At 36.2% G+C, this 59,205-nt stretch overlaps 5 protein-coding genes across 7 annotated transcripts; 3 read left to right on the top strand and 2 right to left on the bottom strand.

Moving 5' to 3' along the window:
• Positions 1 to 757: 757 nt before the first annotated feature.
• On the bottom strand, positions 758 to 5,150 carry LOC124634328 (heterogeneous nuclear ribonucleoprotein A1-like). The gene is made up of 6 exons (XM_047169865.1): positions 4,952 to 5,150; positions 4,496 to 4,719; positions 3,974 to 4,218; positions 3,596 to 3,724; positions 2,828 to 3,167; positions 758 to 2,545 (listed from the first exon to the last, which is right to left on the bottom strand). Exons 1-5 carry the CDS (start codon positions 4,985 to 4,987, stop codon positions 2,833 to 2,835), a joined length of 969 nt encoding a protein of 322 aa, XP_047025821.1. The 5' UTR covers positions 4,988 to 5,150; the 3' UTR covers positions 758 to 2,545; positions 2,828 to 2,832.
• Positions 5,151 to 8,894: 3,744 nt separating this feature from the next.
• On the top strand, positions 8,895 to 12,543 carry LOC124634358 (heterogeneous nuclear ribonucleoprotein A1, A2/B1 homolog). 2 transcript variants are annotated; one of them, XM_047169915.1, is made up of 7 exons: positions 8,895 to 9,125; positions 9,496 to 9,719; positions 9,814 to 10,058; positions 10,134 to 10,313; positions 10,533 to 10,757; positions 10,882 to 11,008; positions 11,545 to 12,543. In XM_047169915.1, exons 1-6 carry the CDS (start codon positions 9,096 to 9,098, stop codon positions 10,989 to 10,991), a joined length of 1,014 nt encoding a protein of 337 aa, XP_047025871.1. In that variant the 5' UTR covers positions 8,895 to 9,095; the 3' UTR covers positions 10,992 to 11,008; positions 11,545 to 12,543. The 2 variants fall into 2 exon arrangements, with proteins under 2 accessions (XP_047025871.1, XP_047025870.1); XM_047169914.1 differs by having other exon boundaries at positions 8,896 to 9,125; positions 10,867 to 11,008.
• A 113-nt stretch (positions 12,544 to 12,656) lies between these two features.
• LOC124634359 (homeobox protein rough-like) lies at positions 12,657 to 26,919 on the bottom strand. The gene is made up of 4 exons (XM_047169916.1): positions 26,592 to 26,919; positions 14,373 to 14,493; positions 14,044 to 14,157; positions 12,657 to 13,364 (listed from the first exon to the last, which is right to left on the bottom strand). Exons 1-4 carry the CDS (start codon positions 26,917 to 26,919, stop codon positions 13,253 to 13,255), a joined length of 675 nt encoding a protein of 224 aa, XP_047025872.1. The 3' UTR covers positions 12,657 to 13,252.
• On the top strand, positions 20,931 to 39,156 carry LOC124634357 (mannose-6-phosphate isomerase). 2 transcript variants are annotated; one of them, XM_047169913.1, is made up of 7 exons: positions 20,931 to 20,935; positions 33,837 to 34,135; positions 34,448 to 34,589; positions 34,853 to 35,029; positions 35,529 to 35,696; positions 37,606 to 37,808; positions 38,284 to 39,156. In XM_047169913.1, exons 2-7 carry the CDS (start codon positions 33,950 to 33,952, stop codon positions 38,488 to 38,490), a joined length of 1,083 nt encoding a protein of 360 aa, XP_047025869.1. In that variant the 5' UTR covers positions 20,931 to 20,935; positions 33,837 to 33,949; the 3' UTR covers positions 38,491 to 39,156. The 2 variants fall into 2 exon arrangements, with proteins under 2 accessions (XP_047025869.1, XP_047025868.1); XM_047169912.1 differs by lacking the exon at positions 20,931 to 20,935 and adding an exon at positions 33,346 to 33,635 and having other exon boundaries at positions 33,814 to 34,135.
• On the top strand, positions 28,628 to 32,017 carry LOC124634361. Its single transcript, XM_047169917.1, has 2 exons — positions 28,628 to 28,775; positions 31,419 to 32,017. The coding sequence occupies exons 1-2, from the start codon at positions 28,628 to 28,630 to the stop codon at positions 31,991 to 31,993; spliced, it is 723 nt and encodes a 240-aa protein (XP_047025873.1). The 3' UTR covers positions 31,994 to 32,017.
• Positions 39,157 to 59,205: the final 20,049 nt, after the last annotated feature.

The following is a 59,205-nucleotide window of genomic DNA, read 5'->3' as shown; positions in this document are numbered from 1 at the left end:
AACTAAGACCTAATAAGTGTATTTTACATTTTTATTTTTATCTTTTAACCCTACGACTTTTTCTAATCTGTTTTTTAAACAAATATAAACAAATTCAAAACAACGTATGTAAAAATCTACAGCTCTCTATGTAAGCGCTTAATATGAAAACTAGCTAATGACCAAACGTTCGCGTAGCGGAAACTTGAATTTCTCCGAAGTTTATGCATGCACTAATTTCATTCATACATAAATAATTATTCACAAATACACACTATATAATTTTTGGACACATCTCTTTCTTTCTAGTCTATGGATTAAAAAAAGTTCCGCCAGGACAACGTTCGCCCAGCGGAATCAGCTTTTGGTGAATTTTTCCACAATGGCTGCATACACAAATTTTTATTTACCATACACAATTATAGAAAATCTTACACTAATTATCTGCATAAAATCTTTAAATTCAACAACATTCCGCTGCGCGAACGCACACGTTGGCTGGCGCATCCGTAGCCCGTACCACCGACTATTATGTGGACTGCACTAAAGTTTGGCAAACAGGGCAGGAAACGTTCCCCAGCATCTCCAAGGCCTCTTCATCTCGCCAACTTATTTCGGACGTACCTAGGTAGTGTAGGTTACGGGAATAAATGGACGACACAAAAGCCACGCACTCTTTTGTATGCCATGACTAGGCAATAAATGCTTGCATTGGAAGGGCATTCGTTCGTGACATAGAATTTGCTGTAGAGGAATATTTTGAGTAAATAAAAGAACATTTATGTAGTGAAATATTTATTTTATTAGTATTAAATAAATAAATGCACAAACCAATTAATATGTATGTTCTAATTCATTAAACAACTTACCTGGGATTAAAGGAACTTCGCAGATCGTTTACGACCCCGATGCCCCCGAAGTTCATCATGGAAATAAAATTAACAGATTAGAAATGAAAAGTAAATATGGAATGCCTATCTAACGAAAGGTGAAACAAAACAAACAAAGGTATTTTAACATTGCAGGCAAGAAAAAATAAATTCACAAGATAGTTCACTGTAGATCTACTAAGTAATTCTTGTTTGATGAAAATATACTTTGCAATTCTTCTTGGCTAATAGTATGTTGTGGGATAAGAATAGAGACAGCCTACGTTTCTACAATATACTTATTCCCAAATTATCTGAAACGAACTTGGTAGGTAGTCGGATAAAAAAGTCCAATGTTGGACTGTATCTAGTAAATAGCAACATCAACACGTTTAAAACCTATTTATTCGGAATTCTATGAAGTAGGTAGCAGTGAATTTGTAGAAATGTTCGAATTATATAAATTCAAATAATCATAATCGATAAATTATTTTTCGATTAATAAATCCATAATTGAATCTACGCTCATTCATACCTACTAATCTTATTGTGAACTAGAAGTTTTCAAGTACTGCAATGTATATAATCACTTCACTATTGGTAAATTATAACCTACATAAGTATAAACGCCTACCTATTCATAAATAATAATATCGAAAATGGATACCTGTTACTACATACCTGTCTAAATACATACATTACCTACTTCTGGTTTGAGTTTGTTCTTGCGTGTGTAAATATTCCGTATCTTGTATTGAAATGAGAACATATTTGGCCACATTTAGGCGCACAATGACTCAACAACTGTACACCGGTGTAAGAGGTCTACGACTTCTACATACCGTTAGCTAACGGTAATACCGTTAAGTTGGTATATCACACCATTCAAAATGTGTGAACCGTTTTTAATCGAAGTTTCCAATGATAACATCCTCTCCACAAGCTGCTACAAAACTAGTCAAATCTAGGGTCGACAAGTAGGTTTAATATGTACAACAATAACTAACACAAATATTGTTTATTCATCTACATTTTAAACTATAAATAAGTCAGCGAAACTATTTTAGTAAGGTTACTTACTGCATAGTATCTGCACAACTTGTGTAGTGCTGACAAAAAAAATAAAAATAAAAGAGGAATATGTACAGATCTAAAGAAACAACCCTACTATTTTTGTATTAAAGTTTATTTTTACATTATATTATCCTAGAAGTCCATAATTCTAAGCCTAATAATCATATAACAGCTATTTGAGAACTTAATACTGAGTAAGGTCAGGAAATTAAATTAATCATGATTCACTTCAAAAATCTATGTCAACTAAACTCTGATCTCGTTCACCTAGCGTCTATATGAGGGATTCTTACAGAATTATCCTAAATTGTACTTAATTCGTAAAAAAACGTAAATAATTCTCATTTTTACATTGCTATATCCTTAAAAGTATGTCACGATAAGTACCTAGGTACTACAATAAATAGAAGACCATCTTACAATTCAGTACACATATAAAAGTATTCTAATCATATTCTTCTAAAAGACAAGAGTCAAGAGCTCCAGCTACAACTATTGGTTTTCCTGACGCCTTCTCCTAGGTTGGTCTCGCGGGCGGACCATGAGGTGTGTATCTAGTGCTCCGGAGCGTACTGCCTACACTAGCGGTTAACACTGCTTTACTAGTGTACTTAGCACGAAACCTAGAGATTGAAAAAACCTTAAATGAGACATGTAATAGTTAAATATACTAACAATAAAGGCTACCTTCATAGCATTAATCAATGGAACTAACAGTACTATCCACATTACTAGATAACTGAAACTATCATTTCCTATGCGTAATTAATGCTATGTAGTGCTCAGACAAACCTAAGATCAGAATTCAACTAATCCACACAACTTCCTAAAGGTGGTATTGGAAATGTTCATGAATTCTTGTGGTGTGAGAAAAGTGAATGTCACCATGAGAAATCCATACTTACATAGTTTAGAAGCGCCCCCCTCTGCCCTGGCCTCCGCCATAGCTACCGCCGCTGCCGTAGCCGCCGCCGCCACCGCCACCGCCGCCACCACCCTGGTTCATGTTGTAGGGTGCGGCGCGGTTGTTACCACCATACTGTTGGTTTCTGGTGGGGCCGCCGCTGTACGGCTGTTGGTTGTAATTGCCAAAATCTTGGTTGCCCCAACCCCCACGGCCATTACCGCCGCCCCCATAGCCGCCACCGCCACCGCCACCCTGATTACCCCCCCAACCTCCTCCTTGGTTGTTATCCCAAGGATTGGAGTTGTTCCATCCTCCCTGGTTTCCACCCCCATAGCCACCTGTAAATTTAATTTGATATGTATGATTTTACTTATTTTTATTTTATTTTATTTATTTGGGAAAAAAAACAGTGACACATTACATTTTGACATGATATAGGTAAATACAAGCAATTATGAACAAATGTGTTACCAACGACATTTTCCACAAAATACATTAAACAGGCTTATTTGCTAACAGTTATTAAAAAATATGAACCTAAAAGCTATACTATACTATACTTATAGATAAAAAATACTGGTTTTTATTGACTAACTGTCTTCTTTATAATATTTTTGAATTGACTGGCCGGAAGTACTTGTTGTAATTGCCAGTAAGTCGACGCAAAGGTGCGCGCAAACCTGCGTTACTTCGACAAGAGGTAAATTACATGGACACAAACAAAGGTATATTAATGAAGATACATGAAACAAGATTCAACACTTACCACCATTACCCCAGTTGTCATTTCTGCCTCCAGGTCCTTGTCTTCCTCCTCCTCTTTGTTCTGCGCCATCTTTAGGAAGAGCTTTCTTGACGTCTAATTGTTTGCCATTGATTTTGTGAGGGCCATTCACTGTTAACAAATTTTATCATTAGACCAGGTCAACTAAACTGATACCTATGCATACTGTTAAATTAAATAAAATGTTTATTGATTTGCGTGCCATAATCTTCCACTGAAATTGAAGTCAGGCATAGCTTGAATCAAGAGTTTACTATCCACAATCAGAGAAGCCAGATTCTGACACTCGAGTTCAGGCCTGGGGCAAAATTGTGGGTGCTTTACTAATCTCAGTGATTAATGCATTCAAATTATACTCACAGCAAACTTTGTCAACAGGGTCATAGTCATCAAACTCCACGAATCCAAAACCACGCTTCTTTCCGGTGCTCTTATCAGTCACAATGCTGACATTCTGGACATTTCCATAGCTAGAGAAGTATTCTCGAAGTTGTTCATCATCATGGTCATCCTTGATGCCACCAATGAACAATTTCTTCACAGTTGCGCCTGCTTCAGGGTTCTTAATGTCTTGTCGCGCTACCGCACGTTTTGTTTCAACAACTCTAAAAAACAGGAAACGATTCAGGTTAGCAACTTGCAGAATAAGTAAAATGAAGTAATACCTAAAATATAAAGCTTAACCTAAATAAGGATAATAAAATAATAGGAACTTTAAGAAAAAAACAATGTCGACTCCACAGAAAATGCCATGTGTACAAAATTGCACGCGACATTCACCAAGCAGTGTCTTATGATTTGTGCAGCATAAAACGATATGAAAGAGAAGTTTCAAGCTTTCATATAGCTGGGCTGCAGTATTTAGAGACAGTAAAAACTCACCGGCCATCAATTCGATGCGGTCTGTTGTTCTGCGCATCATCAACCATGTGCGCTTTAGAGTACGTGATGAAACCAAAACCACGCGATCTTTTGGTTTTGGGATCTTTCATGACTACGACATCCACAATTTCACCCCATTTTTCAAAATGTGATTTCAGTGATTCATCGGTAGTCCTATAGTTGAGACCACCGATGAAAATTTTCCGGTGCACCTCTGGCTCATCCTGAAAGTAGGACGCGGGGCATCAACAAAATGGCGGACTACGAACGCCTTGGTAATTTTCAATTACAAATTTGGATACATTTCTCACAGCGAAAGCATTAATAACCAATATTTTAACAGAAAAACGTTAGTTAATTTAAATACTATATATAGTAACATTACCAAGTAATGAGTCAACCTAAATGCCTATTATTATAGCAGGGGGAAAAGTAAGAATCAATAATATAACTTACAAAGCCATCGTCTCCACCGTTTTGTTGCGGCCTCATGGTGTTTTTCTCACTATTATAATCTTCTTAACACAAAGTAATAGAATTAATGACTTTTCAACGCGAAATCAGACCGGCGGCACTGCTCTAACGATACAATACAAGCAAAGCACGTCCGCTCGCTACCGACGCCACGCCAAAAAGAAGGATGAGGAAACGACGACAAGCCGGCCAACTTGGCATCAGCATTCGGAAGCGCGGCAACGTCACGCCGGTTATATTGTAACTTGGAATCTGGGCTTTTGGGATCAAGTTGTCTGTAGACAACTGGGGCGCAATAATTGTACTAATTTTACTTTAGCGACATACAATTCATACCCGACTGAGATCCAATCACGACTCAATTACGATTGAAGCGTATGTGGCATTTTTTCTTTTAAAAAACTTGGTAATGAATCATTATTATCTGCAAATTATTTAAGATTGCAATATAATTGTAGAACAAACTAACGTATAGACCAAAATCACCAAAATGGCAGTCCAATCGCAAACTAATCGAATGTCGTTGGAATACGATTGGTCTTATATTAGTAGCAGAATGCCCGATAGGGTTAAAACTGCTATTGCGATTCAATTTCTATTCAATTTTGACATTATTAACTTAGGAGAATCGGGCCCCGGCCCCTGTAAGGCGACCCTATGTCTATGGGCGACCCCAAAATAGTTGGGAAAAGGGCTCGGAGGATGATGAAGTACGCACTACATCCACTATATAGTGCAAAAGAGATCCTAGCAAGATTGTTTTACCAAAATGCAGAACCACTCTGTTCCACAGAAATTGTATGTTTATGTGTGTAAAAATATATAACAGAATACCCCAAACTATCAGACAACTTCCACTACGATTGTTTAAAATAAAACTAAAGCAATGGTTGGCACAAAAATGTTATTAGAGCTTTTTTTTTTTGTAAAGTGCGTTTTTTGCTTGTCCCCCGGATTTGACCTAATTTTATTCTTAAACCCATTAACTATTTGAGTTTTTAAAGATACTGGACCAAAGAAAATACATTTAATTTTAATTTATTATATTAGTTTATGTTTTAATTATTTATTATTTTGTTTTAACAGCATTTAAATAAACAGGAGTAGGCTTTTTTTACTTGTCCCCAGCTGAATTTGTATAATTGGATCAAGAATATTTAGAGATTTTTCTACGGACGATATACTTTTTTTAACGGATTTAGTTTCCAAATGTCATCATTTAATAATATTCATCAATTCATTTGTAATATTCTGGCTTATTTACATAAAAAAACGTATAAAATTACGATGATGAAATTTTGATCCACCCTGAACATTCAGTATTGTGACCGCATTTTATAGTACTTTAAGCCACAATTTTTGGGTCCTAATACTTTGAAACAGGCACTACTTAAACATACTACTGCGTTTTACTTTACTATTAAAGTCAAAAGGACTTTGAGGAACGTAGACGTTTTGTTGCTGGCCCCGTACAAGAACAGAATTTATGTTCAGATATGTGTTTGAATTTTACTACAGCGTAACCAAATATTAGGATTGCTGTTTATTTCTAGAAACCGCCATTTCTTTAAGTTACTGTTTAAAATGACATCAAATGAAAAAGAACCACAAATATTTTTTTATAATTTTTTTTTAATCGGCAAGTATGAAAATGTGACTTCCGTTTTGTGACCAAATCTATGGTCACATACGGGCTGAGCTCAGTCACAACATGACTGACCCTATAAAGTTAAGTTTACATGGAAAACAGTGATGTTGTTTCAGAAATTCAGAATAATAGTTTTCTGTGGGGATCAATTTTATTTTATTCATGTTTACAATCTTTATGTAAACGAGGTACAATATTTTTTTGTTATTATTTGTTCCATTATTAAAAAGATATAGTATTATATAGTATTTCTTAATTATTATTAAATGTTGATCTGGAATATTACATAATTATAATAATAGCGTCCATGTAGATGAAGCTTTATCCTTTTCAGGCGTTCAGTTGCGTGACTGTCCCTGTTTTTTATTTTAAACAAAAAAATATTTAAATTCTTTATAAAATACTGTTTTGTTCTGTTTTCGCTCGATGGACAGGAATTTAATTTTGATTCATAACTAGGGATCACTGCAGAAATATATTTTTATTATAGCTTAATATTTTAAAAATTAATATTCGATGTGCATCAAAAGTCACATAATTGAAATTGAAGTTTGATTTTTGTTATAAAACGTTCAAAGAATTGTCGTGTTTTATGTTTTTTCCTTTTGACAAGATTGCTTTCTTTAATTAGTAATAAAAATATTAATAATATTTTGAGTAGTTTTTTGTTAATATCATACTCAATAGAGTCACATTCTGGAAGTGATCACATAGCTTTTTCCATTATGTATTCAGATATTTATTATTCTAGCTATATTTTTGGCGTTCCAACTTAATTTTCGTTACTTTCAATCTATTTTCGTTAATTACACTATTTAAAAATAAAAAAACCGGCCAAGTGCGAGTCGGACTCGTGCACGAAGGGTTCCGTAAATTACAGTTAAATCAACCTATCTCAAAAACTATAAGAGATACTTTGATCAAACCAAAAATCGTTGAAAGAGTTAATTAGCATGCATCACCTCTATTTTTTTAGAATTTTATACCCCGTAGTTATAAAAATAGAGGGGGGGGGACATACTTTTTACGACTTTGAGAGCTGATATCTCAAAAACCGTTCACTTTAAGAAAAATGTTTTTTAGAAAACTTTATATCATTTTAAAAGACCTTTCCATTGATACCCCACACGGGTATGTACATCGAAAAAAAAAGTTTCATCCCTCAGTTACATGTATGGGGGGCCCCACCCCCAATTCTTTTTTTTACTATTTAGTGTCATATTTTTGTAGCGGTTCATACAACACATATTCCCATCAAATTTCATCACTGTAGTACTTATAGTTTCCGAGTAAATCGGCTGTGACAGACGGACAGACGGACAGACGGACAGACGGACATGACGAAACTATAAGGGTTCCGTTTTTGCCATTTTGGCTACGGAACCCTAAAAAAAGATTCCATAAATTAAAGTTTTTTTAAAAAACGAAGTTACATACATGTTAACACAAATAAAAAAAAAGCTCATTATACAATTAAGGATTTCTTAGAAAATATGTAGTTAGAATGTATGTCATAAATTATAATAATAACAAAAGGGCTTCAGCGTGTTGGCTTCAGCCCCACGTTCGCCTCCCAAAAATCCGGGACTCTATAGTCCCGAGGTCTGGGGCCCGATTCTCCTAATTTTACTTAAGCGCCATTCGATTCACGTTCGACTCGATTCGACTGAGATCCAATCCCGACTCGATTACGATTGAAGCGTATGTGGCATTCCGCTATTTTTTCTTAGAAATAAACGTTTTTATCCTTTTCTGTCATTCAATAATGAATCATTTTGTCTGCAAATGATTTACGATTGCAAAATGATTGTACAGCAAACTACCGTATAGACCAAAATCACCAAAATAGCAGACCAATCGCACACCAATCAAATGTCAATCGAATACGATTGGTCTTTTATTAGTAGCAGAATGCCCGATATGGTTAAAACTGCTATTGCGATCATATTGCGATTCGATTTCTTTTCGATTTTGACATTATTAACTTAGGAGAATCGGGCCCCTGGTAGAGACATACAAAACTTCTAGATTTAATGATAAATTGTAATTTATTTAATTTGTTAAATGTAACAATAATGTACATGCCCGAATGGACTTTAATTATTGTATGCCCAAACGGGCTGATTGTTGTACTGTAACTATGTACCAACACAGTCAGTACAATAAAGAATACTTTACTTTTAGGGATAGGCTAGCATTAAAAATAATGCGCATTTTAGTTGTAGTCTATGACTAATGACGTGCCGGTTTTGATTTGACATTTTGACAGTTATTTTTTCCTTCATTCTATTTGGCTTTGGCATTTCCCTTTGACATTTCAATTCAATTTTGTTTAGTGAATTTCATTTTCATTTTGCGGTATCATAAAATTCTGCAATTACATGATATTCGGATGTCAATACTGATTAGAAAGCCCTATTAAATATATATCTTTATTTTTGTTGAAAGTCCTAGAAATCTGCAGCCGTGGCTGAAGACATGAAACCAAGCGGAGGTGGTGATGACTACGTAAGTATTCAAAATTTTTAAGACACGATTTATTTTAATACATGTCCGTGAAAATAACATTGAAAGTACTATGTCAATGATTTTATCAAATTGTTTTTCACTTCTATAATGTAATTAGTTCGAAAATTAATTTTTGTTATTTAAGTTTTCGTTCAGTTGTACATTTTCTATTTGACGTACGTTTGTTATCCGTGGCCGGTGGAAATACACCATTGTAGTTTGTTATCTTTACATGAATCCAATTTTGTTCATAGAGCCAATGTGTTGATTGTATTTGTGGATTAACAGGATTCCAGAGTTTTTATTCAATTTATTTTATAATTCTTTACATTTAATAATACCTGAGCACTTAAATGTTGTTTTATTTTAGGAGGAACCGGAGCATTTACGAAAGTTATTTATTGGTGGCCTTGACTTCAGAACAAATGATGCCTCATTGAAGGAATTCTATGAACAATGGGGCGAAATTGTAGATGTAGTAGTTATGAAAGACCCTCAGACGAAAAGGTCAAGGGGCTTTGGTTTCATTACTTATTCTCGGGCTCATATGGTGGATGATGCACAGAAAAATAGACCACATAAAATAGATGGAAGGTAACTACGATACATCTTCATAAGCTTTGAAATAAAAGTTCAAAGTTAGTTTTAGTTGAAAAATAATTTAATTAATTCAACCAAATTCTTACAGAGTGGTGGAACCAAAAAGGGCTGTGCCAAGAGAAGAAATAAAGAGGCCAGATGCTGCAGCCACGGTTAAGAAACTCTTTGTTGGTGGCCTTAAACAAGAAATAGAGGAGGAAGATTTAAAAGAGTATTTTAGCTCATATGGAAATATAGTTTCTGTAAGCTTAGTGACTGAAAAGGATACAGGGAAGAAGAGGGGCTTTGGTTTTGTTGAATTTGATGACTATGATCCTGTTGATAGAATATGCTGTGAGTTTATGCTTGATTTTGATATTTTTTTCTGTTTTAAACATACAGACATATTCTAAAAGTTTTTGTTTGCAGTGCATCCGAATCACAAAGTGAAAGGGCACCGCTTGGATGTAAAGAAAGCCCTGTCGAAGTCAGAAATGGCGGCTGGCGGGCCCGGGGGGGGCGGCAGCAGCGGAGGCGGCGGGGGCTGGCGGGGTGGCGGCCGCGGCGGGGGCTGGGGCAACCGACAAAACCAGGACTGGGGCAACTCAGGTAACATTGTATTCTCAATGAATTACAAGCCAAGTAAATACACCTTGATACATAAGAAAACAGGAATGTGTTTTTTAAATATTGGGATATTAATCAATCAATCTATTTCTAGTCTGAGCAATCAACATTTTGATGTCATACTTTAATTGCCTAGTGCAGTCAATTAAATTTCATCACTTAAATTTTTTCAATCTTGCTGTGACTTAAATTTTCAATCAGATGGCGGTGGCTACAACTCAGGCTATGGTCAAGGTGGATGGGGAAACCAAAATCCATGGGACTCCAACAATGCTGGAGGAAATTGGGGAAATCAGGGATATGGGGACCAAGGAGGCTGGAATCAGCCTAACAGCAATTTCGGGACTGGATACCAGCAGGGTTATGGCGGTGGTCCAATGAGGCCTAACTACAATACGTCCAGACCACAGCCTTATAATAACTCAGGTTAGTTCATCTTTTGCATAACTGGCAACTTTTTAGCTACAAAAAAACTCAAGAAAATGGCTTTGTTTGTGTTCTATAAAAATATGAAGGTTATTAAAGTATTGAGAAGCGGATGGTTTCGAAGGTGGCGGCAGTGGGTACGGCAGCGGTGGCGGCGGCGGCGGCGGCAGCGGCGGCCCTGGGTACAACAACATGGGCAACCAGGCCCAGGCTGGCAACCAGCGCCGGTTCTAAACCACGACTGTCCTCTTGTGAGTACCTACACTTGATCACTTACATTCGTATTATTACATTTTATACCATATTATGACATCTTTTTAATTTTCAAACATTTGGCTGTAATGATAGGGTCTGCTATGAGTCACGTGAGCTTTGCATATCCGCGCTACCGTTGCCATCGTCATTTCATTGCATGCAAATAACTTTCGATCCATCCTGTGTGCAAAACATGCGTGACTTGTTAAGACCGTCAGGTGTCCCCAAACTAATCATCGTCTCGTATCCCCGCAATAAATAATCTGACTAGTATAAGTTAGAAAGTCCCAACGATTTATTGATCGTATCTGTCCTTGGAGCGATATGGCGATTAGTGCGAGATACACCTTTATTCAAAATTGAATATTCGAAGTCCCATATTTACAATAACGTATTAAACTCAACATTTTATTAACGTTACATGACAGCATCACACATTTTATTTTGTAATATTATGTCAGTGGCAAATTCATGGATTTGACATTTTAAATGTGAATGGTGTGTACTTACGAAAGTATTTTTTAACACGTAGGTCTCAAGTTGCGCTTAGTTGAAGCTAGGCAGGCAGACGGTAGAGTAGTACGGGAGGTAGGCCAGGAGGTCAGCTAGCTAGTGAGGGACAAGCGGACTTAGTGAAGCGACTGCATTACATAGTCATTTTACTTTTTTTCTCTCCTTCAATTAAGGTTTGTTCACAATAAGGTACTGTGTAGGCACTAGATTCATTTTTCTATTAATTGTTAGTCCTTTAGCACGCAATCACAGTTTTTACATTTTAATGACCACTTTTTAATTACTTTCCGCACGACTATGTGAGGTAATGCAATTTTAAATTAAACCCTGTCCAAGTCCAATTGGATGATATGTACTGTAAAAGCTGTGGCATAAGATTATATTTGCGTTTTTAGTCATTAAGTGAGGAGATTTATATTATTTCTGTTAATATTTTAATGTTAAAATTATAGATTATATTTTATTCTTTTTCAATATATCGTCCATGATTAGATAGATAGCTATAACATTCCAAAATAATGAAAATATATTATTGAATGAAAGCGATGTGTTAAAGTATCTATAATTTATGACAACGCACTTGTGAGCACCAGTCAAGTGTCCGTGTAAAAGAAAATAATACAATTTTAAAATATAATATCTTGGTGTTAGAAATAGGAAATGAATTCTGAATTTGTTGATGAAACATTTATGAAATGTTTATCGTTATCATTATAGTTTAGCCCAAATAATAAAATGGAAAAGTTGACATTACAACTATAAATTATAGGTATTCTATCTAATTCAGCAATATGAATTGTATAAGCATTTAATTATAATCATTTATATGTCTAAACGATATATTATTATCTTTCTAAAGTTAAGTTGTTTTGATGTAGAGATATGATTGTTTTATTTGTGTGCATACAATTAAATAAACACTATTTTCCATGGATTGTTCTACACGTGCGCGAGCCTTCCACCGTGGAATAGGCCATGGTAAGTCGACTCTATCCAAATAAAACCACTGAAAATCTAACACCATTGTTTTATTCAACATCTTACCTTTCAGCGTATTATATTCTAAACTAGACTTTATTTACATATATTTACGTAACATTAGTTTATTTTTCTACGAAAAAGTAAGTTGCTGAGACTTAATATATGTACTTACTTTTAATTTAATAAATTACATTACAGGTCTTTCATAACTAACGGTAAAATAAATCTGAAAAGTTAAAAAAATAGCTACTCCTGACTTGAGTATTTTTATGAGTTTTACAAAAACACAATTTAGATACGTAATGCTTATTACTTTTCAGGCTTGCCTACCTATTGAACGCGGAAAATAAACGTTTTTGGTACGATTGCTGTTGCTATCAGACGCGAACGCACTAAAACAACAATATAATGACCTCTAAGTAGGTCGTTCACATAAAATGTTTATTAAATCTATTGGGCTGCGGCCAGATTAAACTTAGGTACAGTTACACTGGTAACTGTTTTTTTATAATCGTCTCAAAATAAGTGTATCGGCCATTCATCCCACCCTCGTTTGGCCATTGTTTGAAAACGTTTAGTGCAATGAACAGTTTCAACTAGGTACGTTTCGCACCAGTGACGAAGTTCATTAACATACTAAATGGCTTGCTGTAACAGTTGGGTAAATCAGTTTGCTCAGCTTTTTCAGAAAACTAATTTCTTTTAGGCCCTATTTAAAGTATCATAACATTAAATATAGATATTTCCTATTTGTCGTTTATTGTTGGCGGATGAACTGGTAGACAGGGACACGGGGGCTGTGCGCAATATGCAGGAGACAGCACAGTCGGAAACAAGCCTGATGCAGCCGCTAAGTGTCTGGAAATAAAAGATACTTTAGTAATTTAGCCTTACAATACTAATTATTCTTTTGTCTGTATATCAAGACTGCGTGATTCTTTTGTCAGAAAACTGTTCAAGATATTGAGTGATCAGCCAGATGCCAGACGGCAGTCTTCAATCGAATCAAAATATTTGTGGGAAATATTTAAACTTCCTCTAAGATGAATCCGGTCAAAGGAATACAAACGAAGTTCAATTTTCCTTAATTGCATCGTTAAATTGTGATTTAAGTAGTACCTAAGTATTACATACATAGGTAACTAATAGTTGAAGATGATAGACACAGTTTTAACAACGGATTGCAAAATTACCTACTTACTGCTGTTAGAAGCTACACTAGGAAACCAAATATTAATTCCCACCATTTGGGTGTTGGACAAACCAATATTGTACCTATTTCAGGCATTCAACCTACCTAGTCATGCCTAGCAGTATGTTATTGATAAAACAGTTATTGTTTGATATAGCAGTCTGGGGAAATTCTCACGTTTAAAGTTATTGGATAAGTCCGTGAAACATCGCCGTGGGAATGGGCACAGCGCACAGTACCTAGATATGGCGATTATATATCGATTTCATGTGGATAGCTACACATTGAGTTTCCTACCGGTTTTAATGATTAATAAGGTAGAAATTAAATATAGTATTTATTTACCTGTATTGTTGATCCAGTTGCGCTTTTTCAATCCGTTTGTCTTTAGCTCTTCTATTTTGGAACCATATCTTGACTTGAGTTTCACTAAGCGATAGGGCAGATGCTAGTTCACATCTGGAATTAAATGCCGCATTAAAATTTATAATAATGACTTATCAGTTCCAGATTATTAGTTACGAGTAGCAATTTGCTAATATGCTAGGCCTCGGTGCCCATAGGACAGAAGTTCAATACCGCGCAAATCAATATGATATGTATTCTAGGATTCTTCGTACCTAAGTAATAAAAAATAGGTAGTCGATCTAGTAAGATGACTAACGATAAATTACCTTCTAGCCCTAGCGACATATTCTCCCCTAGCGTACTCCAGCTCAAGCCGAAGAGTTTGATGCGCAGAGAAGGTGGTGCGCTGTCGACGCGGCCGGCTCTCCTTGCGGCGTCTGCGTGCCACTGTCGACAAATTCAAAATTTATTAACATGTTCACCTAAAGCTAGGGAAGTCTTCAATCTGAAATTCAGAATCGTTGGTACGTAATATATAGGTATCAAAGTTTGAAAGCCCGGGTGGGTCCCCCATCTCAAAACTCACATTCCTACTTACAAATTATAGTGAAATTGCCTCGATCTGCTAAGACTTTCCGAACTATCTGTCTACCTCGTTGAAATTTGTTTAAGTCCTCTTACAACTTCATCGAACGATTATGTTCCCAAATGCCTAATTCTCTCACCTAGTTTAGGTAAACTTACTGGACTTCTAACAGAAAAATCCTCAAGTTTCCCACGAGCGTACAACCTACTCAAGACGTTACAAAAAACCACGCGCAAATCTAGTAAGGATTCCTTGCAATTCCCGTGTCCCGGAACCTATGTGTTGGAGGTGTGAGAAACCTACGCTTGTAAGAGCTCCGATTCCGCACCATATTGTCCCGGAAGTGTCTCGACTCGAGTGAAACCCTGCCCGCTACAAGGGTGAATCACGATTATTTAATCGTCCATAATTTGCTACCCGATATTGCTTACAAATTATCTGGACACTGATACATGAGTGTGTAAGGGCTCCGTCGATATTGTTTAATTAAACAAGTATGTACCTACCTACATACGTGATTTACATAGGTAGATAGGTACCTAAAAAAATATTTAGTTAAGTAATTAATTTAATGAAAAAGTAATCCATGGGTCATTAATTAGTATCAACCGTAACGCTTAGGTATGCTCCTTACTCACCCTTAGGTAGGTACTTATTATATCAGAAGCCATTTTTCATTAGTAGGTAGAATTTGTAATATGTACAACAGCGATTTACACAGTTTAATTTTACCAAGGGTCATCTATTACCAAGTAAAGCAGAACCCTTATGTCCGACATCGCCGGGATTGAAGCTCTTCACAGGCGCGACATATGGCGGAGCCGGATTGGTGTCCGTTACAATAATGTCCGGTCAATTAGTGATTGATTCACGAGCCGATGCTCTGTGCCTTCCGTATCCTGTGATTTGGCATTCTGTTGAGAATTTACCCTATTGGATACGGAAGCTAGCAGTTGCATTCTATTTAGAAAAGTAAAAATATAGATTAGTTAATTTTCTCACAAGTTAGACAGTGATTTACCCTTTTGGTTAGCTGATACCTAGGTTGCTTGTTGGTAGAATATATATAATACCTAGTTATGAATTGGTATATTATCTTAAAACAATCCCGTTAGCGAAAGAAAAGCCTTATTATTATATTTATACTTAAAAGATAAATAAGAGTTCGCATGATCAGTCTCGTTAGGCGCGGTCCGCGGATGCGTGCCAGATTGTTCTCATTCGCTTGTTTCTATTGAAGACAGGATTGAATGAATCATTATTGTAGTAGATACGTTAGTGGGAGATAAATCCTAATGAGAGATATCAAATACGTGGTATGTTATTCTACTGCTAAATAAAACGTTGAGCACCATAAGTCTTAAGACAATGACCATTGATATTGTGGAATTTGTAAGACATGAGCATTGTATTTCATTTGGCAACTACTCCTAGGCAAGGGTACCTACCTAGGCAACACTACCAACTTCCAATAATATCTTCTTTCTGCATCTGCTTCGTGAGTTCCTGAAAACGCGCAAATCAATTTCGGCCTAACCCTACCACGATCAACTGGACAGGCAAGAAACGGTCAGAAATACATATTCCGACGAAGACATTAGTAACCATAATAATGTGGTCTTCTCAAAAACATCCCCAAAAACCTGATTACGATAAAGCCAATAATCCGCATCAAAATCAAGTGCACGCGATCTACGAATAACAAGATTGGTTCAATTAGATAGCGCGAGAGAAAAGGGTGCGTTCCCTGAGAGTCGTCAGCTGTGGTCCCGCTGAGCACCGAATGTATGTAATTGGACCACAATGGCTGTATTATCTGACTGAACGTTGTCACATTAAATTGTCATACGCTTAATCGAGTCGAAAGTGAGTGTTGTTAGTGCATTGTCGGGGTATTAGCTTGATTTGTGTTACCTACTTAAGTTTTTTTTATGATTATCGGTGTAGTAGTGAAAAGAAAAATAGGTTTATTAATTTGTCATTCAAACAATATATGTATAGGTATTATTTAACTGTCTATGCTCGTAGATAGTTAAGTTTCAGAGTATTCTGCTTACTTAGGTTTAGATCTAAACAATCTATAATAATAAATAATATTTTTAAAGGAAAAATATAATGCTCCTCTCTAAACAAAAGACAACACAGATATTGATCAAGAATTTATTCTAACTACAAAAATACCATTGTAGTGTGCGATTAAAAAAATGATTGTGTTTGATCAACAATGCTAACAATAGCCACCGCATTAGGGTTGCGCCCCTTAATATTCATTAGCGAAGATCCCCTAATTACAGCTTCATTCGACCATTCAGTTGTGGCCATTTACAGATGGAAGTGCCATACCTGACTTGTTCGTGTTTTGTTTTCGATGCCTTTTGCTCAGATATTGATATTACGAAATCCACGCTTCACTGCCTTTCAATTGAACTCAGTACTCGTAGATACAGAAAACTCTGAGTGAAATCGTTTTCTTATTATTGGCAACTGGCTCTTTCCCGCTGTTCTGCTAAGTAGGAGAAGTGACGTGGAAAAGAAATACTCAGTCTGTTAGGTTTTGAATTATCTTGAGGGAAACATTTCAGTCCAGTCAAGCTTGCTGACTTGAATCGCTGAAAGTAAAAGATACCTACAGGTATCTTCAGATTAGCTACTTAACTATATAAATTGAGCATTTATATCGTACAAATTAGAATGCTTAGGTTCATCTGTTTATGCTTTTTACTAAAGGCTCCCAAGATTTCTTAACTGCGTGACTGTTTAACTCGTTCAAATAATTAGAAGATAGCAGGTGCAAAATCATTCTTGATCAACATAATATACTTAACCGTTTATTCTAGAACTTCAAATCCTCATTAGTTAAGCTCAACAATACGCTTCGTCTACCACGATCTTCGATAAAACCCTCGGTCAAATGCGATGTGAAACAAGACCGAACATTAACTGCAAGTAAAAATTGAAACGTTACATTGTTGCAATACTGTCGCACGTGCGAGCTCCCACGAGCTCTACGCTAAACACTGCACAATACAGATTTGAGAGGCCATGTTTTTTTTTTGTTATAAAAATTGATCGAATTAGGTATGTGTAGGGGTGTAGGCCGTATTTGGTTAAATGGGAACAATGTTCTTAGATTAGAAAGGAATAATCTATTAGAATGAGTTCTTAATATTAATTCGGGTTGCGTTATGATAAAGCGTGGACAAGCGTAATCTCAGGAAAGTTTTATACCTACACATCAATTTCAGAAAACTAGTATCCCACCAAAAACATTAAATGTAAAAAAAAGCCAATGCTCTACGCAATTCCTCCACCGTAAAAAGTTTTGAGATCGCATAGAAGCCAAGTCCTGTTCTACTTTATTTGTAATAATAAATCAATATTTTGTGACTATATCAATAGTTTCGTTCACTTTACAATAATATTGACTTGGCCATGAGCACAATAAACTACAAATATAATACAGCATATCTTGGAGAGGTGAAAGTCAAATATGAAGTTTAATATCACAGAATTAAATACTTTTAGTTTATTCAATTGTTACTAAATGACCGACAGTCAGTATCATCCAACATCAATGAACTGCACATGTACTATGGCGCATGTTTAGTCCATGGTGATCTCAAATTCCAATCAGTCCGTAATCAGTCCAATCGTAAAATCATGTCCATATAGAATTTATCAATTCAATGGTATTTACACATTATTACAAGGAGCGACTTTTAACTTGTGCTCATGGCCAAGACAGTATTATTGTAATGTGAACCAAACTATTGATATATATAGTCACAAACTATTGATTTATTATTACAAATAAAGTAGAACAGGACTTGGCTTCTATGCGATCTCAAAACTTTTTACGGTGGAGGAATTGCGTAGAGCATTGGCTTTTTTTTACATTTAATGTTTTTGGTGGGATCTAATTTATTTTTTGTAGGTCTCTTTCTTCTCTAAGTATATAACAAATTAAATTAACTTACATGCAACTAACTAAATATATAACAAACTAAATATGTACACCTAAAGTAGCACGTAAACAATATTTTTTTTAACCTAAAAAATTTTGAAATTGTCGAATTTTTTTATCGAATATCTTTTAGAATAAAAGAGATTTATTTCAGAGGTAGATGACGCTATCACATGAAATTGTTTGATTTTTTTTTAAGTACTACTTATACTAAGCTATGTAACGAAACCATAGCGCGATTTAGACCAGGACAACGCTATCTATCGAGCGAGCATGCAGTGTTTATCGCACTGCATTAATATGAAAGATTTTTTCATTATTCATTTCATTTAAACCTAGCTTTTTTATTAATATGTTGTATATTTAATACATAATAACAATATACCACTACGTAACAATAAAACAAATAGTAAAATTTTGTACATAAATAAATAACAAAGTTATCAATGCAGTCAAAATTCATACACAATGTTCTTGAAAAACCGCAAATATAAATTTGTTTCCTATTTTTTTATTAAGTTTTAAGGTTTTTATAATTTTCCCTTTATATGTAGCTAATAACCTATCTTGGTGCCAAATTTGAAGGTTCTAAGTTTGCTAGAAGTACCTTAGACTTTTGATGATCGGTCAGTGAGTGAGTCAGTGACAAAATCGTGTAACTTTGATCGCTCATAACTCGTAAACTATTTATTCAAATGTCTTGTAATTTTGAGACTAAGCTTGTTCTAATACTTACTCTTGGTCATCGAAAACCTAAACTCCTAGCTTTGTTCACATGGAAGATCCAGGGGGCTGAAATAGCCGCGAAACGCTTCGAGAAAAGATGGTACGGCCGTGCCCGCTTTGCTCGAGTCTTGGCTGGGGCACTGCCGTGCCCTCAGATCCATAGATAAATTAAAAAGTTTTTCAGAGGGGCAATCAAATTCGAACCTACGACCCCAGCATCTGCAAAAGTTATTTGTGATGTAATTAACCGTTATAATTTAATAATATACAACTTTAAACACATTAATACAAGTAATACTTGGTTCTAGGTGTTGTGTAAATTATTATATATCAACCAGATGTAATATAATATTTAATTAAAGCTTTGGAACTGTAATACTGAATAGTTCATTAAGTATCGCTGTAACTACCTAATATTTACCTACATTAATTAAACGCTGAAACATAAAGCGAGCCTAAACACAAAATTACAACATTTGTTGTTATAATCAGTTTCATGGACTGTTATTTCGCAATAGTTATTATAGTTCGGCCATTCAGAGAATGCGTTCCTGACACGTCGCGATTGAACTGACGACGTAACTTTGCAATGGCGTTGCAGTTACGATAAAAATATTTTTGCTGGTTGTTTACCGTTTTAACAATTGAGGAGCATTAAAACAACATTATTATATCAATAATCAATGAATGTAGTTACGTCGTCAGTTCAATCGCGACGTGTCAGGAACGCATTCTCTGAATGGCCGAACGAGTTGAACAATGGATAGCGTAGCGGAACAGTGCCGACAATTTTAACGAGAGAGCGGGTTCGAATGGTTCTCGGCACGCCTCTATTGGGAGGCAGCGAGACGTGGTGTGGTAATCGCATCACTACAGAGTGCCGACAAGCGGGCCGTCACTACACCATCCGCCCCCCACCCCCTCCTCTCCACAGGCTCTACACCAAAGCTTTTTCAGCGACGCGACAAACCATTATGATTCTATTTTCATGGCAATAAGACTCCCCACAGAAAAAGATTTTCATACTAATAAGCTTAAATGAAAATTATAACGGCTATTGTTGTGGAGACAAACGGGGATTTTGTGTCGTAACGTTTCTGTGAATTTGGTGGAATGTTTAGGATATATTTATTTATGTGATATGATGATATTATCGTTCCACGGAATGCGAGATATTGCGACGTTTAAGAATGCAGGCCCGCCGTAAGCGGGCGTGCATGGCGTGCACCGCACGCGGGCGGCACGTCCTAGGGGGCGGCAAATCGAAATATCTTTTTACCAATTATTTCATTTCAATATTTCCGAAAACAGCAATAGCGCAAACTATTTAAGATCAATAATGCTCCAGCAGAGACTAAGTAATTTAGCTATAGTTTCAATCACGGACGTCAGTAGCGGCGTAAGGGGGAGGCGGGGGCGGTCCGCCCCGGGTACCACGTCTAGGGGGCGCCATCTCGGTCGGCACATATCTGCACGACCAGGATGGCACGGGCAAAAGGGACCATCCACGGAGAGTGCTTTTGTAATCTGCAAAGCCTAGGTTCACTACCAGTCGCAGTGCAGGCCCGAGACACGCATCGCCACGGGACTGAGCGAGGTGACACAGTCCGACTGTCAACCCTCTCCCCTCTGAATTCCTTAAAGTTGGAAAAAAAGCGCTCGCTTCGCTCGCGGCTTTTCCAATTTACCTACAGTGCTTTTTTTTACCGCTTTGGGTACTTTTGTGCCCCAAAACTCAAAAAATTTCGCGTTCGCTACGCTCGCGGCTTTTCCAATTTACCTATAGTGTTTTTCTTTAACCGCTTTGGGTACTTTTGTGTCCCAATACTCAAAAAAATTCGCGCTCGCTACGCTCGCGGCTTTTCCAATTTACCTATAGTGCTTTTCTTTAACCGCTTTGGGTACTTTTGTGTCCCAAAACTCAAAAAATTTCGCGCTCGCTGCGCTCGCGGTTTTTTCCGCTACTTTCTTTTAATTTGCTGGGGTATTTTTGTGTGCTTAACGATTTTTTCATTTTTGACAAAGCCCAGTGTAATATGTAGTTGTAGGGCGGCATAATCAATTCTGCACGCGGGCGAACAAACTGCTAGCGGCGGGCCTGTAAGAATGCTTTGTTACAACTTCGCAGATGATGACATCAAAGTGTTTGGGTTGATCAGCATTTTCATCAATCATTAGGTTTGCTTCAAGTACCTAGCTACTTAGTCGTATTCAATTACTAGAGGAATTCTTAGTTTTCTTATTCATAGTGAAGCTCAACTACTGCTGCTGATCAACATAATAAGAATACTGGCACAACATTGAAAAAATATTATTCCGTTGAATCCATAAAGAGATGTCCAGCAAAGAGTTGTGTGAAGGGATTAGGGAAGGAGGTTCTACGGCGCAAAAGGCTTATCTATGGACACCCTCCATTATATTCAAATATTTTTCTAGTGATATTTTATTTTTACGAGTAAGCTCTGGACGCAAAAGAGATAGCTTTGATCTCTGTGCTTCTTTATAAAACTGGATTGAAAAATATATTTTGCGCTATTTATTTTTATTTTATCTGATTCTTGTTTACCTGCTTTAATAAAGATAAGAATATTATATGTTTAAAAGTAAACGACATTTTTCTACGAATTTCAATGATAGACAAAATATAAAATTGCTATAGATAGTTCAACTCAGATTTGCGCGCGGCCCTATGTGTGCGTCGGCTTGTAAATATACAACTTTCATTCGTGTGACAGTGACGTCGTCCGAGCATGACGTGTTCTCATCGCTTTTTGTTATGGGTACAGTCGTTTACGAAAATGTCTAGTTCTTCACGGAGAAAATGTTTTAAGGAGTCAGGTAGCGTTTCAAAAAAATGAAACAACATTCAAAGCTTTTTATTATTACATTTTACAGTTTATCATTATTTTCTCATACGGCTTTTCAAATTGACATTGACAGTATCTAAGAAATAAATGAAGTGAAATATCTAAGATGAATTAAATACTCCTTACATATTTTCTAGCTCGGGGTACGCGGACAATAAATAAATGTGTGGACTAAGAATGTAAAAGACCTATAATTTAGTATAATAATGGAAACAAAATGTGTGGGGTGGGGTGTGTATTTTAAAAAATTATATTGCTTCGCATAATGTCGACCAAAATAAGACGGAAATAATGAAACTCATAAATGAACGTTTAAGTCAAATTGATGAAGGGATGTTGGGTAATACTTGTCGACATGTACAAAAGAAAAAAGAAGAATACTATAGACATTTTGACATGGAGTCAGAATGTATAATTAACATTGGTGAAAGTAGCGAATCCGAAAATTCATCATTTGATTTTTCAAGTAGCGATACAGAATCATTATAAATAAATAAACTAAATTACGTAATAACTGTACTTTAAACAGCCGTATACAACCCCTAAATAACTGTATTTGTACCCGACTGTACCTCTTGTCACGCACACAAAGTCACTGTATATGTACAAGGGTTACCCACACATAGGGCCGCGCGCACGACTGAGTTGAACTTACTATAAGTAGGTACCTATATACATACTTATACCTATTTACTTACATTTCAATAGTGACGAACCATTCTTAATTTGGTCGCGCCATCAATTTAGCCTAATCTTAAGACTGATAGAATGATAATCTTAAGACTATGATAGAAATAAAGTGGTCTTAATAACGGAAAATTCAGGTCAGGACTCAACAGCTACGCCGTAGCTTCGTAGCACTTGTAGGTATAGGCTACGAATTACTACGACACAACTTCAGCAAAATGTAATGGGATCTGCTGTAGGTCATTTTTTTTCTGTTGCCCATGATTAAGGGTGGTTAGGCCCAAACTGGTTAATCTAGTTATGGTGAAGAAAAAGCGTCAAACCGTGTAAGATGTGGTTTTATGACACTTTGTTGTTTTCTTTTTATTTTTATATCCTGGCCTAACAAAAAACTTTTTTAGTCCATAAATTTACATAGACTCTTACTAATTATTTTATATTGAGATTGAGTTCTATTTTATCACATTTGCAGGCAAAAACGGCTAAACTGATTTAGACACAATAGTATAGGTACATACCTATTTTGGAGACGGACATAATAAGATACTTACCAACTTTTTATGTAGTTCCCGACTAAACATTTCCCTATAAATATTTACCTCCTTTCTCGTCTAGGTACTACTACTTGGTTGAATGTGAAACAGTCAAAGTTATAAAAATGGCAACACACAACACACAACACTTGCGGACTTCCCCAACTCTTCCGAATAATCATGAATCGGGTCCACCTTCGATCTACCCAGCCACCATACCAAAGAAACATACTTTAAAAAAAAATGTTAACAGAACGAATCTACGAACGTTTTATAAAAGTTTTTAGTGTTGTGATGATAAACACAAGGTATGTTGCAGATTTTTTAAAGTAGGTATATCTGTTTTTTTAAGAAACGCAGTTTGTTCTTTAGATTTTTATTCAGACGCAGATCAAAATATTTTTTGCATAATTTAGGTACCTTCTCTAGAATAAATATGACATGAATAGGAAGGGAGTGAGTGTCAGTATGACGAGTGACAGGGGAAAATGGAAGAGAATGACATATTGCGCCGACCCCAAATAAAATTGGGAACAGGGCAGGAGGAAAAAAACCTTCTCTAATATAACTGAAGAACGGCTGGACAGATGTGTTTGAAATTAGTGGGGAGGTAGCTCATAGAACCAGACATAAGCTTAGGTACTCCCTGGACTTTTCATCCCCACCTGGGTACCTACGGAAAGAACTTTCTCAGTGAAACTGCGGGTGGAAGCTAGATTAATTGTACAAATAAAATATCTATTTCATTGCGATTTAATTTAATTTCAATCTACAAAATTCTTAATTACTTATCCCGAACAATGTTATCAGAACAATTTTTCAACAAAATCGTTGCTTAAATTCTGAATCATAAAATGAAATACATATTATAAAGGACCGCTAGGTAGGTAATTGACTATACAGCGCTACATATCCCCGAATTCTCAACGAACGATCTTTACAAACGAAGAAAATATAATTTCATGTTTGTTAGCTACATTACTAACACTTAGTAATTAAATCATTTTTTTTTAGGTACGAAGGTATTTCGTTAATTTGATTATCCCACCCAAAACAAAAATGTGAAAGACTGCCAAGTTCGATAATATGGGAATGCTTCGCCTATAAAAGAAGTGAGATCTGAATAAGTACCAAGTTCCATACACATACCTCAGTTAAAAATAGTTACTTTTTAATGATGTTACTTTTTAATGATGACTACTTTACTAATACTTTGACTAAATACAAACCTTTGTACCATTCGAAGATATATTATATAAATATAGATAAATTTAGTTCGTTTTAGTTCCTTAGGGGTATAAATTTACACCGGGTATAAAACACCTTCATTATTTTGAAACCGACTCACACTTGGCCATTTTCAGATTTTTCCCTTTACCTTGACATAAAGACCTACCTCCATGCCAAATTTCAAGTCAATACGACCATTGGAAGTGGTCTAGGTTTTTGATGAGTGAGTCAGTGAATCAGTGAATAAGTGAATAAGTGAATCAGTCAGTGAGTGTATAGTAAAAATAGCGATTTTCTGACGTCAATATCTCAAGACCTACAATAGGTATATTAATGAAATTTTGTATTTTAGATAAGTGAGGGGGTCTCAACAGATACTAGAAATTTGATATGCGTAAATAAAATAGATTTTGAGTTACAGGGGGGTCGAATTTGGCCCGAAATGGTTCGTGTAATATAACCCACGGCCGGTGTGTCGCCTTTTTTGCTCGAACTTGGCGGACACACTGCCGTGTGTCTAGATAAAAAGTACTTAGATAAACATTATAGAGTTAATGTAAGTGCATACAATCAAATGCACTTAACTAGGTATAGCTTACCCGTACCTGCTCGAGGATAGAGCCTAGCGAGGTCTAAAACCTAAGTTAGGCTTTTTTGTTTTAATTTATATTTAGTTAATTCCATTCATGAACATTTTCATTTGGAAAACTTCCGTTTAGAAATAAAATTCATCAACTTTCCTTTCCTCAACACACATTTCCATGAACATCTATATAATATTTGAACATCTTGACGATCTATGTTAAAACAAAACGGTTATAAAATGTACATACATCCAAATTATACTCAGTCTTCGGGCAGACCGCTTAGGTTGCGATTGGCCCAAAGTGATACCTAAGTGATTTTTTATATAACAGTTCCCATTTTAATCAGCCAAAATATTGGTATCGCTGTGCGTTATTACTAATATCCACAGACTTCACTATAACCATCCAAAATCACCTATGATTCCTTTATCAGAGTATTTCGCGTTCTAATAAATTGATTAAATAAATGATAGTGTAAATAACTTGATGTGACAAATAGGTACGATAATCATAGCCAAAAACTTGCATGAAAAATATTGATACATAGGTACCTAGGGTAAATTATTTGGATCAAAATGAGCGTAAAAAAATGTGCATCTTCCGAAGCGTATTATTTCTATTTCATGAATAATTCATGACTAATTACCTAGGTATGTACTAATAAATGTAATAAAATTGTGGTTAAGTGGTTACATAATATATAGTAGGTACTGCTACAAAAATGGAAGTATCATTGTCATGAGCCACCTTAAACTAAGGCAGGTATTTCCATTAACCACATAATTAACATGTTTAGGAACTTAGATACGACATCTATAATCATATACATCGTTGGGTAAGTAGGTACAGACCGTTAATTTTTTGTCACCCACGGTTTTTTTGTTTTTGACGAAGTTAAAATTCGGTTTTATTCATTCACAGTTCAATACGAATTTAATGACGTCTGTGCAAACTTTGTGATAACAGACGATGAAGTCAGACCAGATCCAGGCCCTATTTACCTACTTCTTCCCTACCCTTCTTCTGAAGGGATATTGTAAAATTCGAGCAAAATCTAGCATAGAAGATCATCTTGAGTTGGACACTGAAGACCTATTTTGAATAAGAGTGTTTTCTAGAAAATTTACCTATTATGTACAAAAGTTATTGAAATCCCAAAAAAACACACCAAACAATTTATTTACTGAGAATAAAAATAAAAAAGTATTTAAACGTGCTATTATTTATTTATCTTTTGCTGAATCTGTAAGCCTGTTAGTAGGGTAGTATCTACTTGAACGACATGAGAATCGTTACATTTGCATTCAGTAGTACCTACGTATTTATTAAAAAAGGTTGCAACAGACAGAATTAAAATAAACTTACGAAAAGCAGCCAGACCAGCTCCGAAAGCTAATTGTTGGTGCGGCAGCAACATCGGGCGAGGACACAGAGGCAGCGGCGGCGGTGGCGGCCACAGCGGCTGTTCCCTCGGCTGCACCTCCAGCGAACCTTCGCTCTCTCCGATCTCCACGTCCGAGGACGACTCGCTCTCGAACCCCGAAACATTTTCCACGACACTCGCCCTCTTGGGCTCCTCTAAATGACCGTAAATACGAGCAAAGAATTTCCGCGGCGACGACGGCCGGGGAGTTTGCAGCGTTTGCACAGTTTTCGCGTCTGTCTGACCATTCTCCTCAACTTCCTCGCTCATCGTCTTAATTATCGTTTACGCACGTGTTATCCGATTACGGGAGATTGGTCAATTGACAGCGTCAGGTGCATACTAACATCCCCGAGGATCGCCGCCCCGCCCCCTGCTCGCTCCCTCTTCATCCCGTGCGGGAATAAAGGGGAAAGGGTGAGTGACGACCAATGGGAACGAGCGATTTTTGTAAACCCGACCCCCTAGGCGGGATTGTAAGTGAGACAAAGTTATTGCTTTTCCTAACTTGGTGCCTAGTTTGAAGTAATTAACTTATTTTCAAACGTTATTTTATTTCTTTTATTTAAATGAAGACGTTGAGGTTGTAGGTAGGTATTAGGTAATTTACCTACTAAGCAAGTTATGGATTTTTCTGGTAATTAGGTGCTTAAGTAATCAATCTGGTAAGTAGGTATTAAGTGTGGTTTTCTGATGTTTAATCTTTTGCCTCTACTTTATTTTCGCTCTAGGTAAGTATTGAACTTAATAAAAAAATATTAGTCTCCTGCAAATATTAGTAGGTAGGTACACCTATGGAGACAAAATGAAAAATAGTTACAGTTACAACGTCCCACTTAGGTAGATACTTGTAAGTACATAGATAAATGTTTTAAAAAAAGAAGAATTCAGAATTTTAAAAATAAACGAAGGTAATGGGTTTTCGAAATCTTCTCGCATTTTGGGGTAGGTAATTTCGGAATTAATCCGGTTGTAGTTGTAAAGTCAGTAAAGTTCAGATTATCTGAATAGCTCGTGGCTGAGATGCAGGCAAAGTACAAGTTCCATTCGATCATAATTAGCATTTACTTAGTTCTTGGATGGGTCCCCATATTTATTTACACAAGTATCAACATTCTCCATTCTTCGTTTTTTAAATTCCCAGTAGCCTTATTCGCTAACTCCACTGACAGTTCGCAGTTATCATCATTTGGTAAAGTGTACATCAGTAAATTGTCAAACAGCTATTTTCTTATTCGCTAACACCAGTTACCACCCAGGGGCCCGATTCTCCTAATTTTACTTAAGCAACATACGATTCACGTTCGACTGCGAACCAATCCCGTTATTTTTTCTTTGAAATAAATGTTTTTATCCTTTTCTGTCATTCAATAATGAATAATTTTGTCTGCAAATGATTAACTATTGCAATATGATTGTAGAGCAAACTACCGTATAGACCAAAATCACCAAAATAGCAGACCAATCGCACACCAATCAAATGTCAATCGAATACGATTGGTATTTTATTAGTAGCAGAATGCCCGATATGGTTAAAACTGCTATTGCGATCATATTGCGATTCGATTTTGACATTATTAACTTAGGAGAATCGGGCCCCAGATACTTATGCCTGTTTTCACCAACAATCTCTTACCGTTTCCCTAACTAAATGTCACTTAGAATAAGGGCTCCTCCAATAATAAAGGATATAGGAGACACTTAAACTTTGGTGAAAACGAAATTCGTATTAAGTGTTCCCCTAATGCTCTTAGGGGATTCCTAAATTTTATTAATTTTTAGGTATTTGTTGGTGAAAATAGGCACTACTGTTCTATTGGCATCCTATTAGGTACCTAACCATAGATACTTACCTAAACACGGCACTTCACATAGGAAAGTATAAACTCTTTTTATCGAGATGTGAGTGACGTTTTAAAAAAATAAAGTCCCGTCATGTTGCGGTTGCAAACGTAAGCGATTCGGGCATTCTCATTCAATGTATAAATATTTAGCAAACTGCAGTATAATGCACCGAAATGCTGCAGTTTTAACAATTTTGTGCGTACTCTTGTGTCTTACTTTCAACTACACATTCCCGCTGCATAGAGAAGGTTTGAACTGGTCCATGGAAGGATACAGTAACCGTGAGTATCGTGAGAGAAGACAGTAAGGAGACCTTAGAGCATTTAACATCTGTAGAAGCTGAGCTGCTCTGCACCCACCGTAACCCGATGGATGTAGCCTTCGCACTCAGCGAGATATACTCAGGTATATACTCCTCCAAAACGTCGCTGTCTCATGTTCATTCCCTGAGCTTGAAGGGTTTTACGGGAGCGCAAATACCGACCACCGCCCAAAACACCCTATTCCTGGTTCATACGCAAGAAGAGAAATCTGATCTTATTAGCCAGGGATACGGGTCCGGTGAAGGGTCGCGTACCTTAACCATTCACGAGGCTCAGGGACTGACATACGACAGCGTCGTCATCATAAACACTAAGTCTAGGAGGCTCCAAATTCATGACAGCGTCTCCCACGCGGTAGTGGCAGTGTCGAGACATACGGCTAGCTGCGTCTACTACACAGATGACGCCGACGATGCCACTGGCCGTTTCATTAAGCGAGCGATGGACGCTCCAATAAAAACGGTCGTCGAATACAACCTCAAGACGGCCATGCAACATCGAGACTCCACTGTCATGTTAGCCCTACTAGCACTCGCAAAGTCCCTAGTCGCTAGCGGGAAATGAGACCAATCCCCAATCCGTTCCTGTCCCATAATCGTGTCAAACTAAGTTGCCTAAGTCCATGTGTAGTCTAATATTAAAAAAAAAGTAAATCTGTATATATATATACATACATTTAAACTAAGTACATAAATACGCGGTGGACTCACATAGTCTTAAGACAGCAGACATAAGTTTGTGAGGCCAAGACGACTCAAATTATAATTATGTTAAAAAAATGTAATTAAAAGCGCGGACCCCCAAGTCTGCGGTAAGGTTTAATTAATAAAAAAAAAAGAACATTTGTAGAAACCTGAATTACCTATGAGTGGACGTCTCGTTTCTTTGGCAGAGAGGGAGGTACGGCAATGGCGCCTCCGGTTGGTTAAAACCTCTAAGTAGTTGAGCCAGCCTTGTTTTACGACTGAAGCAATAAAATGCTTGATATTTTTCTCAAGGCTAAAGTCGTAATAGGCATGATGACAGTAATTAAAAATCATTAAAATATTATACTTATTAACTTAAAGTTGAAGCTTGGAATATAAAACGCGCATTGTATTCTTTTTTAATAATGTGATTAATATTTATTTTTATAAAATAAAACTACGAAATAAGGCAATCCGCCATGATATCTTGAACACCAATCAGAGCGCGTGACGTCACCTTTTGGTCGACGCATTAAAAACTCACACAAACGTCACATTTCGTATTGTAAACTTCCTCTGCGAATCTCTGTGTTTTCATTAATTAATTGTTTATAATGAGTACTATTTGAATGTAAATGTTATTAAAATCGAATATAAAATAACACGAAACATGAAGCAAGGATTGATTAGGCAAACAACGCTAATTTGCCTAGAATCGATATATGCTAGGAGAGTTTTTGGCATCAAATAAAGATATCTTTAGGATGCAAAAAAGATGTATTATGTCTATGTGTAAACTAAAAGTAACAGACAGTTGTGCACCTTTTTAGGGTTCCGTACCCAAAAGGTAAAACGGGACCCTATTGTTTTCGCTCCTCTGTCCGTCCGTCCATCCGTCCGTCCGTCCGTCCGTCCATGTTGGATTTTTCACAGATGATATATTTCTGTTGCCGTTATAACAACGAATACTGAAAATTTGAATAAAATAAATAATTTGGGTGGCTCCCATACAACAAACGTGATTTTTTTTTTATGGTACGGAACCCTTCGTGGGTAAGTCCGAGTCGCACTTGGCCGGTTTTTTACCATTTAGACCTCGTACAAAACCTATATTATACTAGAATCTAGAAAACTATGTAAAAACTCACATCAAAGTGATCTTCACAAAAATAATGGTGTGGGTAAAAAATACTGGGCAATATTGGTTTTGAATCTCGCCTTGCAAGTTTAAGCCACTTTTTTCGTATTTTTTAATGTGAGAAACCAGAGAAACGTACACAAATAACTTAAAATGAGTTGTTATGGATGTGTTCTTACACTGGGGGACCCCACACCACTTATACACTTTCGAATTCATATTTAATAATAAAAAAAAACTTAATTATTGAACGAGCGTTGTTTACTTGCATCTTGTCAACCCAAGGCGTGACGTCACAAGTGACGGCATGACACTGACAAGCGTTTTCGCGCCGGATTCAAAGTGGACAGAGAAAAATGCAATTATTTGACAAAAAAACTTCGCATTTTTTTTAAATTAATGATTTTCCGTATAAAATAGACGTATACCTACATCATACAAAGGAATTTAAAAATTTGTCATCATGCCTATTCCGTTAGCAGTTTAGTTCTTAGTACTTATTTGTACTAGTTTCGTAATAGGTCCTTGTTGGTTTAGGTTTTATTCAAAAACTTCTGAGCGCACACGTTTAGAGTGCACCTGACTAGCGAATTGTAAATTCGGATTTTCCGCGAGCCAAATCCAAGCACTAGCAGTTCCAAAGATGATTTCCATTATGTATCAACACGCGACAAAATTTTGCTTACAGACGAACGTGACTACCTACATTCGTAGTCAAGTGCAATTAGTGCAAAAGCGCTCTTGGCACTTATGACCCTTACCTACTTATTGTTCTAGATTCGCGGATCTGCGGCAGAACGAATCGCCATGAAAATATTTTAGAACGAAGCAAAAAGATGGCTAGCAACATAGAAAATGCCTTTAAAAGATTTAAAGATTCGACGCAAGACATTTCCAGAAACATCCAAGCACATTTGAATACTGCTGTAAAGAATTCTCTCAGTGAAGAAGATCTTCGTCAATACGAACAGCTTGTTATAATGAAGAAGTATCCCTATTTAGATCTTAAGGAGATAGAATCAAAGTTTAGTAGCCCCTCTGAGAAAAATACAAGGCAGAGTGTTAAGTATGATTCAGGAACGAATTACCACGGCGACCCTAGTTTTTGTGAACCTTTAGACGACGCGCCAAATGTAGAAATAACTAACAGAGGTCTAACTGGATTCGCTATACCTGCCAAAATAGTTAAAACATCTAAATTGCTGGAAACTAAATTAAAGCTTAACAATATTAAGAGCATTGATGGCGGTGCCGCTAAGCAAAACGCAAAACTGACATCAACTCCAGTTCCTCGTCCTTCAGAAAGTCTTCGTGATGATATTATGTATTATGAAGAAAATAATTTACAATAAACTTTTCTAACATATCTTTGGCAATGGTATTTTCTTGCTAAATTCTGTCATACATAACCGGTCTATGCCTACTTTCTTGATTTCTCCTACAAACTAAGAAAAATGCTGTAAATGTGGCACAGAAATAAGTGGTACTCAGAAGTGTTTTATTTGTTTCCTCAATATTTTTTATAGACACTGCTAAAAAATAAATCGGCTAAAACAGGCTAAAGGGAAATATATTTTTTAATTAATTTTTGAACAAAGTAGTCAAGAGCAAAGGAGGAAATTTCTGAACGTATATCAAATTGCCAGTGTCAACTGCATGCATACTGCATGTCAAATGAATGCCATTTGTCATTGTCAATGTCAGTCAAAGCCATAGACATAATATTAGTAAACAGGACTGCGCATATAAACCCAAAAAACGAGCCGAGTGAAACAGTTAGTACGGAGGCTGTCTGTCCCTTTCTAATAGGGTGACTATGAGATTAAGCTATGTGAGACAAATCCGAATTTGCTAAGATTATTAAACACAGATTAGTATTGAAGTTTTAACTTACGCAGTTTGTGACCTTAAGATACTAATAAAGGCTTTTAATAATTAGCGGAAATTAGCAGTATAAAAGCAAGAAGATTCGAAGTGAAGACTGTTTTTTTTGTATTTCTACTTCATATATAGACTGCTGAGCCATTTATGTCGCCTTTCTTCATTTTTTGGGAAGCTATAACAATAGTACAACAGTTTTAAAATCCATCACCCATATTTTGACTCGTTACAAGAATTCATGGGCACCCTAGTTGTTTGGTTTACGAAAATGTTATTATTAGCTAACCTGTGGAACGATATATTGCAACCACCATAGGATTCACTTTTGCAAGTAGAAACGCAACACTTTTTCACCATTTTAATAGTTTAAATTGATTTAATACAAAAAAATATAAACAAAATTTTAAATGCTGATTACGCGCCAAGAATGTTCAGGGTTACCACTAGAAAATAAAAAAAAAAGCAAAATAAAAATTTATGTTGTTTATGTTTTAATAATAAATACGAATAAATTAATGCGATTGTTATTAATTTGTTGACTTACAATTGTTAAAATAAGATAAAAATATAAGTGATTCAATTGTTTTTGGGAAGACAAAACTTTTGATCACAACATTTTTTTATGCTGGCAAGGTGTTAGAAAGAGACAAACAGCCTCCGTTCGAACTATCCCTCTCGGCTCGGATTTGCCTCTGTGTATTATGCAACCAATTTAGTACCTTATTGCGTTAGAATAGAGTTCATTTTCGTAAATATATATTTTGAGCGTGCGCAATCTTGTTTAGTAATATTATATCTATGGTCAAAGCAAGCCAGTGAATTTTTTTGACCTACGATTCTTTCAAACTTTGCAAAGTTTCAATTTCATTGTGTTCTTCCTATTGAAGCAATTATTATATACAAGCCCATGTCGTCACATAGCACTCATGCTGGTTAATGTGTTCGTATCGACGAATGAACATCGTTAACGTGGACAATTGGGTTTATGTTTTACTGTTATAGACTCACGTAATTATCTATCAATGATACCCGTCGTATCGTTTGAAGAAGTTGTGTGTTTCTATTTTTAATTTATTGCTTTTTATTAGGTTGTTAACATTCTTGGATTAATCCGTAAGTATGCGGTGTATGTGCATCACAATACTTCATAGAAACTGGCTATTGTTTATAAAGTTTTTAAAAGTAAATAGTTTTTGCTGTATTAAATATTAGGAAGTAATTTTATATTTTGTAAATTATAGTAGGTGTTCTCGGGATTGATATTTATAAATCCATATGGATGACATTACAGAATAATGGAGTTGCAGTGCAAAGTTCAAAATTACGACTGGGGCAAGTTGGGCCTGGACAGTACAGTCGCCAAGTTATTGTCCAGTGCTCATCCTGACATTGCCATTGACCCGTCCAAGGCTTACGCTGAGCTATGGATGGGCACACATCCCAATGGACCTTCAATGATCATAGAGCGAGGTGTCCTGCTCTCTGAGTACATCAAAGACAATTTGGATGCTATTGGACCAGAAGTAAGAAAGAAGTTTGGAGTCACTGTGCCCTTCTTGTTCAAGATCTTGTCTATTAGAAAAGCTTTGTCTATACAAGCACATCCTAAAAAGGTAATTTTGTTTTCATAACTATTTAGAAAAACATGTTTTTCTATTGGCCTTCATGGCAATTAAATTTGCACTTAGCTGTTACTATGTCAATGGTACATTGTTGTTCTGATGATTGTAAAACAATTGTCCAAACATAAAATATTGCTTGTTCATTCCAATGGACATTCACAATAATGACATGCATTTTTCTTCAATCCTCATGGTAATATGAACTAGATAGTAATATAGTTACTCAAATAGTGCAATGAGCAATTTTACTACATATATATCTAAAGCTATAAGTAAAACAGTAGGTAATTTTCTTAATTACAGGAACATGCAGAGGAACTTCATAAGAACTTTCCGGATATGTACAAAGATCCAAACCATAAGCCGGAGCTTGCCATTGCTCTGACACCATTTGAGGCTCTCTGTGGCTTCAGACCATTGGTGGAAATCCAGAACTTTCTCAAAAGTATGTATAATTTCATACATACATATTTGTATAATTACAGCTGTTATGTATTGTCTTGATTTCTGCCGGCTACATTTTGTGGTTTATTTTTAATACCTAATGATAAATTTCATGACATAATTGTAGTTGTGGTTATTATACCTATATTTAGCCTATTGATAAAGAATTGTGATGGATATAAAACAAAATTTTACAAATTCAAAGAGACAACATTAGGATGCAGTATTTATCAAAATAATGTACAATTGTTTCTGGTGTTTCAGAATTGCCTGAGGTTGCCAATATGTTGTCTAAAGAGAGCATAGACAATTTTTTAGCCCAGCAAGAACAAGGAGACAGTCAAATAGTTCTCAAACCAGTGTTTCACTCTCTGATGACCAGTGACAAGACTGTGGTGGCAAGCACCTTAAAAGCCTTGCTTGAGAGGTTAGAGAAAGAAGGTTGGTATAATTTATTAATTTGCTCTGAACATATCTCTCCAATGCTGGCAAAAAATCCTATTGTTGGGGAATAAGTCTTGGTCATCCCATTTCTACCATTACATCAAAGACTTGGGTTTTACAGTGAAGGCTCAGCAATTGCGTCTGGTATTTTATTCTATTTAATGAGTGATAGTGTGCAAAGCTCAGGATTGAGGAGCTAGTAAAAATGTGTTTCTCCCTCATGTTAGATAGATAGATAGATAAAACATTTATTCAGACAAACAAAAAGACACCACAAAGATACACAATAAGAAAAATAAAACAAAACAAGAAGTGGGTAGAAGGAGAAACATGAAATACAATCAGAGATTAACGGCGCGCTGTAGTGTCTTATGTTTAAAAGAATTTCCTTGCATAGTTGTGTAATAGTGTTATTTTCTTAGCTGTTAAGACTGTTATAAAATATTTTGTGCTAATAGTGTGCAATAAAGGATATTCTATTATATTTTATTCACAGATGTACCAACACAGTCATCTCTCCTATACCCACTGCTAAAACGACTGCATAATGACTTCCCTGGAGACGTGGGCTGCTTGTCACCTTACTTCATGAATTATATGCTGTTGAATCCAGGACAAGCCATCTTCCTCAAGCCTAATCTACCACACGCATATTTGAGTGGAGGTATGTTAAAATTAATATTTATACTGTGGAGTCAAGTACCTATGTATTGTTTTTTAAAAGAGCCTATATTAAATTAAAAAAAAAATAAGGCAAAAAAATTATATTAATATTTTTATACCTAAGGCATTGTTTGTTATTTTATGAAATGATAAAGAAATGTTTGTCTGGAGTTAGTTTTACTGTCAGCATTGTAGACTAATATAGTGTTAGGAAGTTAAACTCTTGTAATTAAGATAAGCAACTCATGTATACCACTTCAGATAAAGTCCTTTTATCCATATATTTATATTATGATGCAATAGGATCTTGCAATAAGTAAGTAGTATTTCGCTCAATATTAACTGATAAAACTGTGGAGCTCTTTTATCAAACTAATATTATAATGCGAAAGATACATTGAAATTTACTTGCTGGATTAAATGCTAAAATAAATAATCATTTTAGCCTTAATTTCATAAACAACATTAACATCAGTTTTTACCTAAAAATAATGGTTACTTATGAAACTTGTACCTGAAAATTCATACTAAAATAAACAGTTTTGCGAGTACTAACGTACGTCGTAGAAGTACGTTGTCGTTGAACTTTAGTACATAAAATTTGTCCCATATTAATAATATATTATGTACTTATGTTTTTATTATTTAATATATGTAATAATAAATTATAATTGAATTGGACGCCCTGGATAGGAGAGTCCGCACACTGCTGACCGCAGAACGAATGCATCACCCACGATCGTCAGTGATGAGACTGTACATCCCACGGAAATGTGGAGGACGAGGTTTTTTAAATGCAAAGACGCTCCACAACCGTGAGGTGTGCAGTCTCAAAGAATATTTTCTCAAAAGCGACGTGGGTATGCACCGTGATATGGTGGCAGTGGACAGAGGACTCACCTCGCTGTCGTTGGCAAATGAGAACTGGCGCAAACCTGTCGTACTAACTACCCACGATCGCAAGGAGGTATGGCAGAGCAAACAGCTACACGGACGCTTCTTCGGGGCTCTTCATGGCCCCGATGTAGACTTCAAACCGTCCGTAGCTTGGCTACGCTTCGGTGACTTGTTTGGAGAAACCGAAGGGTTTGTATGTGCAATTATGGACGAAGTTATCCTTACGAATAACTACCGGAGATATATCGTGAAAGACGGGACGGTTGACATATGTCGGGCATGTCACCATCCGGGTGAGTCTATCAGACATATTATATCTGGTTGTTCTCGTTTGGCTAATGGTGAATATTTGCACAGACATAACCAAGTGGCCAAGATCATCCACCAGCAGCTTGCTCTGCAATACAACCTTGTAGACCTTGAGGTTCCGTACTACAAGTATGCGCCCGACCCAGCTCTCGAAAAGGACCATATCACGTTGTACTGGGATCGATCTATCATCACTGACAGGACTATTGTAGCCAATAAGCCTATATATAGTGGTGATAGATCGATTAGCGCGCCGCGCGATGATAATCGATGTCGCCGTTCCGCATGACGTGAACCTCGTGAAAGCAGAGAAAGAGAAACAAATAAAGTATCTCGACTTAGCGCACGAGGTTGTCGCCATGTGGAGTGTCGACACGGCTGTTATTGTGCCGATTGTCGTTACGGCCAATGGTTTAATAGCCAAGAGCCTCGACGAACACCTCAGGAGGCTCTCGTTGGGCGGCTGGATCAAGGGACTGATTCAGAAGGCAGTACTCCTTGATACGGCACGTATTGTGAGGAGGTTTCTGTCTCTGGGACCCTAACCACCGGTACCTTGGATCCTGTGCCCGATATCGGTGGCAACCTATTTTTTATATTTTTAAATGTTTTTTATTTTTATATTTAATATTAAAAAATGTAATAAATATGTGCAAGAATAAATGAATGAAAAAAAAAATATATAATTATTTATTTAAATCCAGATTGCGTAGAATGCATGGCGTGTTCCGACAACGTGGTTCGCGCGGGCCTCACGCCCAAACACATCGACGTGCCGACTCTGGTCGACATGTTAGATTACAGCAGCTATGCGCAAGAGCAGCTGTTGTTCAACCCACAGTTAGAAGACTGCAACTCTTGTGTTTGGAGACCACCTGTACCGGACTTCGCTGTTGTTAGAATAAAGGTATGGTAAAATAAGTTGTTATAAAAAATTCACGAGTTTAAGAGTCATTTGACAGCAAAATTTTCCAACTTATTCCCAATATACTGGGCGGGAAACGGCCACGTCACTCTTTTGGACTACTTAAAAGGGAGACACTTATGACTCGACTCCTTCTGAGACTTGTAAGAAATCGCATTGCGTCGTATTGCTCTTTTATTTTTGGGCAAAACCCTCTGCCAACTTCCATATAAAAGGTCAAGTGTAGGTACGTAGTAGATAGTCTCACATGGGTAAATTGTGTTAAAAAGAAAGAAAGATAAATAAATTTCCTGAAAGTTTACATTAACTGTAACTATCTTCAAAATCTTTATTCCTTTCGTTTTAATCCATCAAGAGATCGCTTTTAGACCTCCCATTCTGTCACCTAAACTTTATGAATATTTAGTTTTGTTTTGTACTTAAAAAATAATACATATTATCATCTGTTTATCTTTAGGTGGAAAGCGGAGACTCCTACAACACACAGAACCGGTCCAGCCCCAGCCTGATCATCATCACATCAGGTCAGGGCGAGGCTTGTGACACAGAGCCCGTAGCTGCTAAGCCAGGAGTCGTCATCTTCCTCAAGGCCAGTCGCCAGCTGACCTTAACGCCCGCTGAAGGTCATCACCTCGAAGTCTATCAGGCTATCTGTAATGTATGATGACTGATGGTGTATGAAGGTCCGTTTCACTAATTCCAAGTATGAGTAAAATTTTAAAGATAGCACGAGAAAAAAAAGACGAAAAATGTTGTATGGACATTGAATGACCATACAACTAATAAATGACATGAACATGTAATATTAAAATCTTTTATCTGAATGATGTTTTAAAAAGTTCGGTCTTTTCTTGGAAGTAGTAAAAAAGGCCCCTAATTAAGTAGCTTACTTGTTACAAATAGTTTAGGAGCGATTGTTCTTCGAATAGTTTTTCTTTTAAGGCTTATTTACACGAACCCAGTAGTCAGGAAGCCAGCATTATCCAAGTGGACATCTATAAAAACATTTGATATTTTGTACCCATAATTCCAAAGTTATTAGACCTACTTTGTACCCATAATTCCAAAGTTATTAGACCTACTTTGTACAGTATATGGCTTACATCAAAATGATCATTACATTATGAAAATTCAACATCATAACTGAGAACCTCCTTTTTGAGAAGTCGGTAAAAAATAATGAGTGGTCATAAGAAAATAGGTTTTTCATCCCACCATCTCGAAAAGAGTAGTTTTACCCTTTGATATCTGAGTGTAAAAGCCGTTTTTATCCTCTAGAGCGGCAAAGTGATTTGAATTTAGAACATCGTGTGCAATACTCCATTTGTGACAATCTTGATAAGACTTTTCAAACAAATACATATTAAACATATAAAATAATTATTCAATTAATTAAGTCTTCTTCTTTCTCCTGCCCTGTTCCCAAATATTACTTGGGGTCGGCGCAATATGTCATTTTCTTCCATTTTCCCCTGTCAATACTGACACTCACTCCCTTCCTATTCATATCATCTTTCAGGCAATCCATCCATCTTTTCTTAGGTCTTCCTCTTCCTCTCCATCCATCTACATTCATACTTAGCACACACTTTGTATTCAATTAATTAAGTAATATTTATTATTGTTTTTACATAGATTTTTAACCTCGTTTCATTTTTAAACTGAGTTTTCAATTAAATGTACTTTAATAGGTACTTCTTTTTAATTTGATGCTCATATGTGCGCGCCATTTTGTTTTTTGAGTTTAGAAATTTCCTCGATGAGGTGGGATGAAAAGTTACGTGTTGCACTCGAGTGCAAAGATTTTTCACCTTGTGCTCTTTTGATTCCCTCGCTATCGCTCAGGATTCTAATTATTGAAACACTCGCTACGCTCGTGTTTCAATTTTAGAATCCTTCGCTTGCTCGGTCATCAAAATTGAGCCCGCGGTTAAAAAGCAACTTTGCACTCTTGTATAACAAATAACTATTTCATCCCACCATCTCGGAAAGAGTAGTTCAATGTCTGAGTGCAAAAGCCGTTTTAATCCTCTAGAGCGGTAAAGCGATTTGAATTTAGAACATCGTGCGTAATACTTTGATTATATAAATGTCTAGATGGAGCGTCAAAAAGTGTCAGCCAACTGTTGGCTGACAGGCGCTTTCCCGCCAATCAGTACAGATCGTGTCGCTAAACTGTCAATACGTATTACGCGCGCTAAGTAAAATACAAATAACAGCGATAATTGTATCACTTTTTTTAGACTTTAATTACACATTATCGTCAAATGACGATCATGTCATACACATGTGTGACAATGAAGTCTGCCGGATTTATAAAGGAAGGGTAAAAAGTACCAAATACACCCAGAAAATACATATTTGTTTTTTGTAATTATGATTACTAAATCACACTTTTTTAATTATTCTTTTCCATAGATACATTGTCTTTCAGCCGAAAACATGGATAATTTTATAATACTTCTAAATTACAAAGAAATAATTAACCTTATACTTATTTGCTATACAACACACTTAACCTTAAAACCTTTTTATATTTTCCTACTGTGATACAAATATATTTGTATAATGGCTTCTAATACCAAACATATGTGTATAATGGCTTCTTTTTGACAAGTAGTTCCTGAACGTGGCGGGGAACACTTTGTTGTTCCATATTATATCAGTGTTGCCAGTTTCTGTTTTTCATTTTCCCAACTTCACGTGTTTATGTTATGTATACAGGATATATCCTCCTCATCATCTCTGCGTGAAAAAGATACAGTTTCATTTATGACTTTTAGGGACGAAGAACACACACGCACATAAGAACACTTATGTTTTCAAGCGGCACACAGTTTCCCGATTGGACCGATTTAAGCTCCATGTGGCAAAGTAGCTTTTTATATATGCCTTTGAGCTGTCGGGCATTTGGATTATCGTTATAGCCACCGTGCATGAGTATCGATCCAAATAATAATTCAATGTGGTCTTGACTAATACGGTATGTACTTAAGATGATTTGGTTCTACATTTGGTTTGGTTTCATAAGGAATCTTCAAACTATTAATACAAAGAAGCACACCAAGGAATCCCGTAAACAATTGCAACTTGAGAACGGGTACATAACTTTTTAAAATAATTTTCTTTGATGTTTGCTGCTCCTTATAAGTTCTTTTTCTAAAAATTTTAAGGCTTAAATTTAAAATAAGTTCTTTTGCTTCTTCAAGCTAGGAAATATTTCTTCTTTATTTCCAGAAAAGATAGGATGTTTGCAGCCATGGGCCTTTCAATTTCTTGAATTAAAAATGTCAAATACGTTATTTAAAAGCATTATAAACTTTTCAGTGGCTTTGCTTTCTGAAAATTCTGGTAAATTTAGCTCTCGTCGACAAAACTCAATTGCTTTTGACACTACTGCTCAAGAGCTGGGTGGCCAATTTTACGTTCATAATGGAGTTCCGGAATTCCAAGTGCTTTTTTGAACGACGGTTAGCAAGATAAATACCAGTTTGTTCTTGCAATAGCTTTTTTTTACATATTTACTTATTTTTTTAGCCTTTTGGACTGGGTGAGAGAACTCTTAGATCGTTTTAACAGTTTGTTGTGCGTTGTAGTTATGAGATGTCTCTCAGCTCAGTATGCCTGTTGGCAAAGGCCTCCTCCAGTAGCTTCCATTGGTTCCGATCTTGAGCAACTCTCCTCCATTTCGAACCCGCAGTAAGTTTGAGCTCGTCCTCCCAGCGCATCTGTTGTCGTCCTCTACGTCTTTTGCCATCTCTAGGATACCACTTCGTTATAATTAGGCTCCATTTTTCTTGTCTGGATCTCAACAGATGTCCGGTCCATCTCCATTTTTATAGGTCTATTCTTTCCAGGATGTCGGTTAATTTGGTTTTTGCTCTTAATTGGATATTGCTGACTCTATCTTACCTTCTTACTCCTAGCATGCTTCGTTCCATAGCTCTTTGGCATTTTTCTAATTTGGCTCTATGGTATTTTGTAAGGGACCATGTTTTGCAGCCGTAGGAGATGCATGGCAGGATACACGTATCAAAGACTTTTCTTTTGGTTGTCATATTATGGTCTTTAGATTTTACGATTTCCTTTAAGGACCAATATCTTTTCCACCCAGTGGCAATTCTTTTGTTTATTTCCTTACTTGTTTGGTCTTTAGGGGAGATGATCTGACCCAAATAGCAGTACTCTTCAACGTATTCTAGTTGTTGCTCTTCAATTTCTATGGGTTCCATTTTCGAGTTGGTCATTAGTTTTGTCTTTGTTATGTTCATTTTTGGCCCACTTTTGCGCTTTCAGTATTTTGATTCTGTATTGTGTTTTCGAGCTTCTTTGGACATTCTTCCAGTAGAATCAGGTCGTCCGCAAATCTGAGGTAATTTAATTTCTTCCTGTCTATGTTAAGTCCTAGATGTTCCCAGTCAAGATTGCGGAAGACATTCTCTAAAACTGCAGAAAAAAGCTTTGGGGACAGTGGGTCTCCTTGTCTGACTCCTCGCTTGATTCGAAATTCTCTGCCCAAAGCTTCCAATTTAATATTAGCTTTACTGTTTGCATATATAGTTATGATGATATTAATATACTATTCCGGTAGTTTTTTTCCATACGACCAATCAATTTTATGGTCATCAAATAAGAAACTTTCTTTGGATTCCCAATGATTCCGTATTAATTTAATCATATGGCAAATATCTAGGAACACTGCTACCTGATAATCAGCACATGGATGCCTAAATGCCGATTTTAGTTTTCTTGGGTTATCATATTTACAACCCAAAATCTGCATGACAAATTTGAACTATGACCATCAAACGTTAATGACATGACGTCAACACCTACTTCGTGACATTTGTACACGGTTTTAATTATATTGGCCTTTTTTTCCCATCGTTCCCATATAATTTTCCGAGAGTTGATCAACTACCTAGAAAATTGATCAACTTACGAGTTTTTTTTTATTTTTCGGTGACATATACAAACTTATATATGTCACCGAAACATATTTATATACAAACTTATTTAGTTAGTCTACTTTTTACATGATTTAAGGGAGAATCATAGAAGCTTGTAACATTATTTACGTCGACGTGCAGTGTAAAACGACACTTACACGCACACATGTATAACAATTTTGCCTCAGCTTCTTTGTTGTGATTGTAGGGCGACGCTCCATCTAGACATTTTTATAATCAATTGTGCAGTACTCCATGTGTGACAATCTTGATAAGACTTTTTAAATAAATACGTATTAAGCAAATAAAGTATTGCTTAAAACAATGATTCAATTAATGAAGTAATTATTATTATTATAGTTTTTACATCGATCTTTAACCTAATTTTAATTTTAAACTGAATTTTTAAATAAATAATCTTGAATATTAACTTCTATATAATTTGGGAACTCAGAGGTCCCCTTCGTTCGTCACAGTGTGTCCATTTCGACCGCGCGGCCAACTCATAATATTTGATGAAACTTTGCCAGGAATTAGTAGTAATTTGTTACTTTTCACTCCTCTTTTCCTGAATTTGTTAGATAAAACACTAAGACGCTATGACAAAGAATAGTTGGCCGCTAGAACCGCCACTTGCCGTAGTCATCGCCCGTGATTACACAGAAACTATATGTTTATCTACGTTTTGTCTATTTTTATTTTTGTAACAAATTATACAAATTAAGACCTTTCTTTCGATGTATCATTCGTCTGTCTGCATTGTATAGTTTCTGTGTAATCACGGGCGATGACTACGGCAAGTGGCGATTCTAGCGGCCAACTATTCTTTGTCATAGCGTCTTGGTTTTTTTTGTAACAAATTCAGGAAAAGAGGAGTGAAAAGTAACAAATTACTACTAATTCCTGGCAAAGTTTCATCAAATATTATGAGCTGGCCGCGCGGTCGAAATGGACACGTCACAGTGAGGTTCGAATGAAAGTCATATCACATGCACTAGGTACTTGGGTATGTAGTGAGTTTATGGTGGAAGCACGCAGGACACGCTGTAGGCAATGCAGGGCTCTATCCCCGCGACTGTGGAGAGGTATGACTGAAGTCTCGAAGTTCGCGGGGCAGCTCTTTGTATTGGCAGCAAAGTCGTATGAAGCTTCACGTCGCAATCACGTCGGGGTCACCACTTTGGGAACTCAGGGGTCCCCTTCGTTCGTCACAGTGAGGTTCGAATGAAAGTCATTAATACGTGTAACCATGTATTTGACTGGTCGTCATCGACACATATATTATCACTATAAGCTATTAACACCACGGAGGAATAATGTTTCTTTATAATAAAGTAGTTTTGTGTAAAGTAATTATTCGTGTCCGTTGGAAAAAAGATGTGTTCCATAGATAAGAAATGTGTGTATGAAACATAATAAAATTCTCGGGTTGCCAGCGCAGTGGCGTTCGGAAACGCCACATACTCAAACCTATGCGCGCGCCATTTTCCTTTTTTGCATTTAGTAATTTCCTCGATGAGGTGGGATGAAAACTTACGTGTTGCACTCGAGTGCAAAGATTTTTCACCTTGTGCTCTTTTGATTCCAAAAAAAAGGTAGCGCAAACATAGTCATAAATACCGACTGTACTAATGACCCTTTAGTGAACCATGATACATTGCTATAATACTGTTGAAAAAAAACATTATTGTATCGTCTTATTAGTGGTAAACTTTTTTTTTTAAGATTATTGTCTTCATGTACTTTATTATTATTCTGACAAAATGAATGTGTATGAGCAATTTATGTACACTTGAAGGCATGTAGTACCAAGAATAAAGCTCAACAAACTTTCTTGCAGTTGCGTGACAGCAGGATCTGAACTTTTCAAAGTCGACAAATTCTCCGCATGAATTGATTGAAACATGAAAAAATTCAGCACGGTGTGCAATATGTAGGATGTATACCATGCATTTAATGCGAGCATGTAGCGTAGACAGGCCAAACTTATAAATTTCCTCCGCAGGCTTTTTGAGTAAAACATGGTCGACGTCATTCATCTCCTTGGGTTTCGCTTGGCACACATCATATGTTGCTGTTCATCATGCTGTGCATCATATGTTTACCATCTATCATCGTCATGTGTAGGTTGTTGTTTACGTGTATGCCATCAACAACAGTAGGTTGTAGAGAAGCAATTTCTGATTCAATTAACGCCATTTCTTCTTGTATATTCAAATTATTTCTTTGGTAGATTTGAAATAAATTGGTCGGCAATAAAGAGTTGAGGATGGTTTGGGATTGTCCCTTATCTCCAATTCTCCATTTTCAATTTTTAGAGGCACGAATGAGCACATGAAAATGCTAGAATAGTCTCCACCTTCCTTGCCTGTTTATATTTACTTTGCCCAGAGGCACCGTCAAAGCCCCATTTACTGGTCAGAGTCAAATTATTGTTTACATTTCCAGTGTTAAGAGATTGGAATAATCTCTTCACTGTTAAATCCAACACAGATTGTAATCTCAACTTGTGTGTCAGGTATTTGTATATCTCTTTGTTCTACATAACACTTCTTTTTCTCGTCAGTTATAGCACCATAACAAGGAAAAACATTACGACTCATAGATTTTGATGTTTGTTTTAAAGCAATGTATTGCCATTTTGATAGTCCTAAAGAAGTTTAAATTCCAACCAAATTTTCCGATCTGCGTTGTTTATTGCAAAGGACACAGATCGTCAAATTTCTTCTTTGATACATGTGTTGCGGTTGACGTTGAAACTGATGCTGTTGAAGCAGGTGAAGCTAGGGATGTACTTGGAGAGTAATCGGTTGTTTCGCAGACTCTAATTTAGCTAATTTCCATTGCCATTTTATTAATTTCCATTTAATTTCCATTTCTTTTTCTTGAGATTACTTGTAATTGTAGAACAAAATCTTTTCAAAGTGATCTTGTTTTTTTCTGAATGCAAAGCGTTCACAGATAATTTCTGATCAAAACAATTTTGTAGCATGAACATAAATATATCTTTTGAGGTAAGTCCTTCCATAATGAGCATAACAATTTCACTAGAGTAGAACGTTACGATACAAATCGGTAATGACAATGGATTTGAACAGAATAGTAATGAAGTACCCGAGTAAATACCTATATAAATGTTTTTTGATAACTGTATTATAACAATGTATTTGGGTCACTAAAGGGTCATTAGTACAGTCGGTGTTTTACCTGTGTTTGCGCTACCTGATCCTTTGTTTGGTGTTAGTGTTTCCCTGGAAAGACCAAATTATGGAATTAATTAACAATAGGGCCATTTAAGTGAGTACTTTAAAATCAAGGTATTCTAGGAAATGCAGATTAACCCGTCCTGCACTCAGTCTGTAGATCAGTACTGATATTTGCCGACAATTTTAGTACCTAATAAATTAACATGAAATCAATGCATGATGACAAAACAGCAACTAATAGTATAATGGAGATATTCCTGAACCTATTTCCCGTGGAGTGGGTATTTAAGGTCAAAAGTAAGTAACTATTGTACCATGTACTTGATAAGATGCACAAAAATAAATAACTGTTATTTAAATACGTAAAGATGATGGATAAAAATCATCAAAATAGGCATTTTTATTTAGCCTATAACTTTTGAACGGGACCGCACGGGAACAAGATGATTGATCATATGCCTTCACTAAGGTCTGTAAAATCCCTGAAAGTTTCAAGGGAGGACCGATGGAGGTTAAAGGAGAGGTTTTCTGAGGAAAATAAATTCCATTTCCATACATTGAACAGGAACAAACCCGTTTATATTGTATATGTATATATTTTTTAAAGTGCCTAGATCCATTAATTAGTAGCTTTGATGTCCCCAAAAATCCTACACACTCAAAATGTACCGAAAAAAACTTCATTTTTCAAAATTCCTACGAAAGGCGAGCAAAATTTATCGCCCATACTTTGCACTCTTGTATAACAAATAACTGTAAAAAATGTAAAAAAAAATAATTACTGTAAAAACGTGTAAATGCGGCTGTGAATTTTAGTTTAATATAAAATAATGAAAATGTATTAATTGTTCGTTAGTTAAAAAACGTTATTAATTCAATATTTGCCAATTACTTACCTTTTAATTGTTTTTAAGAATTTATCTTACTATAAGCATGTATCTGTTAAGTAAGTTTATTACGAAAATATTATTATATAGTTGTTGATTTTTTATTACAGTTTTAAAATTGTGCCTTAAATCAATAAATATTTTTAAAAATTGTTTTTGGTTTTTCATTGTATGCTTCCAATTATTTATTTCAGTTAAGTATTGAAACAGAATACACAGGTGAATATTTGACACATATTATCACACTTAGATTGGCCTAATATGTTTAAATACTTTTTTGTGCATTTTACTGAAACCTGCCTTTTCCCAGTTACTTGTAAGGTGCCTAAGATAAAAAAAACGAAACTAATTCGATAATCAATATGGATAAAGACTCAGCATAGAGTTAACAGATAATTGGCCCACAATTAGCAATCCAGTGAAATAGTGAGCTCATTTCACGGTGTCCAACCTCTATTGTCTACCGTTGCCTAATTTAAAGCACGATGTTGCCGTTTCGATAAAATGTTGCAAATTATTATCGATATTTTTAAATGGCTTTGAAAACATCGATTCCGGAAATAGTTTTCGGGAAAGGAAATAGTACCACATTGTTTTATTAGACATAATTATTTTTGACCCACTTGGAAACTTTCTAATGACTAATCTGTGTTACTACTAAATTATAACTAAGTTTTACCTTCCTCCATTTCCCATGATACGCATATGTACCTACTCACTTTTCCAAGACTTTAATTCCAAAATACCTAGGTACGTGTCAGGCATGTCGATATTTCGACAGAGGCATTTATCGCCATACGTTCGCGTACAAGTGGTTACATTAAACCGTTCGATCTAGTTCTGATCACTAGATTGGAATTCAACGGATATATCCGTCAGACACGTGTCCTAAACATTTTTATTCCAGTCTTTAGCAAACCTGTCGTAATACCTAGAAGTAGGTTTCTATGGTTCCCGTTATTAAAATATAAGGAAACTAAAATAAATCAAAATAGTGGATGTTTTCCAAAAGTTTAAGCAACGACCAAACACATTGCTTTCCAATGAGATTCTCATTTGTGATCAGAAACCTAGCATTTATCGTTTTGTATTTTCTCAATAATAATTAGTAGGGGTTAAACATTAGATATTACGTAAGGGATGTTCTCCGCACAACAAAATTAGGATATATCTGCGGACCCCTAGTCGTATGGCCACTCTGTAATATAGGATCTTGCAACGACGACATCGCTTATATCACTTCTTTTATGGCCATAGAATGCGATTAACGAATAGCAGACATATATGGCATAACTAGTAAATTGATCGTAAACTATATGATCAATGTTTTAATTTAACTTGAAGTTGAGCAATCTCTAGAAAGGACTCTTGAAATCTGCAGATATTTGTGCGTTGGGAAATTACTGACTGACTGACATTTGAATTTTGAATGTTGCGATAGTCTGATAAACCAAATTCGTCATAACACCTCTATATACTATATATATATAACACCTATATATACTTAGATCTAAGTAGACATTACAACATCATAAAATGAACTTGCTACTAGGTACTTTATGTCCTAAATTGGGCAAGTTATTTACGATTTAGCGTCGACCCAATAATATAGTCTTGTCTTAGTCTTGAGTGCCTTATTTACACATGACATGCACTAGTCGTAACTTAACATTGGACTAAATGACATGTCGGTAGAATTCTGTTCGCATTTAAATATTCCTACAAAGATTTCCGTAAGTAATTTGACCTGAAATGTTTAACTGCTTACATAGCTTCAATTAAAAGTTTGGACTTCTTCGTTAGGTAGATCTTATAAGGTTTTTTGAAGGGTGGTATTATGCATTATACACTTCCCACCAATTTTTATTGTCTTAGTAGTTAGAGCACACACATAGCAATCAAAAGGCCTTTTTAAGCGCTACATTCTGTCTTAACATACCGTTTACCAATTCTTAGTATTTTAGAAGATATAGCCTATCTAAAGCATATAGTCGACAGTTTTGCTAAGTTAAGGAATAATATTCCCCCTCTATGACGTCCGCATCGACAGACAAACATTTAGCATCCTAGATAATGCATGGTTGTCATTGCCAAAACGGGCTGACGAATTAATCATAACTAGTTAAGCTAACGACTGCAAGCGCAAACTATTTTCTTGTGATATGAAGCAATCAATCTGTGCTTGCGTCACGAATGCACCTGCGGAATCAATGTGAGCGGTCCGGTCCGGTTGACCCCTGGTTTATGACGGCTCGGACTAGTATTATTGCAATACTAAAATACAACTGTGTACTAATAATACCATGGATACAAGCAGGAAAAACACATATAGGTACCTATATTTTATAAGTAGTCTACATGGCCTTTACTAGGTGCATCTTCCTTTTCTACTCCCCATTTGACGTGTATCTGTGTAATCTGTCAGTTTTTGGGATCATAGCCAAAATTGACGATAGGAATTTCATGTGGTTTTATTTAAGGAAACTGATATGGTCAGGATGGTCGTAAGCTGGCTAAATATCTGCCGTCTCTACATGAAGAGCAATTTGGAGACTATCAGTTCCTTTCTGAATGACGACTATTCGACAGAACTGGGTGTACCAATGAGGCTAGGCTAACTTCGTAATAATGTTGAATAACTACCAAACAGCAAACGTAATTGCTACTTCATCAAGTCATTATCAAACGATGATCAGATGCAACCCACCACCATATTTGTACAAAGTTATTTGTAATTCAATCGATAAGATTTATAGACGTTGCCAAATTAGGTCTCATTCATTATTATCCATTGTATTGGTTTGTATTCATTCAATCCATTTACCATTATTTGTAGTTCACCGGGGTCAGATTGATTTTAGCGATGCCATTGAGAAATTGTTACAAGATTGAGTTGGCGTGGTTACCAGATTATGCGCTGTTTAGCCGACAATTTTATAATTGATGTACCCTAAAAAAAAGGGATTGTTGCCTATATCAGCATTATTATCTACTTATAAGTACCCTTCGGTGTTTTATATATTTTTTTCGTCCTTTTCAATGGTATTATCAGACAAAATCACAGGTGTAGGTACCTACTTATCTAGAATAGAAGTGGCCGTTATCATTTAACCTTATTAGGATACGACCAAGTGTTAAAATCAATGTTAGCAAGTTTCTGCAAACTGTCGTAAATCCATAAGTTAACTAAGAAACATTAAATTAAGCGTGGCATGTGCAGTTATTTAGAGCTGACACTATTTACGAGAAGCATACGACTGTGCTGGGCGAGGCGCGCGCTTGTGCTTACGCACAATATGGGAACTTGTAGTCTGGTGTAGAAGGTGCATCCAAGATAGCTCGGCTAGAGATGTAGCTCGTTTACACAACGAAGATACAGTATTTATATCTCAAGGCTCAAATCCAGCAGCGGATCACATTGGTTACGTCGCTTTCATTCATAAAAATAGATAGCATTTTTTTTCTCCCAACATCTGTATAATACCCATTTCACCAGCAACTGTTTCAGTGTAGGTAATTAAAACATGAGTTTTACAGGAAGGTGCCCAGATGATCCTAGGCTCTAGCTTCCATCCTGCTTGGGCTACCAAAAGTCTATGCAATGAAAGCACAAGCATATACTTTCTCGTTGTTACCAAGTAGACCTTCTATCTCACTTGAGGTTTGCCATGCGCACACGCATCCGGCTAACCTGTCACACATGTCGCAAGCTTTAATGGAGTTTAATGCCTGTACGTATAATTATCTAATTGATTATCTGTTTTCAAACTGCGCCCAATCAGTGTCTCTAACTTTGATAATCGCAATCAGTTAATGAACATGTTTATCTGTGAAGTAAACATGTATTGTGCAATTTGAATTAAACGGTTTTTTATTAAGGTTGCTAGCTTTTATGGGAGATAAGAAACTAAGAAAGTTTTAACTTAGATACACAAATGAGAAATGAACACACATGCTAAGTCGGCCGAATGTGTTACTTTTCTTTTTTAATCCTTAAAGCCAGTTTTTTTCTAAATATTTATTAATCTAGACTAGATGACAGTTTAAGCTCTTTCTCATTAGCCTAAAAACGTTTTTTCCTGTTACAATACCAGAAATATAACTCTTTGGTGGTCGACGCTCACAAGGTGTAACAAATGAATGCTGGCCATCAATCAATGGTGACTTGGTCCAGCCTCGGGTTCTCGGAGTAAGGTAAGAAGATCGGAGATGTCATAATGCAGGTAGGTCGGGCGCCGTCTCCTAGGTCAAATACGTACGGCGTGCAAGACCAAAACGATCAGTTATGAGTGAATTAACGTGGCGTTCTGATTCTTCAACAACGATCAACGATTTTTGGCATTACAACTAATGATCGGGTCCAAAGGTGTATAAGGGTGATAACAGTAACGTTCCTCTTCCCCCCTGCCTGCATTTTGGCGCGCTACTTTCTTAGGCGATTTTCCGTTATGGCACCTCCGCTAGTCATTTCGTTCTTTATGGTCCCATCGATCAATTGTGATTTGGTGACCAGCCTCGGGTCCAACAATCCACGACTCCAGTTATCTCTCATTACGATCTCCACATTTGCGACATACGTACGTGTCGGCAGGCCTTATCCGATCAGTAAGTTATTGCACACGATATATCTGCGGCCAAATAATATTGTAATGAATTTTAACTCATTTGAATTTTATTTATGACTTATCTGATCCTGATTTAGTTATAGGTTTAGAAAGTATAGCAGGCATCTGAGTTGGATTGAGTCGTCGTAGAATAAGCAATATCCATTAAAACTAGGACATCCTGTATTTTCCAATGAAAGGAACTTCAGTTTTAATATTTTTCCGCTGCTTTAATTCATGTGTAAATATTCATATAGGCATGTATGTAGGATGCTATGTATTTTAATGAGACCGACGGCTAAATTGCAAATCGTACACTAAACCAGATTTTGTTTTGCTTATTTTTGACGGAAGTTAATTAATTAATTCAGGAAATTATTACCTGCTTATCTTAGATAAATATTCGTAGATTACCTCGTAAACTGCCGTGTACCATACATTCTCTTTGCTATGAATTAATGATACATAAACAACATGAATTACATCATTCATTTTTTGAGGCAGAAACCGCACTATTCCGGTTTATAGTGTAGCTAGCTTCCGCCCGAGGTTTCGCCCGCGTGCCGGGGCTGCGGGTTGTTCGAAAGAGATACCGCGGCCCTGGTACATAAAAGGCCTATGACGGAACACGACGGTTTTTAGTCAGTAAGAGTCTGACACTCCCTCACCGCTGCTAACCCACAGCGGGAGGGGTCATTTGATGATTTTTGACGTCGGAAAAAAAAAAAAAAAGGTTTCGCCCGCGTAGAGTTCGGTTACATCGCGAGAATTCTTCAAAAGTCCGGGATAAAAACTATCCTATGTTCTTTCTCAAGGTCAACTCTATCTCCATACAAAATTTTATTAAAATCCGTTCAGTGTTTTAGACGTGAAAGCGTGACAGACAGACAGGCAGGCAGACAGACAGAGTTACTTTCGCATTTATAATATTAGTAGGGATAAGTTGAAGTGTACTTTATTAACATAGGTACTTAGGGTGCTTCTACACGATGCATGTAGCTGGAGCAAGTCAACATGCGCAAGTGACCCGAGACCACGCAACAGAGTACACGGATGGTGAGCCTGCTTTGGTACATGCGCGAGTCGCTGGATCCGCACGTTTTTTAAATGTATGTAACTTGCGCATGTGCCTCAATATGCGCAAGCTACTTAGACCGTGTAGACGCACCCTTACTCTCTAGTGATTTATTGTTGCTTCGTGCATGGTAGTACAAATGAGCTTTTGAATGGCACGTAGATGCCGGTACTTAGCCTATTCAAGGGCTGACGACTTCCTCGTTGCATACCATTCGATGGAAAGTTACGTATCTTAGCGGATTTTGGCCAAACATACCTGTGTTGACTTGTAAATAAGATGTTGGTAATTTGAGAATCTGATTACCGATTCCACCTACACAATGGCTTGGAAAGCGAAGCTTTACCTGTCCATTAGTGTCTTATTTTCTATGAGAACCTTACGGAATATGATTACTACCTACGTTTAATGAGTAGGTAGTACAATCGAGGTTCTAGATTAGAAAGTTGATAGCACGTAGTGGTTTTCACATAGTGCTTAAAAATACAATTTTTTTTAATCTTTAATATCTTGTTAATCTTTGAACCAGATAAGGATATTGTAAAAAAATACAGTCAAGAGCAATATGAAGATCGTTATCAGAGATTGAGAAACCAAGGACTTGAAATAATTAATTATAACGACTTTGTCTTATGTGAACAGCTGTGAACTTGACATAGTGACAGTGTGATGACATAGTGGCAGTCAACTGGCCTGCCAGAGGCTGTCACATTGCCGGTTCTGACCTGACGCAATGTAATTGAAGGCTTTGCAGATATGTAATGTAAGCCGTGACATTACAAATTGTAATACCCGGTCGACATAATATCTAATGTTATTATGTAGCGGATATCCACATGACATAAATATGTATGTTAAGAGGAGTGTAAATTAGACCTATGTCATAAGTTCTAAAATCGTAAAAGAGGCTTGAAGTTCTGAGGTGATCAAACAGTCATAAAAATAATAATTAACAAAGTAACTAACGCAATAGAGCAATCCAGTATCTACCTAGTCTTCGAGTTTCACTTTCTTAAACAAGTTAATTTAATGTTAATTTCCAAATTGTAATTAAATATCTTGGCGTTAAGAGCTGGTTAAGCCCAAACACGTAATCATAAAATATGTTTCCTATTTCATATTTGCACACCGGCGTTTCTCACGCTTTTAGTTTTCAAAGCATTCTGTCCAAACCTAGTAGGTACTCAGAACCATAGCGTAACTTTCTGAAACATAAGGATGAACAACTTTAAATCTATTGACTTATGAGTAAACATAAGTCTAAATGCAAGTACTTAAGTAATAAGATGGAGTGCGGCATCCTCTAAGCCCTAAGCACCTAGTTACGAAGTTTCTGCAAAATTTATTACTTAGGTAATTTGTTTCAACGCACCTAAATATTTTCACATTGCAATCGCTCTTTGAGCTCCGGATATATTTTATGGAAATCGTAAGTAATGCAAATTATAATGTTTTATAGTTCGGCCATTCAGAGAATGCGTTCCTGACACGTCGCGATTGAACTGACGACGTAATAACATTCATTGATTATTGATATAATAATGTTGTTTTAATGCTCCTCAATTGTTAAAACGGTAAACAACCAGCAAAAATATTTTTATCGTAACTGCAACGCCATTGCAAAGTTACGTCGTCAGTTCAATCGCGACGTGTCAGGAACGCATTCTCTGAATGGCCGAACTATAAGTACAGTAGAGGTAGAAAATGGGCAGCAGTCTAGAAAACTTTTGTTATTGTCAGTTGGCGGTTTACAAACATTACCTATTGCTGATTTATGAAGATGCTCATTGTGAGCGGTGTTTGGACAAATGCACAAGCAACATTTAGCTCTGGTTATATATTTTTTTTAATTTATAAGTAGGTATATGAGTAGGTATGAACAGTTCGTCAGTTGTCATTTATTCTGTACGTTTGTTTAAAAAAATCCCACTTGAAAAAAGCTTAAAAATACGTAAAACTATAGGTATAGACACCTCCTCAAGGTTGTCTCTTTCGAGTCAAATGGTAGATTTTATCCCTGAGGCAGTTGTCTGAAATGGAATTTATCAAATGAACAAATCGAGTGCGTGCGCGGCCGTGGCGGCAACACTACTTTGACAGATGCGAGTGTAGACCACTCATGCGCCGATCTTATCAAGATTGCTGAACTTTAAGGAAATTATATAAATGAAATAATATCAATCACGGCGGTAAAGTGAAGTGAATATGTACGAAATATATCAAATCGCTCTCAATTCTCCTGCATGTGCTGTTAGTGTGCTTAATTTAACAGCAGATTTGAATAATAAATTAGCTCACATTGGCTGGTTTCATTTATTATGCATGCCGCAACAGTAATAAGTATGCCAATTCTTAGAAGTGGTCAGTGATATGCAGTTAGGTAGATATTTTTTCAATTACCTTCATAAATATACGTGGATATGTTACAGAGGTAGACTTATGGGGCACGTCCCCCGCCTCGACTTTAATAATGTTTAATTTTCATTGAAAACTTAATTGCAAAACAATGTTTACCAAATATAGGTACTTTATGTCATTGTAAATGTAAAAAACATATTAAATTGAAAAACAAGAAATTAATATTACCTACATTGTTCCAGGTCACAGCGAGGTTGAAGAAGCAGGGTCGCCATTTCGTCTTAAATAGAACACACGCAATTAATCACAAAATCAGAACACATAACAATATAAAAATTCATTTATAACGCACGAGGGTCACAGAACAATAAATCAATACATTAGTTAAAACATGCGAGAACAATTTTTCAAAGGAGCATTAGTGTGTAGATCATTAATTTAGTGTATATTGTCTTATTAGGCAATTAGTCAGGCTAAGGCCTTGCTGGGCACAGCGTGACCTGAGTTACGAAATGCAGCCGCCTACGGGCCGCGCCCTCGGTGACAATCCAGCACACGTGTTTCACCGACCACATGCTCCAAATATCGTTTAATTGTCTGTTACTATGGTATATAGTAGTAAAACTAGTAGGTAATAGGTATATCCTTTCTGTTCGTGCGAGTATAAGGTACGAGGCTGGTTAGACTTGATGGCAACATCTTACGATTGTTATGAGGGTGTTAGAGTACGTTGAATAGGATAGGAGGAGAGACTCCAACGATGTGAAAGAGGTGCAAGGGTGGACGGGTTTTGGATGGATAATCAGGAATGAAGGACACCAAAATTTCCGTAATGTAACCATAATGTCCGTTTTAGAGATTAGGCACTTTTTTGACATTGGTTTCGTGAAACAGCTTAGGTATTTTAAAACAATCTTACGTACTTAAATGACAAGTGTTTTCTGTATGTAACCTACGATCCATCAATCGATATTCGATCGAGTATCGAACCAAAGCAAAGCAAACCAGTACATTAGCCTTGGTATTGGAAAATGGTTGACTTTGGTCATCGGACGATAAAAGGACAGTCAAAAATTATTTAGGCTTGTGATTACTTAAAACATGTTGTTATCGTTAAGTAACAACGCCATATAAGGTGCTGTTTACCAAAAAAATATATCAAATGAACATAAAATAATAATTATACCTATTAATAACTGTGTTATGACCTTTTCAAGTTTTTGTAAGGTCTAGACCGCAAACCTTTTTTGGTGTAATCAATAAAAAACAAGTGACAGCTATGCGGAAATTTAATAAAAGTTGACCCAGTTTAAGGATATGGATCATTGGACTTTATTACGTCTCAAAAATGGTGTATCCAAAAAATACATTTATTTAATCAAAAATGTAATACACACGTTCTATATTATGATAGCCGCACTTCGGGCTTTCGCTGTAACATTACATACGGATGAAGTTCATAAACTTCTTTACCTTACGAAAATGGGCAGAGAATCAAATTGCGTAAATGTAGGTCACAATTAATTGACATAACATGATGTACGGATTACAGATATTATGTTCATCATGCTCTTACATTACACAATGCATCTCATCGTTATTACGTTACTACAATATTTGATCCAGTCTGCAATGGTGAGACGAAAGTTTCACGGTGCCTCGCTACTACAGTTTCATATTTGGCAATAGTTGCGGAATTTATAATGAAAATTATAGGCCGTTCCAATCAGGATAGTTTCTCAATAGCATTGGTAAAATTTAATGTTTAATCGGCGAATTAAAGCGAGCTGTATTAGATTCGCAATTGGAAGGCAACTGAAAGGCGATGCCATCCCCTCTTAGCGCACATCGGGTGCGCTCGCGCCGACCTTGCAGTCATATGACTCCGGAGCTTCGTATTGATCCACTTTTCACGTGAGGCTAGTCCATACGCAATTATATGCCCTTCAACGAGCACTCTAATCTCTGCGAGGAATCTATCTACGTCTCGACTCACAGATAAGAATTTACTTTACACGGATCTAGTCATTCGATGTTTGGTAACTATTTGTTTCTTTTACCACAATATTTCAAGCTTCTCTTCTTTTTTCATGGACGTTTAACAACGTTTAAGCAACGTTTAACGATGCGGTAAAGACATCTTATGCGGACAGAAATGAAAATGGTATTTAATTAACAGAAATCCTGTAAGATTAAAACCGTATTAAAGCTACGTATAATTAATCACTTATCGACAAGTTCTGGCATTTATAAAACTGACTTTGAACGTACTAATAACCTTTATTATACTTTTAATTCATCATATTTTAGAGGCAATAAGGCGAGATAAAATCTTACATAGACTCTTTAGTTTAGCCGATATTTATCTCGCGTTCTTGGATAATTTTTTGAGATAATTGGAACATTTTTATATTTGGTTACTAAAGACGAGTGTCGGTTGCATGGCCAATTGATATGCAGTATAAATCATTTGATATGTTTGTTCACAATTGTTAATGTCATGATGTGTGGGTGTGAATATATGTATGAGAATAAAGCGCAGATCATAGATAGTTGGCGACTACCTCATTACGATTGTAAGTTCTTTCTTTATTAACACACAATGGGACATAGAGTACCTACTGCACGGTTGGCACTTTTCATTTAGGCAAGTGTTAGTAATAATCTCCCCTCTAGTTTGTCTCCTCCTCCTTGTTTTTCATTAATCGATACTTATTTGACGAAATAATTATGTGAAAATAACAAGGATTGTTCTTATTTCCTTTCTTAACAAGTAGGTACTGTTGGACAAGTCACTTTAACAGTGTTCTATGTAGCTCTATGTTCCGGTGAGCGGCTTTATAAAATAGAGAATTAGACAGCAGACAGCAATAAGAATAAAACAGCAGCGATTTCAGGCTATTTCATTGTATTAACAAACTGTCAAAACCGAGTGACAGATTGCTCATTTATTACCAGCAAACCCATTTTGTGGCCATTCACAGATTGGCATGAAAATGGCATTAATTCTTACAAATAACCAACAATTGTTACATTAAATGAAAACAAATCTAGTTTGTTCAAACAAATAATTTTATAAATTCGCAATAGATCGTGAGGTTTTAATATTATATCATTGTAATGGATTTGCACAATGATTTGCTTTCCATTTCACGGTTGTATGATTGTTTGCACCTAAGTAAAGATACCTAATTATTTTTTGTTCCTGTTTGGGTCAGTAAACCGAAGCGAATGTTTGCCGGAATGCTGCTTTCCGAATTAAACTTCACGTCAATTTATTTTAGATTCGATGTACAAAGTCAGTATGTTATGCAACTAACAACTCGGGGTATTGTAGCTTGGTAGATTCTAAATAAGTTACCTATTGGAATGATACGAGTTCAGAATCCAGAGTGCTTTTAGGAAGTTTCCAGGCTTTTACTTTCAGGGAAGGAATAATCTTGTTTCTATACCCTGCAAATCCTCACATAAACACAATAAAATGTAACACTTTATCTTCGATCAGAGCATAGCGATTTGCTTGATTGCGCATTATTAATTCACTTTTTTATTCTGTTTGACTCGTGGTAGCCAGTTCGATTTATAAGGAAGACGATAAGTGATCGTGCTTATTAACAGATCAACTTATTTTCGGAAGCATACGATGGAGAATGTACAAATCATTACGCTATAGCCTTCAGATATCTAGGAAGTGAGAATAAAATATATCCCTTTAATCAATGCTCTATATTGTTGATGAATGCGAATAAATGATAGCCATTAAGATCTTGATCACCTGATAGCTTTTGACGTAGGTTCGGACTGCGTTTGATCTTTGTGCTTCGTGCATACCTACTTATGCATGATGATTAAAAATCGCAACATCACGAAGGCATTGTTTCCTCAAAGGCTACTTGAATGGTCTGCTGATACTTACCTTATCCACTTATCTTTCATTAAGTGAGGAGTAATAAGTGCAAAAATTTTGGCCATCAATGAGGCTTAAAAATTTCCTGGCTGCTATGAAAGTCTGGTAGGAAAATGTAGGGATATATACCTACAACAAAAAAATAAATTAATGCCGAACATAGTTAGATTAGTTAGGATGATTTGTATAAATAAAGAAAGAAATATTGCAGAATTGACATCTGAATTCAACAAAGGATAAATGCGCATCTTTGTTTGAAATGTATCTACATTCGCAGTGTGAACTGAGATCAGAGATGATAATTTTGCTAAATTGAGGTTATTGCTCTTTCTGCGAAAATTACACGCTTATCGTTGCGATGCTTACTTAAGAACTTTCTGGAGTGCAACGAAA

This window comes from Helicoverpa zea, chromosome 11, assembly GCF_022581195.2.
Source record: "Helicoverpa zea isolate HzStark_Cry1AcR chromosome 11, ilHelZeax1.1, whole genome shotgun sequence".
Taxonomy (NCBI): Eukaryota; Metazoa; Arthropoda; class Insecta; order Lepidoptera; family Noctuidae; genus Helicoverpa; species Helicoverpa zea.
The sequence above is the reverse complement of the archived record's forward strand: the minus strand, read 5'-3'. Positions and strand labels throughout refer to the sequence as shown.

What these genes read in the sequence shown, in the direction of transcription:
- LOC124634359 (XM_047169916.1), bottom strand. Translation starts at nt 26,919, where the DNA reads ATGAGCGAGGAAGTTGAGGAGAATGGTCAGACAGACGCGAAAACTGTG. An exon ending in AGCTGGTCTGGCTGCTTTTC is followed by an intron (nt 14,494 to 26,591) that starts GTAAGTTTATTT and finishes ATTTGTCGACAG; the next exon opens with TGGCACGCAGACGCCGCAAG. An exon ending in CAACTGGATCAACAATACAG is followed by an intron (nt 13,365 to 14,043) that starts GTAAATAAATAC and finishes TTTTATTTCCAG; the next exon opens with ACACTTAGCGGCTGCATCAG.
- LOC124634358 (XM_047169914.1), top strand. Translation starts at nt 9,096, where the DNA reads ATGAAACCAAGCGGAGGTGGTGATGACTAC. An exon ending in TCCTGTTGATAGAATATGCT is followed by an intron (nt 10,059 to 10,133) that starts GTGAGTTTATGC and finishes TTTTGTTTGCAG; the next exon opens with TGCATCCGAATCACAAAGTG. An exon ending in CCAGGACTGGGGCAACTCAG is followed by an intron (nt 10,314 to 10,532) that starts GTAACATTGTAT and finishes ATTTTCAATCAG; the next exon opens with ATGGCGGTGGCTACAACTCA.
- LOC124634361 (XM_047169917.1), top strand. Translation starts at nt 28,628, where the DNA reads ATGTATAAATATTTAGCAAACTGCAGTATAATGCACCGAAATGCTGCA. An exon ending in CATGGAAGGATACAGTAACC is followed by an intron (nt 28,776 to 31,418) that starts GTGAGTATCGTG and finishes TTATTGTTCTAG; the next exon opens with ATTCGCGGATCTGCGGCAGA.
- LOC124634328 (XM_047169865.1), bottom strand. Translation starts at nt 4,987, where the DNA reads ATGAGGCCGCAACAAAACGGTGGAGACGATGGCTTT. An exon ending in ACGGTGGAGACGATGGCTTT is followed by an intron (nt 4,720 to 4,951) that starts GTAAGTTATATT and finishes TCCTACTTTCAG; the next exon opens with GATGAGCCAGAGGTGCACCG. An exon ending in CCCTGTTGACAAAGTTTGCT is followed by an intron (nt 3,725 to 3,973) that starts GTGAGTATAATT and finishes ATTTGTTAACAG; the next exon opens with TGAATGGCCCTCACAAAATC.
- LOC124634357 (XM_047169912.1), top strand. Translation starts at nt 33,818, where the DNA reads ATGGAGTTGCAGTGCAAAGTTCAAAATTACGACTGGGGCAAGTTGGGC. An exon ending in ACACGCATATTTGAGTGGAG is followed by an intron (nt 35,697 to 37,605) that starts GTATGTTAAAAT and finishes ATTTAAATCCAG; the next exon opens with ATTGCGTAGAATGCATGGCG. An exon ending in TCGCTGTTGTTAGAATAAAG is followed by an intron (nt 37,809 to 38,283) that starts GTATGGTAAAAT and finishes GTTTATCTTTAG; the next exon opens with GTGGAAAGCGGAGACTCCTA.